Raw genomic sequence first — 72,089 nt, forward strand, 5'->3', positions numbered from 1 at the left:
GGAAGAACTTAAGTCTGCGTTCCATATAAAATTGTACTTTACATTTCGTTCAATTAGTTATACAAAGTCGTTTTAATTTTTTGCCTCATTTGGAGTTGGTTTACGAAAAAGTTACAGGTCCTTATTAAACACATTTTTTATCCCAGTTCGCCTTTCGTAGAATTTACGTACCATCTCTGAAGCTGTCGTGAAATATAATTATATATATATATATATATATATATATATATATATATATATATATATATATATATAATTATAATATAAAACTAGAGGAAAATATAATTTCCTTGGACCTTTTTTCTCTGTCATCAGTCATCTGGATGGTCTTAAGCAGTTGGTCACGAATTCCTCTCCTGCGTCAAACTCTTCAGCACAGTGTAACAAAGTTAGAATCTGCAAGTATTTCTTCTAAATACATTCTAACACAAAAAGAAAAAAATAAGCGACTCGCCACAGAGGAATCATCGGAGTGGGACAGGAATCGGTAGATGTGAATTGCATGTACAGGCAAGCAAAGAGGTGAACAAAAGAGTCTTGGTGAACCTATTTCTCTTGAATAAATAATCCAGCTTAGGAAAAACTGTAAGGATTTGTTTGCCTGTGTATGTGCATCACATCTCCGATTTCTTTGTTGTTGTTGTTGTTGTTGTGTTAATGAGTTTTACAGTCGATATAATCCCTTGCTATTAATATACTCCACATCTCCTTCAACTACTATGGATGTTATTCCATGATGTCCTACCTCCCTGTCCCTTCTTCTTCTCAATGATTTCCATATATTTCTCTCCTCATCTATTCTGCAGGAAAACTCCTCATTCCCTATCAGTCCACCTAATGCGCAACAAGCTACTATAGCACCACAACCCAGATGTTTCGATTCTGCTCTTTTATGGCTTTGAAACAATCTCTGATTTACTTCTATACAATGAAATGCTGGAAAACTATGTTCCTATATTTTCTTCCTTAAATTAAGTTCGACGTTTGATACTAATAGGCCTCTCTAAGCAGGGATGTCCTCGTAGCCTCTGCTATTCTGCTTTTTAAGTCCTTTCTTATCGTCTTGTATAATTTTCCTTCTAAGCCAGTAGAATCCGTTCGTTTTATCTACTTCCTGGTCCCCCAAGTCATGGTATCAGGTTTAACGCTAATGTCATTTGTACTACTCGTCTTTTTTCAGTTTCCTCTCAATAGCTGACGGTATGTCTCCAGACTCACAGATTTTAGATAGCAACTTGAACTGTCATTTGGACGTCACTTCACCGAAAATTTAGAAACCGTAGGAGTGTTATCTGTGCCTTCCACATTACCTGATCTCAGTTCATCCAAAGCTCTGTTTAACCCTGTCTTTCATGTTGTCTCCCATTTTTTATTGTGTCACGACATCATGTAGCCTCCCCTCGTAGAGCCCTTCAGTGCACTCATTCCAACTAATTTTAATGAAAGTTGTTTCCCTATTCTGTACTCTGAATCTGTCCTTGTGAGGACCATTTCTCTGTCGATTGATTCGCATTTTTGCTGAAGCCATTTTGTGTTAGCTTCTCTGCACTTTCTACATATCTTATGCCTTAGCTGCTGCCGTAAACTGAGATATCTACACCTCCTTCTTTTGTGCATCAACTGAAATACATCTGTTGTTACCCAAGGCGTCTTCACAATTACGTCTCCTTTACCTATACCTGACTGATCAGTTACAGTGAGTGTCTTTTTCAGATGTGTGACTTTCTCTTCAACTGAACAGCCTACTGTGGTATTCATCATCGCAACTTTACACACTTAGAGAAATTATTCAAGTTCCCTGCCTCTTTCCACATTGATTCTTTGGTATAATTACCTTTTCTTTCCGTTATTGGCGTTAGTTTCAAGTCGATTCTGATGAGTAAAATCCTGTCATTAACAATTCAGAGTAACTTACTCTCTGCTCTACTTTCCTATTCATAGGGAATCCTACTCCCGTACCGAGCGAGGAAGCGGAGTGGTTAGCTCACTGTACTCGTAAAGCCCGCGTCTGACCATTATGTGTTAGGTTTTCTGTGATTTTCCTAACTCACTCCGGGCAAATGCCTTTGAATGGGATCGGCCGATTTTCTCCTAGATCATTGAAATAACCCAACCTTGTTGGCGACACATTTTAAACACTAATCCTTCTTCTTAGATTCCTTCTAAGCAATCAGTGGTTGTGTGTCTCATACGCCTTTGGCCTTTACTGATAGTGAAATGGTGTTCTGTTTCAAGTGACTGTGTCCAGTTTCTGCTTCAGAGCAATGACTGACACCCGCAAATACTTGGTGATCACGGCTGAGGAGATGGCGTACGTCAGAAGGCAGGTGGGAACCAACGAGGAGGACATCAAGAGGGCTGTGACGTCTCTGCGAGGGTGGCTCAGGATGCAGCCACACTTACCTGACGCCGTAGGTCGGTACATTTGTCACACTAGGGGCCATATATTACCCCTAGGTAATGTGCATACGATCACCATAAGTGTTCTAGCCACTTAGATGTAATGTTTTGTATATATAAATATTATGTATCTTTTTCATTAGCAGTTCTGGAGCAGCACTCTCTTAACATCGTTGTATCTGAAATTCACTCCAATTTGTTACAAATTTTACAAGTGCAGAAATAATTCAACTATATCTCGTTACTGATGATCAGGTTAAAAATGATCTCTGTGAAACAAAAGATTATAGTTTTGTATACTAATTTGTGGTTCCGACTCAAGAAGGGGGTAATCACTGCCTATATTTTACATTTGCTTACGTATTACTACTTCACTGTCTCCATCTTGGCCTACGGAAAATACAGAATTACTATGATAAGCTGTACACCTTATACTCAAATTTTATGTATCTCTTTCAGCCGGTTATCTTGGTTATCCGATCAGTGATTAGGAATGCTTTGATATGCTCTTACTCTCTTTAATATGATGCTTACTACGTCCAGAAGCAATATGAAAGCATATGTGTATGTGCAGTATATTATAATTGTGGGAACATACGACCGTTTTAAAGACATATAAATAGTAAAATACTGAAAAAGTACATATATTAGCAGTTCTATCGTACAAAATTCTATATAGCAAAACAGCTGCCCATATAAGAATCCGTTCTGTTTTCTGTGTCCTTAGTAGTCATGTGAAAACCTTCCTTTCTATTCACTACATGAAATATGTGTTCCAGATGACTCCCTCATTGAGCGAATGTACATCAACTCCAAGTGCAGCATGGAGAAGGTGAAGCTGGGATTAGACGCATATTTCTCCCTCAAACACAGATTTCCCGAGTTACTAATGAACAGAGATATCGGAGGAAGCGACTTCCAGTTTTCAATGAAGCACTTGTGAGTTCTGACCTGTATTTAGCTTTTTAAATTCTAAGAGTTGTTATTTGTTCAGTAGCTTGTTATGCTCTATTTTTAATGGATATATAATTCTGTAGAATACATGTACCAATGATTGGACTCTAGTCTAGCCAAGTATAGGCATCCGTTATTTTGTCACTTATTTGTGAAATGAAAATATTACATTTTTTTGGAAAACAGTGGAATCTTTTGTGCTACTAAAACAGTATTTAAATATTTGCGTTTACGATCGAATGGAAAACCATTTTTGGGTCCTCTGGGACTGCTGCGTAGTGAATGTCTTTCAAGGACATAAAAATGCGAATAACCAGATACGCTGCTGTGAGTATTACTTTTTATTAGAGCTATGGGCCTATCTCAGCTATGGAGCCATCATCAGGTTAGCTGTAATTGAACGTTTTATAAATTTGGTTCATTACTTGTATTACATGTAAATTATGAATAACATGATTTTACATATGTTTCAAGTCCTGACTTCCCTGCAGTATCGTTGTTACTCTTGCTGTCTGTTTGTTACTGATTATATTTTGGGTTAATGTAACAACTATGATTAGGTTTGCAGTTTGTCCTGACTTTTCGTTCAATAGTGGTCAGAAATAAATTTCAGTCTGTTGTTGAAATCAGTCTCAATTGCCGTCACTAAATGTCAACTACAGACTGACATTTATTTCTGACCACTAATAACCGCAAAGTCAGAGCAGACTACGAAAATGACTATTACTGGTACAAAAACGTAAAACATAATCAGTAACAAACAGACAACAGAAACAAAGATGTTGTAAGGAAGTCAGGACTTGAAAACGCATGTAAAATCTCATTGTTCGTGACTCATATGTTAAACAACAGATTTACCAAAATTTAATACAGATAACATGATGATGGCTGTATAGCTGAAATAGGCCTGTAGTTAAAATATAAAATAATACTCATAGCAGCGTAACTAGTTATGCAAATTTATAATGTCTTTGAAAAGTCATTTTTAAGTTTTATCAGTCGTTCTGCCTTAAAATTCAACAGTTCTTTTAATGAGTGTTTCGATCTCACAGCGTTCGATAGCTTTGTTAGGCTGCTTGAAATGGTATGCCTATTTAAAAACTCAGTTAGTGAAACGCACCTTTAACATGTGCAGTCGTATCATCATTTCAACGCATGAGACTTTATTCCTGTGTTCCAGAATTTCAACAGGTTTGCTGCCACTAAATATGTTAACAACATGTCCAGCACTTCCGTTGTTTGTACATTTATTCTTAATCATTGGTGACAACCCACAAAATGACACAGCGCTCTCTTCATCCCTCGTTTCACTGCCTATCTCGACATTGTTGTGTAAAACGGTATGACAACTATGGATCCGCCAGCATCAGCTCACAGGCCCAAAAGACATATATGCCCACTGCATCCTCAGCTAAATTTTTTCTGTGTAAACCAAATGCGTGGTGTGTGGTGGAAAATAGATTGTGCATTCTTGTCATCAAACTGAAAAGCGAGGATCATTTAATAGTGTACGCTAATACATATTGAAATATCCCTTTCAGTTTCATTTTTCAGTTGTTTGTGTTGTATTCTACTCACGATTTAAAGTAATGTGTTACGCTAAATTAATGTCGTTATGTGTAGCTACTTCCTTATTGTATTTGTGTTCAGATTACATGGCTTTTTTAATTTTGGTTCCATCAAATAACAGTTAATTTTTCAAAAGCTGATTCACTAGTCGTCATTTTTTTACCATCAAGTACTTTCCTGTATGATCGTTAGCGTTACCCTCAAATTGTTATCGTCGCCTAGATTACTGAAGAAATACTTTGGCATTAGACCAGTATCAGAAAAATGCCGAATTGTACATTCCACTTTATGTGTATTCAGACGCTAAGAGCAGAATATGGATACTGCTCGCTCCAAATACAAGTTTTTCCAATGTCTTCGTACTCGAACACCACAAGCTAATATACACTCCTGGAAATGGAAAAAAGAACACATTGACACCGGTGTGTCAGACCCACCATACTTGCTCCGGACACTGCGAGAGGGCTGTACAAGCAATGATCACACGCACGGCACAGCGGACACACCATGAACAGCGGTGTTGGCCGTCGAATGGCGCTAGCTGCGCAGCATTTGTGCACCGCCGCCGTCAGTGTCAGCCAATTTGCCGTGGCATACGGAGCTCCATCGCAGTCTTTAACACTGGTAGCATGACGCGACAGCGTGGACGTGAACCGTATGTGCAGTTGACGGACTTTGAGCGAGGGCGTATAGTGGGCATGCGGGAGGCCGGGTGGACGTACCGCCGAATTGCTCAACACGTGGAGCGTGAGGTCTCCACAGTACATTGATGTTGTCGCCAGTGGTCGGCGGAAGGTGCACGTGCCCGTCGACCTGGGACCGGACCGCAGCGACGCACTGATGCACGCCAAGACCGTAGGATCCTACGCAGTGCCGTAGGGCACCGCACCGCCACTTCCCAGCAAATTAGGGACACTGTTGCTCCTGGGGTATCGGCGAGGACCATTCGCAACCGTCTCCATGAAACTGGGCTACGGTCCCGCAAACCGTTAGGCCGTCTTCCGCTCACGCCCCAACATCGTGCAGCCCGCCTCCAGTGGTGTCGCGACAGGCGTGAATGGAGGGACGAATGGAGACGTGTCGTCTTCAGCGATGAGAGTCGCTTCTGCCTTGGTGCCAATGATGGTCGTATGCGTGTTTGGCGCCGTGCAGGTGAGCGCCACAATCAGGACTGCATACGACCAAGGCACACAGGGCCAACACCCGGCATCATGGTGTGGGGAGCGATCTCCTACACTGGCCATACACCTCTGGTGATCGTCGAGGGGACACTGAATAGTGCATGGTACATCCAAACAGTCATCGAACCCATCGTTCTACCATTCCTAGACCGGCAAGGGAACTTGCTGTTCCAACAGGACAATGCACGTCCGCATGTATCCCGTGCCACCCAACGTGCTCTAGAAGGTGTAAGTCAACTACCCTGGCCAGCAAGATCTCCGGATCTGTCCCGCATTGAGCATGTTTGGGACTGGATGAATCGTCGTCTCACGCGGTCTGTACGTCCAGCACGAACGCTGGTCCAACTGAGGCGCCAGGTGGAAATGGCATGGCAAGCCGTTCCACAGGACTACATCCAGCATCTCTACGATCGTCTCCATGGGAGAATAGCAGCCTGCATTGCTGCGAAAGGTGGATATACACTATACTAGTGCCGACATTGTGCATGCTCTGTTGCATGTGTCTATGTGCCTGTGGTTCTGTCAGTGTGATCATGTGATGTATCTGACCGCAGGAATGTGTCAATAAAGTTTCCCCTTCCTGGGACAATGAATTCACGGTGTTCTTATTTCAATTTCTGGGAGTGTAAATGGGGTGTCAGTGGAGCCAAATGGTTGGCATTTGGGATTGGTATTCCGAGAATGGTGTCTTGTGGTAGCGTGGGTGGAATAGATGGAAGGATATGCTAAGAACCGACCACGGTGGATAAGAGAGTGGATTAGATGACGTAGTAATAAAAGTAAGTACCAAAGTGGATTTCACTATCTGAGACAGGAAATCTGACAGAACTGTGTAGGAAGATGATATGGAGAGTGTGTAAGATCGTAGTTCGTGAGGTGTGTTGGTTCAGGCGCGGTAGCGTACAGAGATTGGAGACTGAGACTGGACACAATGGAACTGTAGGAGTTGGGGTGTTGTAAGCGGTATGCGGATATGTTTGGTGCTTGTGAGAAGGGAGAGGAAAGTGGTAACGGATTCGTTTATGGAAGGAACGGTTGCAGAAAGCAACGCACACTGTGTTCCGTTCAAGAATTGGAGAAAGTGATAGATCTTGGGGGAGCAGACATCTAAGCTGCTAGTCTCTCTCTCTCTCTCCATGTGTGTGTGTGTGTGTGTGTGTGTGTGTGTGTGTGTGTGTGTGTGAATTAATTTAGGTATCTATTCCAGGAGTGTAGTTTTTGAAGAGAACTAGACACGCCTGTTTTCTTCCTCACGCCTCTGTTTTCTTCCCTACGCGAAATGAAGTACTGGCAAAGCACTTAATCAGATGAAAAAGCTTTCAATGTTGTTATAGGTAATCTCGCTTTAAGTTCTTCCATATATCATCTACTCACCTATGATTCGAAAAATCGAATCCAATGTCCCGTTCAAAATATCTTATAATCTAGTCAGACGAAACAGTGGGAGAAGATCTAATCCTGTGCACTGTAAGTCAGGTTCTCCGAACTCTAAAATCAAGATTCAAAGTGATGCAGGATGCATTTCTCATGTGTTTTATCGATCATCTCCAAAATGTCCACTACAAAACGAAATCGTGGCAATACTGTGCTGTTTGTCTCTGAATATCCGCATCTACTTCAAAGGTGTATCAGATAGAGATTTGGAGAATGTCTTGCATCATCATCTTCTTCATATCTTCCATGGTGGATCCTCACTTACTTGAAATGCTGCAGTAGTACATGTTACCCTCTATACAATTAACGTTAAGTTTTACTTGATGTTGAATGATAATAATAAAGTTGAGCTATATTTCAAACGATGTAACATAGCCAAAATTTACCATCGGTTTGAGATGTCCCACCACAAATTTTTCTCTGATGCTAAACTTATCTCAGAGTGGCACTTGCAACCAACTTCATCAATTACTTCCTGGATGTATCTCAATTTCTGTCTTTCTCCTCAGTTTTTACCCTTTGCAGCCCCCTCTAAATGATGGAAATTATTCCCTGACGCCTTAACAGATGTGCTCTCATATTGTCGCTTCTTCTTGTCAGTGATTTCCATACATCACTTTCCTCGCCGATTCAGCAGAGAAACTCCATAATCCATACTTTATGAGTCCACCTAGTTTTCAACATTCTTCTGTAGCAGCAGTCCTCAAACGCTTTGATTTTCTATTGTTCTAGTCTTCTCACAGTCCATGTTTCACTACCATACAATGCTTTGCTCCAAACGTACATGCTCAGAAATTCTTCCACTACTTAAGGCCTAAATTTAATACTAGTAGTCTTTCCATTGTCAGGAATGCCCTGTTTTTTATGCTATCATTGCTCCGTTCGTCTTGTGTTATTTTACAGCCTACGGAGGAGAATTCCTTAACTTCCTGTACTTCGTGATAACTAATTCTGATATTAAGTTTCTCGGTGTAACAATGTCCACCATTTCGCATTACTTTCCTCTTTCTTGGTTACATCCTGTATTTCTTCTTCTGTGTTATTGACGATGGCAGTGTCAACAGCAAATCTTATCATTCACATCCTTTCACCCAGAATTTTGACCTCATTCTTGAAAGTCTTATTTTTGCTTTGCTTCTTCTACGTATAGATTGGACAGTGTGGGCGAAAGAGCACGTCAAGTTTAACATCCTTTTTTATCTAAGGACATCGTTCTTGATTATAAAATCTAATTGTTCCCTCTTGGTTCTTGTACGTATGGTATATTTCCGGTCTCTCCATACACCTTACCACAATTTTTCTCAGTACTTCTAACGTCTTGCTCCATTTCACACTGTCGAACGCTTTTTCTGTGTCGACAGATCTTGTGAACGTGTCTTCCTTTATTCTACCTTTCATTATCATGTCAGAACCGCCTCTCTGGTGCCTTCAAGTTTCCAAAAGCCAAGCTGGCCGTCATCTAAAACACCCTGAATTTTCTTTTCCATTCTCCTGTACATTATTATTGTCACTACCTTGGATGCATGCCCTTTTAAGCTGATTGTGTGATAATTTTTGCATTTGTTAACTCTTGCAATCCTCAGAATTGTATGGACGATGGTTTTGCTAAAGTCAGGGGATATGTCATCGGACTCACACACATACTGCACCCCAACGTGAATATTCATTGTCGGCCGGAGTGGCCGTGCGGTTCTGGGCGCTACAGTCTGGAACCGAGCGACCGCTACGATCGCAGGAACGAATCCTGCCTCGGTCATGGATGTGTGTGATGTCCTTAGGTTAGTTAGGTTTAATTAGTTCTAAGTTCTAGGTGACTGATGACCTCAGAAGTTAAGTCGCATAGTGCTCAGAGCCATTTGAACCTTTTTTTTTTTTTTTTGGTCATTTTGTTGCTACTTCACTCCAATGATTTTAGAAATTCCGACGGAATGTTATCCATTCCGTCTGCCTTATGTGATCTAAAGCATTCCAAAGCACTTTTAAATTATGATTCTAATAGTGGATCATCTATCTCTTGAGAGTTGACTCCCGTTTCTTCTTCTATCACTTCATCAGCCTTTCTTCCTCCTTTTGGAGGCCTTCAGTGTACTCTTTCCATCTATCCCCTCTCTTCTCGTAATTTAGCAGTGGAATTCCCTTTGCACTCTTAATGTTAAAAATTTTGCCTTTAATTTCACCGCAGTTAGTTTTGACTTTGCTGTATACTGAATCTGTCTTTCCGACTGTGATTTATTTTTCTATTTCTTCACTTCTTTCCGGCAGCCGTTTCGCCTTAGCTTCTGTGCAATTCATACTGATTTCATTCCTGAGTGACTTGTATTTCTGTATATCCGAATGTCCCCGAATATTTGTTTACTTCCTTCTTTCGCCGATCAGTGGAAGTGTTTTATCTAGCATTTGTTGCTTGTTCATAGTTGCCTCCCTTGTTCCGATGGCTTTGTTTCCAACTTCTATGAATGCCCTTTTGTCTTCTACAACTGTACTGTGTACTGAGCTGCTCATTATCGCAGTATCTCTAGCATTAGAGAACTTGAAGTTTGTATCTTCATTCCTTAGTATTACCGTGTCACATTACTTGCGCATTCATTCTGTCTGAGTAGTTTCTTTAAACTTAAGCCTACTCTTCACCACTACTGTATTCTGATTTGAGTTTGTGTCTGTTCCAGGCTAAGCTTTACATTCCAATATCTGATTTCGGGATCTCTGCCTGAACACGATGTAATCTAACTGAAACCTCCATTTGAGCTCTGATACATCTGATTTTCTTGTCGTCTCACTTCGAGTGGCGTTTTTGGGAGGAATTAATTTGTTACTCGACTCCTGGTGGAATGTACGCCCTCGCAAGATCAATTTTATGTACAACGCATCCCTCGCAGCGTTTGCCAATGGAATTTGATGAGCATCTCCGTAACATTCTGTCGCTCTCTAATCGAAACTGTGGATTTGCACCGCTGTGTGTTTGGTCTTCTCTGTCTCTTCTGTCGTTTCAAACTTGTGATGGTCCCAAAATGACGAATAATACTGAGAAATTGGTCACAGGAGTGATTGAGAAGTTTCTTTTGTGGAGGAATTACATTTGCTTCCAGTTAGTTGTGCTAGGTGACTCCTTTTCCTGCGACAATATTTTTGAATTTTTTCCACGTTGCATTGCTGAGGGCGCATGGGGTGAAGTGTTGCATCAGGAGGATAGTGTATCTAGGAACACATGATCCTTGGTCCAACAAATGTTGGAATTGCTTGCAGGACCGTTCGATAAGGAGTTTCTGTCATTTTCTATTGTTTCTGTTGTTGTGAGACTTCAGGTTGAGTTTCGCCCAGCTTTTGTAAATGTTACTTGTTCTGTATATTTAAGTGTTGTATTGTATGCGAAAGCTACTTTGAAGGTAGTGTAAATTCTTCAGTTATTGAGTTTTATAAGGAGTAAGATTCTTCCCATTTTTTTAAAAATAATTACATAACGTGTGAACGCTTAAGCCATAGTTCCTCAGCAGTGCACCATTTTGAACGTTGAGAGTAAATGCTTTTTCTCCATGACATACGTGAATACGTGATGCTCGCATGTTAACTGAGTTTCTGTAATGATTCGAGAACTTTCCCTGCCTCGAAAATGGAAATTTGCATTAGTTCCCAACAGCCTCTGTTTGAAAATTTTTAAAACTTGTAACTGGTTTTTGATAATATTTCTTCTTAGTTTGATTTAACTTAATAATTATGGCCTTGTTGTAGACATTAAATACTGTACTGACAAGATTATCTAGAATTTGAATATTTTCAATTACAGCGGAATGTTAGTTCCTTGGAACATTTTTTCACATTTGGAATGAAGCCGGCTGTTACGGAGTAATTTTTACGGTTTAAAAAAACGAGTGCCGACTGCAGTTCACATAAAGTGCATGCCACCACTTCAAAATGAATCACAATCTTCTTTAAAGTTCTATTCCACGGCTGGTCAAAGTATCATGTGGTACAACAATGAATTCTACTCACGGATATTTTACACTTACTGATTCAAAGAAGGTCTCCTGCACACCTTGCGGGTCTGCTACTTCAGAAGGAATTCCTAGACTCGCAGTCTGAGGGAGGGTTGTCATTGGTACCTAGGTACCTCAGCCAAGTTCCGAATTTGTATCCCGATTCGAGTCATAGTTTTAACGAACCAGGGTATTACCAAAGAGTGCACACTCCACGGTAGCGGGAAGGATTCATTCTGGATGCATGAGTTATTGTTTGTTACTCTACTTCATAGATTGTAACTTTATGTCAACCGCATATACTATCCTATTCCTCATAAGCATGTATCAACAGGAGTATTATGTCTCCTACAGAAAAATGATGACGATGCCACGACTCACAAAGGACGCGTATCGCGTGCACGTCTGGACCGCAGTGGACGAAGACCCGACAAATATAATTTGGCCGCTGTATGGTAAGACACTGACTGGCGCATTGGAAATTATGATGGTCGAAGACTACTCTCTTGGAGATGTGGTCGTCTTCGACTTGGCAAACGTGAATGGTGGACACATCATGCGCGCGGATATCAATCTCATCCGCAATCTCGAAGTCTGCTACAAGGTAATTTAGAGAAAATATTCCATTCTTGTGTAACTGATTAAAAGCGTAGCACATACCGAACTTTCCGCTATTAAAATTATTTACCTGACTGGAAATATAAATTGCTTAGAAGGTGGACTGATGTGTTCTCCAAGTAAGTTTGCCACCCAACATGAAAGTGGCACGAAGCAACCTCTTGCACAAAAATCAGTTTCTGTATTGAGGTCGCGTGCCTGCAGCCTGTAACTGTCTGATCGGTATGTAATGTATTATTACAATAAAAAGTATGTAGGCAGCAGGATGAATAACAAATAAGAATAATTAACAATATTATGGAAAAGATAGTTACTACTCACCATACAGAGGAGGTACTGAGTCGTAGATCGGCATAACAAAATGATTGTCAGAAACTAAGATTGCGGAAAACAAGTCCTTCGTCGAAAACAGACAACATACACATACACTCAAACAAACTCAACTCATGCACACATGACCATAGTCTCTAGCAGCGAAACCAGACTGCGAGCAGCAGCGCATGGTGAGAGGGGAAGCTGGGCGATTGGGCTAAGGAGGAGGCTGGGATGGGGGACGGTAAAGTGTTACTTGTGGGAGCATTAAGGGACGGGATGGAGAGAGGGTAGGGCAGCTAGATGCAGTTTGCTGGTTAGACAGCGGGTAGAGGGGGGGGAGGGAAAGATCGTAACGCTAAAGGAGAGAAGTAAAAAGCATTGGTGGAATAGAGGCCTGCGCAGTGTTTGAAACGGAAAAGTTAAGAGACTAGATGGATAATAACAATGATTATCGAAGGTTTAGGTGAGGAGGGCGACGGAAACACAAGATCTATTGCAGGGAGAGTTCCCAACTGCACAGTTCAGAAACGCTGTTTTGGAGGAAAGATCCAGATGGCACAGGCTGTGAAGCAGTTATTGAAATGAAGAACGTCGCCTTGGACAACGTACTCAGCAATGAGGTGGTCCAGCTGCTTCTTGGCCACAGAGTGTCAAGAGACCATTCATGTGGACAGACAGGTTGTTGGTTGTGATGCCCACGTAGAATGTAGCACAGTAGCTGCAGCTTGGATTCTAGATCACATGATTGGTTTCAAAGGTACCCTTACATTTGATGGGACAGGTAAAACCTGTGACCAGACTGGAGCATATGCTGGTGGAAGAATGCAATGGACAGGTCTTACATGTAGTCTATTACAGGGATATGAACAATGAGGCCAGAGGTTGGCTGCAGGAGATATGCAGGGCTGGACGAGTGTGTGGTGTAAGATCGGTGGTTGACAGAATACCCCTCTGGAAGGCATTCATTAAAATAATCTGTGCACAAATATTCAGCTTCAGGTTGACGAGAAGAGCGTGGATGTGACTTATCTGAAAACTACCTTGAGCAGTTAAACAGAGAACCGACTTGTGGCGATAACATAGTAGACCTTCTGGTGACAAACACACCCGAACTATTTGAATCAGTTAATGCAGAACAGGGGATCAGCGCTCAAAAGCGGTTACTGGATCGATAATTTCATGCGAAAGTAGAAATATTAAAAAAGGTAGGAAGATTTTTCTGTTTAGCAAAAGTGACAAAAAGCAGATTACAGAGTATCTGACGTCTCAACACAAAAGTTTTGTCTCGAGTGCAGATAGTGTTGAGGATCAGTGGACAAAGTTCAAAACCATTGTACAATATGTGTTAGATGAGTATGTGACAAGCAAGATCGTAAGAGATGGAAAAGAGACACCGTGGTACAACAACCAAGTTAGAAAACTGCTGCGGAAGCAAAGGGAACTTCACAGCAAACATAAACATAGCCAAAGCCTTGCAGACAAACAAAAATTCCGCGAAGCGAAATGTAGTATGAGGAGTACTATGGGAGAGGCGTTCAATGAATTCGAAAGTAAAGTTCTATGTACTGACTTGGCAGAAAATCCTAAGAAATTGTGGTCTTATGTCAAAGCGGTAGGTGGATCACAACAAAATGTCCAGACATTCTGTGACCAAAATGGTACTGAAACAGAGGATGACAGACTAAAGGCCGAAATACTAAATGTCGTGTTACAAAGCTGTTTCACAGAGGAAGACTGCACTGTAATTCCTTCTCTAGATTGTCGCACAGATGACGAAATGGTAGATATCGAAGTAGACGACAGAGGGGTAGAGAACCAATTAAAATCGCTCAAAAGAGGAAAGGCCGCTGGTCCTGATGGGATACCAGTTCGATTTTATACAGAGTACGCGAAGGAACTTACCTCCCTTCTTACAGCGGAGTACTGTAGGTCTCTAGAAGAGCGTAGCGTTCCAAAGGATTGGAAAAGGGCACAGGGCACCCCCGTTTTCAAGAAGGGACGTCGAACAGATGTGCAGAACTATAGACCTATATCTCTAACGTCGATCAGTTGTAGAATTTTGGAACACGTATTATGTTCGAGTATAATGACTTTACTGGAGTCTAGAAACCTACTCTGTAGGAATCAGCATCGGTTTCGAAAAAGACGGTCGTGTGAAACCCAGCTCGCGCTATTCGTCCACGAGACTCAGAGGGCCATAGACACGTATTCACAGGTAGATGCCGTGTTTCTTGACTTCCGCAAGGCGTTTGACACAGTTCCCCACAGTCGTTTAATGAGCAAAGTAAGAGCATACGGACTATCAGATCAATTGTGTGATTGGATTGAGGAGTTCCTAGATAACAGAACGCAGCATGTCGTTCTCAATGGAGAGAAGTCCTCCGAAGTAAGAGTGATTTCATGTGTGCCGCAGGGGAGTGTCATAAGGCCTTTGCTATTCACAATATGCGTAAATGACCTTGTGGATGACATCGGAAGTTCACTGAGGCTTTTTACAGATGATACTGTGGTGTATCGAGAGGTTGCAACAATGAGAAATTGTACTGAAATGCAGGAGGATCTGCAGAGAATTGACGCATGGTGCAGGGAATGGCAATTGAATCTCAGTGTAGACAAGTGTAATGTTCTGCGAATACATAGAAAGATAGATCCCTTATCATTTAGCTACAAAATAGCAGGTCAGCAACTGGAAGCAGTTAATTCCATAAATTATCTGCGAGTACGCATTAGGAGTGTTTTAAAATGGAATGATCATATAAAGTTGATCGTCGGTAAAGCAGATGCCAGACTGAGATTCTTTGGAAGAATCCTAAGGAAATGCAATCCGAAAACAAAGGAAGTAGGTTACAGTACGCTTGTTCGTCCACTGCTTGAATACCACTCAACAGTGTGGGATCCATACCAGATAGGGTTGATAGAAGTGATAGAGAAGATGCAACGCAGAGCAGCGCGCTTCGCTACAGGATCATTTAGTAATCGCGAAAGCGTTACGGAGATGATAGATAGACTCCAGTGGAAAACTCTGCAGGAGAGACGCTCAGTAGCTATGTACGGGCTTTTGTTAAAGTTTCGAGAACATACCTTCACCGAAGAGTCAAGCAGTGTATTGCTCCCTCCTACGTATATCTCGCGAAGAGACCATGAGGATAAAATCAGAGAGATTAGAGCCCACAGAGAAGAATACCGACAATCCTTCTTTCCACGAACAATACGAGACTGGAATAGAAGGGAGACCGATAGAGGTACTCAGGGTACCCTCCGCCCCACACCGTCAGGTGGCTTTCGGAGTATGGATGTAGATGTAGATGTAGAAGGGGAGTAGGATGTCCAACGGGCCGACTTGGAGCAGGAGAGGTATATCACGACATTTTAATTTCCAGTGTCTATAATTTTACAAATAAATTGACAAAACTTTATCAGCATCACCAAGAGGGATTTAGGATTCACATTCATTGCAGTGGAAGTTCGAAAATAACACAAAATAAAATCTGACGTGCCAAATTACATCATTTTTTTCACTTACTAATGGCTGCATTTGTTGCTGTAGGTACACTTTTCTTCAATAGTTAGAGAGATTCTTCGATGAATTTTGCACAGCATCCATACCATACTTAAAGTTGTATGAAACTCTAGAATTTATTTAATTTATGAAAAAACGAACGAGCTGTTATATTTTAAACTTCATGATTAGATAAAACACAAATTTTACAGTTATTTACCTCAATTTTTACCACAGTTTTTAATATATTTGAGAAATTCTAGAGTTTCATACACCTTTAAGTATGGTTTGTATGCTGTGCAAAATTCATCATACGATCTCTCTTACTTATGGAGAAAAGTGTACCTATAGCAACAAATGCTGCCATTAATAGGTGAAAAAAATGATGAAATTTCACATATAAAATATATTATTTCGTTATTATTTTCGAAGTTCCACTGCTAAGAGTGTGAATTATGAATCCTTCCTAGTCATGATGACAAAGTTTTATGAATTTATTTGTAAAAGTACAGACAGTGGAAATTAAAGTGTCCTGTGGTGCCTCTACTGCTCCAAGTCAGCCCGTTTGACGTCCTACCCCCTCCCCCCCCCCCCCCCCCCCTTAAAAGTTCTGAACTCTGGTCTGTATCTAAGTCAGTGATCTATGGCTGCTTAATATAATTGTAGTTCAATCCCGGTAATTGTCGGGTGGCAGCACACCCAATTACTGGATAAATTTTGCCGCGGCTGGTGGTGGCTTGCTGATAACTGGAAATGGAACTGCTGGCAACCGGGATAATAACTGGCCGAATGAAGCCTTGCAGCCACTTATAATTGCGAATAAGACAACTATTTGCCTGACATCACTCGAAAGCATGACGAAGGTCCTGCTTTCAGCGTATTCTATAGTGGCCTATACAAGCCTTGGCAAATGGACCGGACTATTTTAATGCCTTGTGGTGGAAACATGATGCGGTTCCTGTTATGTGCACCATTTCCGTGATGACCGATCCCATGTGATCCAATGCTGGAGAGCCCCTGGCGTTTGGCGCCCTCTGTGTACACCGCTTTGTACGGTATTTAACTGTGGGCGCAGCGTGCACTGTTCGACTCCTCATTTGGAAGGTATCATAGCAGCTTAACTGCCCAACGTAAAAGTTAGTTCCAAATTGCTGCATTAATTACCTAGGTTCACTTTCGCAAACAATAAGGAGAGATATTACACGTTTTCGTCTTTGCACGTGCTACCTACCTATTTTCTAACGGAAACTAATTTCATTGGTTCATAATAAACCTCACGCTATACCAAAATACTCAAAGAGTCTCAAAAATTATCAAGTAAAATTTGTGCATGTGACAGTGGTAAAGATTCCTGAACTGGGTACTTTGAGGTAAGGAACTGATGGTCAGTACTGTATATGAAGATTTCTATTGATAAAAGATTTGTACCTTTCAGCAACAGTTAAGCTCACAGAAACTGTTTAAATTGACGTCCATTCTCCAACCCATTGGCGACTTACGAAAAACTATGCTGGACCGGGACTAGAACCCGGATTTCCTGCATATCGCGAGGGGTTGCTTAATCAGGCTTTTTAAAAATCGGGGTACGAAAGTAGCTTGTAACAGATAAATTCCGTAAGCTACCTATAAAAAAGTGACTAACATCTCAATAAAAATGTGACTCTTATATAAAGTTTCAAAAGAAATCTCGTAATGTAACGGTTCAATAATTAACTGACTGTGAATCTAAACTGGTAAATCTAGACGTCAGCAGTGCTGCGCCACGGTCCTGAAAAATCATTCTGAATAAAATGAAAATTCTTACGTCAACGATGTCGCTGGATAACGCGTATATATCTGTTCCTGTAAGAACATTTTCGAGCAGAGCCCAGTGCAAATGCTGGCCACTACATTTTAAGAACTTTCAGCATTGCAGCGCGTCAGCAATCGTAATTATCTAAATAAATTATGAATAATCCGCCTCGATTGCGAAAATTCCCGGTGTTTACCCAGGTTTCAACGTGGATAACCACGCCTACTTCAGAAAAAAATAAAAAACAGCTTGCCTAAATGGGCATAGTCAATTTCAGTGGAGAGCCTGTGACCCATCGCACGTTGGCTGGGGCGAGGCAGCACACACAGATAAGTAGTGTTATTGACTTGTTACGGATGTACCGTGTAATGTTAATAAATTTTATGGGGACCTGCTGTTGTGGGTGTTCATTTTAGAAATTGACTATGCCCATTTAGGCAAGCTGTTTTTTATTTTGTTCTGAAGAAGGCGCGGTTATCCACGCTGAAACCTGGGGAAACACCGGGAATTTTCGCAATCGAGGCGGATTATTCATAATTTATTTCCACTACATTTTTTTATGTATGAAAAAAAACTGATTTTCTTTACGAGAATCGGCGTGACTATGTATAGGAGAAATTAGTAAAAACTTTAAATTCAGATGAATGACTGCGAAAAGTTATCTGTATAAGAATAACTATTATTGAAAGAACAATAATATTTTCCTTTTACCTTATACTACATCGTTCAGGCACCGCCATCGTTTTCCTCTACCGGCGTTGGTAATTCCATAACTCTACTGCTCTTCTCAAGCTACAAAACAGCACTAATGGACTGCATTGTCCGAACTGAAGCACACAAGTGCTCTCTGTGAGCTATACAACTCGACAACTGCTCTCTACGAGCGAACTGACCCAACCGCACGTCCGCGAGCTACTAATACTACTGCTGCCAACACTGCTCTCTGGTCTGCGATTCTGTTGTAGCTTAAATATCGCAGGAAGCGCGTGAGCAATCCATCAAAGTTACATCTGCTCGTGTGCGCTAGCAATAAATTCCTTACTCATGGATCCCTTACAAGCTTCATTGAACATCTGGTGACATCATCAAAATAACATAAAACTAACATTAATATAGAACGCTCTCCTGGCGGAACAAAACAAAGCAGCGACCGCATACCAGCTGGAGATAGATAGATTCACATTGATCCTCAAGCCCCAACATGGATCACTTGGGCATTTCTTCTCAAAAAATATTATATAGCCCTAAGGCATGGGTCAGGTTGCAGAACAAACACCAAACAAGTATTCACCTTCTCATACCCGGCACACTGGAGCTATGGGGAGGATCCAGGAAAAGTCTACCCAAAAACATTGGCATAATATTGGTGATACCTTGAATTGTGAATTAATGAGGTATGACAACATTGGAGAAACGCCCCCAAAAAATCAAGGACGCTCTTGCTGACAACTTGAAAAGACCCAATTCAGTGCGTTTGTGCTAGTGATTCGTTAAAAGTATCATCCCCGAACAGAATCGAAAGTGGCAGCACAGCGTGTTGAGCAACACAAAGAAGAAAAACAAGTATTTTCCTTACTTCTGCACAGCCACAGTTGATGTTCATCCATGTTAAGAGTGTGACACTAGGGCAAGCAGAAAATCTGCCCTATTAATGGTCTGTAATTGGAGACACATCATGTGTCTCTCATTGACAGCCAGATATCAGGTTGGACGAGCCTCCGTGGCGAGGACAACATGGTGCACGGATCAGCACTCCAGGGGCTGTGCGATCTCAGAATGGCGGCTCTCCACCAAGTTCCGGGAGTGACCCCAATCATTAGGCGATATACGTCGCATGCCAAAGGAGTCCTGGTACAAGGAAAGTCTGTATGGACATTATTCCATGAAAAAGTTCTTGAGGTGCTAGAGTGAAGGAGAAATAGGCGCTGTTCCAATGGGCAACACTTGTGAAAGATGAGCACGTTTCTGACTCAGAGTTCCCTACAAACCACTGTGATGGAGTGTTCAAAGCTTAATCATCATGCAAGAGTAGGGCAGCCACTCTAACAACCCCAGGGCATCCTTCCAGAGGGGGAGAAGTAAGTCTGTCATAACGAACTGTAATGATAAGACCCACCCTCACGTAATAGCAAAACGTTGCATGCAACCAGTTCGCTGTTGCCTTCATCACTGGTAAGATGAGGGCCTAATGCTTTATCCTTGAAACCAGATGAGAAATGACTGAATCAACCCTTTGTACCACGTCCAAAGCTTTCAGCAGATTATTGTGCAAGCCTGTGCTGATCACTTGAAGGAAGCCATTATAGTTAGCTGCCGCCGTCCTCTGTATGTCATGCGTGAAGGCAATTACCAAACATTTCAGCTTGTTCGTCGACCGCACTGGAGCCGCCCTCTCTTCCGAAAGCCCTCTGCCTGTTTCCAAAGCGCCAGACTTCAGACTTCACTCTGTTAACTACTTGCCCTCTGGATCATGGAAATGATTGACATTAAATTTCTATGTGCGTCGACTGCGGCACACTCTCTGCCGTTGGAGAGACACTGATTATGACTCCGATGTGGTCAGAGGGAGACGTTTACCACAACTCAGTGCCAATTGCCGCACCTGTGTGACCGGGTGAAACGTACTCACTATCAAGCCGACACGACGAATGGGTCATAACGTAGACAAATCCACTTCGATCTCCATGCACACGTCGACAAGAGCCAGCAAGATTCTTCTGCTGCATCAGCAGTTGTAGTTCCTTGTATGTCGTATGATGGGAAATTGATTCTTCTGGGTTGTCATAAAGTATAAGTCTCCATTAACATTAAAATGGTCATAACGGACCGCAGTCAAGTGTGCGACTTCTTCTGAATAAGGCCCAGACGGCCTGCCGCTTTTCCAAGCCAGATGGAGCGTAAATACTGATGATCCGAAAACCATGAAAAATCACCACAAGACCTTTGTCCGACGGCAGGTAAGTAATACCTTCAACCGCGATCCCTTAAATTACGAATATCGCCTTCCCTCCGCCGCCTTCTGCGCATGGCGTAACATAGACATGATATCCATAAAAAGCTGGAACCTTATCAAAGCGCACTTTTTGGAGGAGGGCAATATCGAATCCGACTCCCGCAGTGGTAGCCCAGTATCTGGGACACTCTATGAAGCAAGAAGACCAGCAACTTCAATAAGTACCTCTCCAACAGTGCGACTCCATCCAAACTCCCATGCAATTAACAGACATTGCCTGTTGCTGTAGCAAGTACAGCTACGTCTATGACACTGGTCCTTCAGTCACATCATTAAACCACGCAGTGTTGCATGAGCCGGTCTCAGATCATCGAACAGAGCCTTTGTAGCTCCAGAGTTTGACGGCGTAGCTTTGGGGAAGAATGGTAAAGGCCAGATTCTTCTCCATGGATGGGAGGAACGATGTTACATGGATGCTACGATTGCTTTGTATCCAACAGGAGACGGGCATGATGTTCTGCCATGGAATCATCAAATAAGAGAAGGTCTTGGCAAAGAGGATCATTATTGTCCATGGGTTGTTGCAGGCAGGTGTCTGATGGAATAAGCCGACGTTCCTTACGTCACTTTGGCCACTCTGTTTTTTTATGTATGTGTGCTTCAGTATCTGAAAACTCCAGTGGGTCCTGATGGCCAGATCTGAAGGCCACAGTAGGTACTACGATGGCGTCGACGTCCTTTGCACCCACTGCAACCTCCTCAACACTATTCAGCACAAGCGGAGCAGGAGAAGTCGTAGATAATCCCTCCACCTCCCACACGTACAATAGTAGACAGCAATGCTTGGCACGAAAGACTAGCTAAAATTCAGAAGACACTCTGGTGACCAGGGCAGACGGAGCAACTGCATCGACGTTACAACAGACGCCGACACTAGCGTCTCCGACACTGCCAAGGGGCGTCCTCGTTCTCGGACCGCGGAGGGAACGGTTTGCTGTGGGAGGAGATATAAACCAGCCGCGAGCCCCCAGGATCTCAGTGATCAGTGATCAGTGGACCTGACAATGGCAACAATTCTGATCGCCGAAATATTGTGTCCTTTGAACACCGCGGATTGGCAGTAAAGTCAAGGACTGTTAGATCAACAAAAACCTCTCGACAAACTGAAGAATCATCTAATAAAATTTTCCGCATTCCTTTTCTATTTCTCGTTCTTCTTGGCTAGCACATTATGATTGACTAAATAGTATGTAAAATTTCCCATTTCTTGTGGTATGCAATCAGTTATGGTAATTGGAAACGCTCATCAAAATAAATTATCACAATAGTATCTTCCGTTTATTTCCGTCTGCTTTTGCTAATGGCGGATCAGTACTCTCTTTAGCCACTCGATCAGTGTTAATCGAGAAACATAACTCAAGACTCGTCAGGCATATCAGTCATAAGACGAGAATATAAGATTGTAGGCAACGACATGCACACACTCTTATCTCTAGCTAGCATTATCTCAAGCGGATGGTAATCGCCGAAATATTATTTGACATTTTATTAAATACTTGATGAATGTGATTCCTATGCGCAATGAAAGGTGGTAAAAATGTTAGATGTCACAAAGGCACCGGTGCAACGAGCACATTATAAGATTCCAACAGTGCCACCGTACTTACAGCAAACTTAATGTTAAACCACTTTAGAACACTGGTGAAACGCGAGCTTATGACGCCGAAACGGCTCGTAGATAAATAAAGGTACGTAACTAATTTTGTATTTGTTTACAGTTAGACGTCTGCAGTTCGAGTAAACAGTGGAATTCCCTCTTCATAGTACCGCAGCACGCCTCTAGAGGAGACAAAGAGAGTGGCCGAAATATGCTACTCAAGCGCTGTGCTGCGGTGTGGTGCGGAGTTTCACTGTGCAACACGTCATTTGCCCGCAATAAACAAAAAAATTATTACACAACTTTAGTTTTTGTATGTGACAATCAAAACAGCATGGCTAACCCTCGTTCGCCAAGAAAAAACTTTAACGTAAGCGATTCTTTCGTCTCTCTTTTATTGCGAGTTAATATTTAATATCACAACGTAAGAAGTTAGTGTCACCTTAAGTTGAAGGCAACTTGAAATACTGTGTTTTTCTGCTCCTGGTTTCCGAATTAATTTCTCATAAAAATATTCGTTTTAATTATACTCCCTCTGCAGCTTTCTTTCCTGTACCAATCCTCATTATATACGCTCCTAGCGCAAATGACAGTTAATGTTCTTCGGACTACTGACTCGCTATAGGTGGGTAAATCATTGCTTCGGCCATACCGACTTTGTATTGCTCCTATCGATGTTGAGTTACCAGCCCCCACTTTTCCCCAATCTTTCATTACTTAATCGATGGTCTTGTTTTGGGGAATCCCGTACTCTTGAGCATAGCGATTAATTCCCATTAGTGCTCCTTCCCTCTCTTCTATCTCATTCTTGCTACGTGCCACTAGCTATTTCATCTTCATTCATATTCTCCATCGTCCATCTGTCTCGCAGTTGTGTAATATTGTTGTAGGCTGTTAACTTTACCGCAGTGAAGCTGTTTCCTGATTTAAATGTAGCATCGCGATAAATCCTCGAAACATTCCTTCACGTAATAACATCTCTTTTTACTTATTAAACAAATTGTTAAGTAAATTAGTTTGTGGGCCGGCTGGAGTTGCCGAGCGGTTCTAGGCGCTACAGTCTGGAACGGCGAGGCCGCTACAGTCGCAAGTTCGAATCTTGACTCGGGCATGGATGTGTGTGATGTCCTTAGATTAGTTATGTTTAAGTAGTCCTAAGTACTAGGGGACTGATGACCTCAGCAGTTACGTCCCACCGAGCGAGGTGACGCAGTGGTTAGACACTGGACACACATTCGGGAGGACGACGGTTCAATCCCGCGTCCGGCCATCCTGATTTAGGTTCTCCGTGTTTTCCCTAAATCGCTCCAGGCAAATGCCGGGATAGTTCCTTTCAAAGGGCACGGCCGACGTCCTTGCCCGTCCTTCCCTAATCCGATGAGACCGATGACCTCGCTGTCTGCTCTCCTTCCCCGAAACAACCAACCAACAATTACGTTCCATAGTGCTCAGAGCCCTTAAATATGAGTTTGTGCGTCCTGTGAACTTTCATCAAGCCATTTCAGTTCTTCGTCAATTATCTTCTTTCTTCGAAATTTAATACTTATATTCAGATAAGTTAATACTGCTGTCCGCCTCAACTCCCTCACCATTTCTTTTACATCGTCTTTGTATTCAGCTGTTAGTGTTATCACCTGCGTAAACCATTCATTGCTTTCCTTTAGTAGCAATACATGAAATTATTTTTGCTTGTCAACATCTGTAATTTTTCCTCAAAACTAGTTTATAATTTATATAAGTATACATAAGTTGCCTGGCTCTAGTATTACCTTATTTAAGTTAGATGCCACTTCTCTTCGTACATATTTCTTCATCGAATTGGTGCTACCTTCGTTTCATGCGGTATAGTGCGCATAGTTTGATGTTGAATGCTGTCATGAATTCTGAAGAAGACTCCCTCATGGTAATCGAATTTTCGCTAGCAGTTTACTTACTAAAACATCAAACGAATGAGAGATTTAAATTTTTGTTCCACGTATGTTAGTGTTTAAATCCAGTTTAGTTATTGAAGAACATTCTTTCATATAATTTTGTATTGAAATTTTCAGCCTTCAAAAAGACTTAGCACTACTATAATAATTTAATTCGCTATTTATAGACTGCTTACCGCCGGAGGTTGAAAGGACTTCACTTGGTGAATGCATCGAAGATCATACATTCAGCCATGAAAATAGTGAAGATGGCGCTATCTGAAAAGTTGCAAAAGAGGGTAAGTCATGCGCATCATTCAGTGTTTTCTTCTCCTTCTTATCTATACAATGGAATTTACTTGGATATAAATCCACACGCACTGGTACGCTTTACATATCGGACAATGTGCAGCCTCTCGCTATGTTTAGCCTCATGACTCGTGTGCTGCACTGCACGATACAAAATATACGTGAACAGCACAAATGGCTACGCAGTACGACTGTGTAACAGCTGCTTCGTATAACTGCATGTCTCGAAGTACTTGTGTTTACATACACCACTGGCCGTTAAAATCGCTACACCAAGAAGAAATGTAGATCATAAACGGGTGAATTTGGACAAATATTTAGACAAATATATTATACTAGAACTGACATGTGATTACATTTTCACGCAATTAGGGGGCATAGATCCTGAGAAATAAGTACCCAGAACAGCCATCTCTAGCCGTAATAAAGGCATTGATACGCCTGGGCATTGAGTCAAACAGAGCTTGGATGGCTTGTACAGGTACAGTTGCCCAGGCAGCTTCAACACGATACCACAGTTCATCAAGAGTAGTGACTGGCGTATTGTGACGAGCCAGTTGCTCGGCCATCATTGACCAGACGTTTTCAATTGGTGAGAGATCTGCATTATCCAGCTGAAATGCAGGGCTTCGCAGGGATTGAATGAAGGGTAGAGCCACGGGTCGTACACCATCTGAAATGTAACGTCCACTGTTCAACGTGTTGTCAATGACAACAAGAGGTGACCGAAACGTGTAACCAATGGCACCCCATACCATCATGCCGGGTGATACGCCAGAACGGCGATAACGAATACACGAATCCAATGTGCGTTCACTGCGACGTCGCTAAACACCGATGCGACCATCACGATGCTGTAAACAGAACCTGGATTAATCCGAAAAAATGAATTTTGCCATTCGTGCACCCAGGTTTGTCGTTCAGTACACCATCGCAGGCGCTCATGTCTGTGATGCAGCGTCAAGGGTAACCGCAGCCGTGGTCTCCGAGCTGATAGTCCATGCTGCTGCAAACGTCGTCGTACTGTTCGTGCAGATGGTTGTTGTCTTGCAAACGTCCCCATCTGTTGACTCGGGGATCGAGACGTGGCTGCACGATCCGTTATAGCCATGCGGATAAGATGCCTGTCATCTCGACTGCTAGTGATACGAGGCCGTTGGGATCCAGCATGGAGTTCCGTATTATCCTCCTGAAGCCACGGACTCCATATTCTGCTAACAGTCATTGGATCTCGAGCAAGTCGAAAACGTGATGGTACGCATTTCTCCTCCTTACACGAGGCATTACAGCAACGTTTCACCAGGCAACGCTGGTCAACTGCTGTTTGTGTATGAAAAATGGAGTGGAAACTTTCCTCATGTCAGCACGTTGTAGGTGTCGCCACCGGCGGCAATCTTGTGTGAATGCTCAGAAAAGCTAATAATTTGCATATCACGGCATCTTCTTCCTGTCGTTTAAATTTCGCGTCTGTAGCAAGTCATCTTCCTGGTGTAGCAATTTTAATGGCCAGTAATGTATATTTTCCAAATAGCGTCAGATAAAAGTACCGTTGTGGTACACTGTTTATGCCTCTAAAATGTTTTTCTTATCCGGCAGCATTTCTGGCATAAAACATCTCACATCGTCCGTGAAAATTGGATAAGGGTGAAGAATAGAATTTTTCTAACATGCAGCGCCTATGATCTACGTGCCTTGTCACGCCCGAATCAAAAGGTCGCCATGGTACAACTGTAGCATCGTGTTGGAGCCGTTCGGCCCTCTGGACGTCTTCACCTGACCAGCCACAACACTGTCTTATTTGTAATAGTCGCGATGGTAACAGACATCCTGACGGCATCTGCCTTCATTATGACGCTATTATCCGTTGGTCTGAATCTACGTGACCACTCTGTATTCACAATAAAATGCCTGGCAGATGGTTCAATGAACCACCTTCAAGCTGCCTCCCTATCGTTTCACTCTCGAACGAGCACTTAAATTTCTCTGTGCGAGCCCTGATTTCTCTTGTTTTATCGTGATGATCATATCTCCCTATATAAGTGGGGGCCAACAGAATGTTTTCGCAATTGGAGGAGAAAACTGTCATCTGTTGTGTCTTCTCAATCAACCACCACTCTCAGACGTTATGTCCACGTTGTGTCACTGGGTGCAAGGATCTTAAATGTTCAAATTATATTGGTCTGTAGTGTCCAAAACGTCCAAAATCTCCGTCAAAGTCTGTCGTGTCAGATAATCCCTGCTCTATAAAAAACCGAGATGTCTTTTCCACCCACATTCAGTTGAATTAATTCTAAGCATTCATGGTGGTGGATGATTGTTCTATATCGTGTCTCCCTATCACTTTCGCGCAACTACGCTCTGAGCGTGTTTTTTAGGGAATTAACTAGTTGGAACCTGGGACCTGTTGCAGGTAAGGAGACGCCAGACCACACATGACACGTAGTATTCAGAAGAGTTCAGTGAGACTAGCGATGATATAAGCAAATACTTAATGATCTCAGCGTCAGCTGTACTACACTCCCTGTAAAAGAATCTTAATACTAACTAATTTTAGAGGAAAGGGTTCTAGGCTTTCCTATTTTTAGTTAGCTGGTAAAATAACGTCGATAAATCAGTTAAGTTTACCATTGGAAATTGTATTCTACTCACAAAACATTGTTTATAAATTGCACTGTTGATAAAAGGAGATGTTTTAATACAGGATGGTAAAAACCAACTGCGTTAAACTAAAATGTGAACGAATATTCCCTGAATGGGTTTCCGAGTTCTACAATCGATCGAAGGATGACCTATGCCATATCACACCTATAATCTAGGTTTAATTTAAGATTCACAAAAGAGATAACTATAAAAATGGTCTACAGTGACCCTCAATTATCATTAATTACTTATCTAACTTATCGTAAATTACAGTGGCTGATGTGGCTTCTCAATAACTATAGAAAAGGAAAGTCATCGCGTTTCAGACCTGATCTTCAAGTGGCAAATGTGAACACCATGAGTTTTAATTAACGATCGACAGTAGTATTACGCAAAAAGGGGGAGTAGCAGATGAGACTTCTGCAGTTCTGAGTGAATCCTTATGCGCTCAAAAATGCGGCATCGCGTGCGTTCATTACCTTGTCGGTGTTTAGGCACCGTCAGGGCAGCGGCGGGCATCACAGCTCCGCTCACCTTGCCATCTCGGGAGCAACTCTCACCTAACTTCTCCTTACTACAATTTACCGAAGCTGGTTTAAAAAAACTATCTGGCTGTGTTCTCATCTGACCAATCAGGGTCTCAATGTTAACTTTAAGCTCTGCCTACAAAAATTCTGTCTATCCACTGGGAAACGTTATACTTTTCGTGGTGGGGCAATGTTTTTTAAAGTTTGCAACGTAACAGAGACGCTAAAAAGTCTCACGCTAAAACCTGCAGCTGGTGTGGTCCTTTTAGCGTTATTGTAAGATCTATACTGTTCTTCTGGAGGGCTCTATCTTTTAACATGGGCTGGAGGATGGTCCTAATGTAACAGACACGCGAAAAGGCTCACGCTAAAGCTTGCGGGTGGTAGTGGCCCTTTTTTTTTGTTATCGTAAGATCTATACTGTTTTCGGGAGAGCTCTAGCTTTTAACATGGGCTGGGGGGTGGTTCTTGACGTAACAGAGACGCGAAAAAGTCTCACGCTAAAACGTGCGGGTGGTAGTCTTACAGGCAGGCTGGCGGCGTGGGTGTCCAGCCCGTCCCTTATCGTAGGGCCTTCTAGCTTAACACAGTGCTGCTCTCGGCTTCTCGTTTCTCCTCTCGGAACTGCGTCGGTCTCACGGTGGGAAGGTACGACATGCATTTAGGCATTCTTGTGTTAGTCTGTGGTATTCCATTTGCTCACTCTTTACTCGTATTACTTTAGTTAATTTAATGTCACGATTTATTCGGAGGTATGTGACATACTACTGGATTTGCTTATCATGTCAGGGTTTTCATGGAAGGTGTTGGATTTGCCTGACACCTTACAGAATTACAAACTTAACATCGTCAGATTTCAGCTTCTGTCTGAAATATGACCATAGTAACCTACCTAGTTATTAGTTCAAAGAGGATTATTGACCTGTATTCTTTGGTGTTCGTAGAATACGGTGAATTGATGATTTTGGACCTTCTACATCTGCATTACATAAGTGACGGTGTGTGGCGGAGAATAATCCTGATAACACGGTCTTATCCCACCTTACAAGTTCCATTCGCGAATGCCAAAGGGGAAGATTGTCGGTCGGTAAGCCTCTGCACCAGCTTAAATTTCTGGGGTTTCCCCGTTGCGGTCATTTTGAGAGACACATGTTGGAGGAAATAATATGTCTGGTTGGCCATGATCATTGGCTAGAAGCGAAACGGGCAGATCGAGAGAGGGAGAATGTTTATCCAAAATATCACTGTTCACTGAGGAGGCTGCAAGGTCGTACCTTGTTCGTATTGTTCGCAAGCCCCGGCCGCGTATTCAATTTCTTGATGGCAGGGAGCCACGATACCGGAAGCCTACTGCCGTCCTCTCTATCTAAGTTACATAAGTTGTTCAAGATTTCACTCGCCTCTCGGAATTGTCTTCTATAAATGATCGTTTCCCTAACCACCATACATACGTCACTGAATCAATGCCAAGCCCACAGTTCTCATTCCGCCACCACGCGTTTCACTTTGTTTTAGGCGCGTTGGCGTTCGTGTTCATTCATACGTTCTTTGACAGTGCTTCCTGTTTCGCCTATAAACACTTTTCCGCAGCTACACTTCACCTTGGAGGTGACCACTGCAATAATTTGACAAATATCTGACATCCTTTACTATAGACATAAATCTTTAAATCTAATTTCAATATAATTTTTGAGTAAAATAATTATTTTATTAAAAGTATGTTTCCATTATTTCATTTGTAATTATCGCCTACTTGTAGTTTGAAAAATATACCTGGTCAATAAATAACCTGGAAAACAGTGTTAGTGCAGGCTATACCGTTCATGTTTATTTCTGGGTGCTGTTAGGAAGGAAATATCACAGAGGGGATGAAGATAATATGTGTCGTGCACTTGAATCATTGCGAAACGGACACATCGGGGTGAATGACGCTGCCATGACATACGATGTTCCAAGGACTACGTTGCAGAGACCTTAAACTGAATTAACTGTTTTGCAGTGGTGCAGAATAAAATTACAGGTAGCACGGATGAGTTGCCCAAGAAGTGAAAAAAATGAGTTAGTACCACATCACCTTAACCTAGAGGAATATCTGTTTGGGGTTACAGCTCGGGAGTTGAGCATTCTAGCTTTAGACACGGCTTGAGTGAAGAGAAAAAAATTTCTGGTTATAAGTGGTGTTATTTATGAGATGCCCGAGATGAACTTTCCTCAACCACAGCCGACATCCTTTTCTCAGGCCAAAGGTTTCAAAAAAGATAGTGTTAACCATTTTTTGACGTATAGGAATGGGTCGTTGACGAGAATAAACTGGTTGCTATTCGAGTTTTCATCGCGGGATAGCAGGCTTGTGAACAGTCCAAAAAGAGCCTCGAAAAGTTCTTGCTTTGAAGTTTATAAAGGCTGTAAGACCTTTTTGGCAGTGAAGAAAGGGGCTCTACTACAATAGCAGATTGCGGTGCATCTTCCACTGAACTATATGTCCAGACATTTCTAATTTACAAAAGCCTGCATTCTGCAGACGGATTACAAGATGGCGATCCACCTGGAACAATTTCTGCGAACAGTTCCGAAAATGGATTTGCAAACAAAGACCTTTTTTGGAGGTGGCTAAAACATTTCATCGAATACTCCATCTGTCGAAGGAAACGCAAGTTTTACTCCTTCTAGATGTACATTGTACACACAACAGAATTCTCAAAGCATTAAAGGTTGCTCGAGAAAATGGTGTAACTATGCTCTCGCTACTAGTTCACACAACACATGGATTGCAGCCACTAACGTTTCGTTTTTCAAGCCACTGACTAGTTATTAGATCAAAGAAATGGAGAAGTTCCTACGACAAAGACGGAGCGAAGAGGGACTAGAAGCTGTCACCCAGTTCCATATAGTAACATTGTTTAGGAAAGCATATTGACACGCAGCAATAGTGGGTACGGCAATGTATGGCTTTCCTGAAACAGGAGTTTGGCCATTGAACAGAGATGTGGATCAAGACTGTAATTTTGTAGCAGCACATCAGTTTGAAACTAGTCGTGTCTTGTTTCAGAGGTGTGAGACACAAGCCTAACTGCTACTACTAGTGAACTGTCACACGACACGCATGTTTCAGCGTGAAAACATGCTATAACCACCAGAAGAACCAAATCATGAAATCCTGAGGCTGATATCTCAAGTAGAAAATTGAAACTTCCTTGATTGACAGCTCTCCGACACCGCCCACAATCTCAGTTGGAAAAGACGAATACAAAGTTCAGAAAGCGACTCTAATAACAAGAAGTCAACACAATCATATCCTGGAAGATACTGCGACAAAAACAGAAGGGAGAAGAAGAACAGCTATGACAAGATCACTCCACGGTTCTAGACCGAAGAGGACAGCAAAAGCTGAACATCCATTAGCTTCAGTAAATAGATCTATCAGTTGCAACGAGGATAGCCGGTTCTGTACTATATATTGTGATATCAAGAAAGTCATGATTCAGTGTCTAACATGTAAACAGTGAGTTCATGAGAAGTACGATGGTGCTAGAAAGGGGGTCAATGCGTCTTAGTGCTAAAAATGCAACTGAACTCAGCAAGAATGAAAAACTGTTGCAGTAGACTAATTTCGGTAAGACAATGGTAAGAGTAGGCATACTACTGTTTTGCCCGATATTAAGTGTCAGGATATGGCTGTTATACTTGTCATGCTAGCCTAGTTACACAATAACTTCGCGTTCTCTGTTCCATTAAACTGCCTGTAATAAACAAATGTAAAAGTTACAGATAGTTTTAAAACGGGGACAGTCACAGCTAAAATAAGTCATGCAGTAAGACAGGTGTTTAAATACTGGTGTTAAAATTATTAAATTCCAATAGTCCGCTGTAGTTGTGTTTATTTAGGCCTATTAGAGACCCAAACAACTCTTAAGTTGTCTCTTCTTATGCATGTAAATGGTATATCATATGGTATAGGTGGACCTGTGTCAAACATTTGGTGACTGTACAACAGTCAATAAAGTGAAGGAAGTTCGTGATTTTAGCACAGACTGGATATTCATCATTGATGATGGTGTTTATCAGTTGACGAGGGATAAGAACTTTGCCTAGCCAACTTTGCCTTACTATGCGGCATTCTGTAACAATTCCCTATACCATATGACACAGAGTTTATACACAGCAGAAGAAGCAAATTAAAAGTTGTGAACTTGTTATGTGGATCTCTAATCGACTTATATACGTACAGCTACAGGGGAATACTGGGCTTTTCATTCAGTTTCATATTTTAATTGTATTTAAGAACGTGTTGTACTGTATGAACCGTTAGTCAATTATTTATAAATTTCAATATTATTTCGTAGTTATTCAAATAATTTTATGGTTTCAAAAGGGTAAAAGGGTCCCATTTGGAGTACCATTTAACGATTCGTTGTGAAAGATGTGATGTTATCAATGTAATTTCTTTTCAATACTTTCAGCATTTCGCGGCCCTGTCAGCAACTGTATAAATATTAAATTCAAAATTAACAGCCTCAGTTGCGGAGTTACCTAGATTTACCTAGGTTTCAATTGGGATGACCCAACCTTCTTCAGAATTACACTTACTAATGTTTGTCCATAATGGACATTGTCAAACTAAAAATACAAATACACCAAGTGTCGTCATATTTTAAAAACTTAACTGAAGGTGCCTCAGCTCCACTTCCCGACCTCCAGTACAGCACTCGTGGCTGCCGTATCGCGGTCGGGAAGTGGAGCTGAGGCAGCTTCAGTTAAGTTTTTAAAATATGACGACACTTGGTGTATTTGTATTTTTAGTTTGACAATGTTCATTATGGACAAACATTAGTAAGTGTAATTCTGAAGAAGGTTGGGTTATCCCAATTGAAACCTAGGTAAATCTAGGTAACTCCGCAACTGAGGCTGTTAATTTTGAATTTAGTAATTTCTTTTGTCTGTGTTGGTTTCGATTTAGCATTTTATACATCATGCTGAAAATATTTTAAACGTTTTACGGACTTGTGTTAAGGAGGAGGACGAGGAGACTAATGCTTAACGTCCCGTCGACATCGAGGTCATTAGAGGAGCAGCACAAGCTCTGATTGTGTTAAGGATTAGGAAGGAATCGGTCGAGACCCTTCAAAGGAACAGGCCTGTCATTTGCCAGGAGCGTTTCAGTGAAATCACTGAAAACGTAAATCTGAATGCCCGCTCTAGTTTTGAACGGTCGTCTTCCCGACCGCTGCGCGACCTCGCTCGGTGTGAGTTAAGGTACTACTGTACAACACAGTATAATAGCTACCAGTACATACGCACAAACTTCCTGGCCACTAAAGGCGACCCGTTTCGTTTACTGTGCCAATGAGTTTATTTCTTTTTTTTATAGACGCAGGACGTTGTTATCAGGAGAAAGAAAACTGGCAACTGAACGGAATGGACAGTGTCTTGAAAGGAGGATGTAAGATGAACATCAACAAGAGCAAAACGAGTACAATGGGATGTAGTCGAATTCAATCGGGTGATGCTGCGGGAATTAGACTAGGAAATGAGACGCTTGAAGTAGGAAATGAGTTTTGCTATTTATGGAGCAAAATAACTGATGATGGTCGAAGCAGAGAGGGTATAAAATGTAGACTGGCAATGGCAAGGAAAGCGTTTCTCAAGAAGAGAAATTTGTTAACATCTAGTATAGATTTAAGTGTCACGAAGTCGTTTCTGAAAGTATTTATATGGAGTGTAGACGTGTATGGAAGTGAAACGAGGACGATAATAGTGCTACAGAAGAATGGGTAGCTCACGTAACTAATGAGGAGGTACTGAACAGAATTAGGGATAAGGGAAACTTGTGACACACCTTGACTAGAAGAAGGGATTGGTTGGTAGGGTATTTTCTGAGGCATCAAGGGATCACCAATTTAGTATTTGAGGGCAGCATGGAGATTAAAAATCGCAGAGGGAGACCAAGAAATGAATACTCTAAACAGATTCAGAAGGATATAGGTTGCAATAGGTAGTGGGAAATGAAAAGACTTGCACAAGATAGAGTAACATGGAGAGCTGTATCAAACCAGTCTCTGGACTGAAGACCACAGCAAAAACAAATTAACATTTTGTACTTGTAACGAGTATTTTTAGGAATGTCTATTCCGAAACACTACCGTTCCCGTAAGACCTATAGCATTTTAGAACTGCCAAATTTGACGATTTTACGTAGCATTTTGTGGTATCGATAGTTCCGATTCCACAGCGTAGGTGCACGTTCTTAGGTTGGCACTACGAGAGTGGACGACGCTGTGGAGCTCAACGAGCACCGCTCTGATTTCTGCGCAGTTGATCAAGAGTAGGGGACCAAGCAACTTAGCTTCTACTTCGTAGGGGGCTAGCCATTACAGACTTTACCTTGTTACTTCGATGATGGTTTGTCCAACTACTAGTAACTGTTAGCTTTGATACATGAACAGCTTCGCACCTACGTGCTCATCAAGCTTTAAAAATATTCTAGCCGATAAGCACCAGACACAAGTGTTACACCTTATGAATTATATTTGTAAGTTGAAGGGGATTACAGCTATCAGCTGCAGTGAGGTTCAGTTTACATATAATGTTTCACAGCTGTGGATTCGTACGCATTCATACAATTAAATTTGGTTTCAAACACGGACGGAAATTGAGCCGTGCTGCGGCCCGCGTTGGTGCTGTCTGTAGGTTTCCGCCCTTTGTTGGAGGCCAGATCGCCTCCTTTAGTTGGCATGATTCCGGTTTAGTCCTCCTCTCGTCTTGACTGGTGTCACTCGTTTCGCAAGCGTTGCCGGTCCGCTAGTGGCAGCAGCGGCGGTTATCGAAATGTGGTAACTGTTGCCCTATCTTTCGGGCGACTCTCGCTTCCCACGCCCGGGTTCCCGGGTTCGATTCGCGGCGGGGTCAGGGATTTTCTCTGCCTCGTGATGGCTGGGTGTTGTGTAATGTCCTTAGTTAGGTTTAAGTAGTTCTAAGTTCTAGGGGACTGATGACCTAAGATGTTGAGTCTCATAGTGCTCAGAGCCATTTGAGCCACTTTTTTTTCGGGCGACGTCGCTGTTTTTGCGTGTTGTGTGAGTGAAGCGGTTCGGTTGGGGACTCAGGAGTAGCCAGGTCCGCGCAGTACGAAAACATGCCGGGACCGCTGGCGGCATGCACGGACTTCCGGGTGGAAGGGCTGTGGTCACGAGGGTGCACGACCTCGTCGTAAACCGGATCCAGCTAGCATTAAGGTGAGTGCATTTCAATCCAAGTAGAGAAACCTCCTCCATTGCGACATCTCGCGATTATCCAGTGACTTGGGTTCGTGTTGCTGCTCGTAGTGTCGCCGAGGCGAAGAGCAGCGAGTGGAGTCCTCAGAGAAAGCGGATCTGATAGGGGTTTCCACGACTTATTATTACTGCGTTCAGCTTGTTACAATTTTTTAAGTTCAACCAGCGATATTTTTCCTGCCTGGTGGCCGCTAACGACCCAGTTACCTGCCCTGGAGGGTTAGTGCATGAACGGCAGTGTACGTTTCCTCGCCTCGCTGCAGTTGTCCGGTGAGACGTGTAGTTTCGACAGCTTTCTTGATTGTAGGTTGGTTGGCGATTCTTCTACTATGGTGGTAGTGATTCGTTTCTCATTCTGGGTGTTCTAAGCACAGTATTCTGGGGGGCGTAGTACAGTCCACCGGTTCTGGCTTTGACGTGTTGTTCCATTCTTATATTTGGTTTATCTGACGTCAGGTCGCCTGAGCAAGATTATCAGTAGTCATTCGTTAGACTGCCAAAGTCTGAGTTACCATTCTTTGAAGTGAATGCCTTGGGTGCCTATCTCATAGCTCGCGACGGTTTTTGTTGCCGGACCTTCCTGGAGCACCGTCTGTGACCAGTCCTTGTGTTTCATTATTGTATAATTTTTTATAATACCTTGTAATACCTACATTGAAGGTTAAGCATGTCTAGTTAACCGTTCCTTTGGCCTTCTGGAATAAAACTTGCAGTATAAAGATTGTGTTACAAGGTTACAATCTTCCTGTTTCACCTTTTCAGTGGTCAGTTGCTTGTTTCTTTTAATTAACCTTTATTGGTATTTGCTGTTTTACAGTAGGTTTCTAAAGTTCTTTATATAATCGACGTTCTTGGCGTGTAAGGCCTTCAGCCGTCATTGTGGTCACGAGGGTGCACGACCTCGTCGTAAACCGGATCCAGCTAGCATTAAGGTGAGTGCATTTCAATCCAAGTAGAGAAACCTCCTCCATTGCGACATCTCGCGATTATCCAGTGACTTGGGTTCGTGTTGCTGCTCGTAGTGTCGCCGAGGCGAAGAGCAGCGAGTGGAGTCCTCAGAGAAAGCGGATCTGATAGGGGTTTCCACGACTTATTATTACTGCGTTCAGCTTGTTACAATTTTTTAAGTTCAACCAGCGATATTTTTCCTGCCTGGTGGCCGCTAACGACCCAGTTACCTGCCCTGGAGGGTTAGTGCATGAACGGCAGTGTACGTTTCCTCGCCTCGCTGCAGTTGTCCGGTGAGACGTGTAGTTTCGACAGCTTTCTTGATTGTAGGTTGGTTGGCGATTCTTCTACTATGGTGGTAGTGATTCGTTTCTCATTCTGGGTGTTCTAAGCACAGTATTCTGGGGGGCGTAGTACAGTCCACCGGTTCTGGCTTTGACGTGTTGTTCCATTCTTATATTTGGTTTATCTGACGTCAGGTCGCCTGAGCAAGATTATCAGTAGTCATTCGTTAGACTGCCAAAGTCTGAGTTACCATTCTTTGAAGTGAATGCCTTGGGTGCCTATCTCATAGCTCGCGACGGTTTTTGTTGCCGGACCTTCCTGGAGCACCGTCTGTGACCAGTCCTTGTGTTTCATTATTGTATAATTTTTTATAATACCTTGTAATACCTACATTGAAGGTTAAGCATGTCTAGTTAACCGTTCCTTTGGCCTTCTGGAATAAAACTTGCAGTATAAAGATTGTGTTACAAGGTTACAATCTTCCTGTTTCACCTTTTCAGTGGTCAGTTGCTTGTTTCTTTTAATTAACCTTTATTGGTATTTGCTGTTTTACAGTAGGTTTCTAAAGTTCTTTATATAATCGACGTTCTTGGCGTGTAAGGCCTTCAGCCGTCATTGTGGTCATTTGCATAAAAAAATCGATATTTGTATTTTATCAGTGAGCCTTAAAACCTTATTTACTACCATCTCTCGCGTCTGATGCCTTCTGTTGTGTTTGTGCCACTTACTTTTAATATTTCAATACCTATATGTTGTAACTGCGCTAAGCTCTTTAACATTCTTAATTTATTGTCATTCTTGCCGTCTAAGGCATTCAGCTGTGATCACAGTAGTGTGTTCTTTTCAAACATTATCTATATCGGTATTTTATGGTGATTTGCTAAATTGTGACGCACAGAAAACACTATTATTTGCACAGTTTTTTATTCCTTCATTAATAACGTGTGGTATTTTTCATTTATTGTTGAGCCTGGAATTACAGTTTTAAAAATAAATGTGTGTAACTGTAAAAGACAACCAATAATTAATGATTGCGGCCCTGTCCACAATCGCAACCTAATCCTGCTTTCCCTCGACTATCAGGTTTCAGAAATTTTCCCAAGCGAACAGTTTGGTGAGAACTGCATTTAATGTTCAACTGGAATCGGTTACCCCGCTATTGGTCCCAGCGGCGGATACACCCGTACGTCTTTCTTGAGCCAAATAATACCAAACTGGACGGTAGTTGTAACTTTTCAGGCAGATTGAATCTGTCTGCTGGACCAAGAATCCAACTCGGTACTTCTACCTTTGTCGGGAAAGTTCTCTACCAATTGAGCTATCGAAGCCCAAATCACATCTCCTCGCAGCTTTAATTCCACCAGTACACCGTCTCCTACCTTCCAAACATGACAGAAAGTATCCTGCAAATCTTGCAAGACTAGCACTACTGGAGAAAGTATACTGTGGAGATACAGCCTGCGTGTTGTTTATAGAATGAAATTAGTACTTTGCAGCGGAATGGGTGCTGATATGAAATTTGGTTGACCACTTGCCTGCGAAAGGAAACGGTCCCGAGTTAGAGCATCGGTCCAGCACACATTTTTAATCTGCCAGGAAGTTTTATATCAGCGCACACACCGCTTCAGAGTGGGAATTTCATTCTGGACAGTAGTTATCTAGACACGTATGATGTGGTCCAATGAGTTGCTGTTTGCCTCTTCTCAATTGATGGACTGCGTAGAGCGCACCTGCAGCCCAGCGTGTGTGGCGGTTGTATTTCAGGGTTGAGGCAGGTTGTGTGATGTTTTCAGGGGGTTGTTGTTATGACTTGGGTCCGCTCATTCATTTTATGGTGAGTATGAACCAGTGAGTTCATTTGAACATTCTCGTTAACCAAGTCTTGCTCTTTCTTCTGTGACATTGTAATTCTGCTGTGAACATCCCCATCTTCCGTGTTCACAGAGTGCACGCGTACGTTTCGGGTTTGACTACCACCCAAGCGCCGTAACGCGCATCGACTGAGTAACTATACCATCAGACCTCATTCCCATAAAAATTTCAGGGCTATTTGGAATAGCGCATCAAACGTAGGAAATATCCTCACAGTTTGGTGTCTTAGCGGGATGTGATCATTTTTGAGCAGCTTCAGCTGCGTAAGGCTAACCTGAAGATGTTTGTGGACTCTGTTCCTCATCGAATTGCAATCATGACAGAGACTATAGGCTGTGGTAGACTGTCTTAGTGTGAAGTTTCCTGGGATGACTAATTCTCTGCCCGGAATCTTAGCTTACCGAGTTTTTGATAACAGATGCTTTAAATAAATTTGCGCATTCAGATTTTCTAGTGACATTCGAGGTACTGTCAGCAGTGGGGTAGTTTCAGGTCGTATTATATATGCATGTTTAAGAGTGCAGCGAAGTAGAAAAATACTGTTTTTGTAGCGAACAATTGGACTTGTTAACTAATCTTGATTTATAACATAAGTTTTTGCAGATGTTTCGAGGTTAATATTAGGCATTTTTCTACTGATATGATGTAAGTGGCAACATCTGCTTCACCCATCTTAAGCTTAGTCTTAGCAATACTATTTTCAAAGTGATATTAAATGAATTTTAAGTAGATAAGTTTCTGCTGCTACAAATGTGGCTATTAAGAACATTATTAAAATTTGTTTCTCCATTGCATACTGTAGTGCTCATTAATTTCAGTTTAACGAAAAGTTGGTTTATTGAGGTGACTGTGTGGTAATGACTCAGGAGTACATCGGAAAAACATACCAGTGTTGGGACTGTTTCGTGTCATACCGCCCGTCTGTTGCAGGTGTTCGCGCACCTTCCAGGATCGACGACGCTGTTCGAGTACGTGCAGCGTGACTGCATACCAGACGAGCTGGGAGGCACTGCTGGACCTGTTGATAACTTTTCCTGTAAGCAGATCCTCTAAAAGTTTACCGAACAAATTCATCAGTGACCATCTCGCTGATTACCCTAATTATTTCAGATAATCTAAAGTTGTTTCAGGGTGTGGAAGAGATTACGTCCAGGTTTCTGATTTCTTATTCAACGGTATCTTTGCCAACCCTGCTTTCATATATGCAACAAAAAGTATCGCTTTGCAATGCACGATGCGTTGTATTCAAATGTACAGAAGGCATAATTTTTAATTTCTAACATCGTAGAAAACATATTCTTACGTTTGTTCGTCTCATGGAACGTCTACATCAGGGGCAGCCTAGAATTCATCTAGAAATCAACGCCCTCGCTCACAAGTCATAGAGTATCAGGGTGGATCCTCACTTCCCACACATCTACGCCACAACGTCTGAGTGTGTGGAGGGGGAAGAGGGGAAACAACGAACGCTCTATATTTAGATAGCAATGAAGTCGCATTGCATGCGGCTTGGATCAATATTAGATATTACTCAACAACACAGATGACAAACGAAACAGATATCCAGTATTATTTATTTTCGGCACACTAAAGACGTAATACAATATTTATCTTATACAATCTTCCGGCATACCAAGAGATGCGGAAAATTTTACAGATATTCGCACTCGGGTTTCCACGTAATCGAAAAAACATCTTTCACATACATATGCTGGTAGAAATAGCAAAGCAGTTTTGTCACCCCATCATGGAACCTTGGAAACTCTACCTGAAGAAAACAAAACACAGTTTTAACGTGAAAGAATTTGTCTTTGAATCGGGAATCACCTTGAAGATCAATGAGTTAAATCTTCACATGCACAGGATCGATTTCGATTCAAATGGCAAACGGTCTCTGAAACAGGTGTGAGGTTGGCAGCGTCCTAAAAACATATAGTAATTCTTACATGGCCGCAATAAATTCTTCTGACCTCACGTTAGGAAGTTGAGGGAACTGAACTGTGTTATTCAGAACTTTTCCTTTGAACAACGCGACTTTCTTTTTAAATTCATCCCCGCCAATCTCAGTAAATTTTAAAAAATACCTCGCCACTACGGTTGTCTTTCATAAAACAACTGAACACGGAAATCCAATAGTGATAGTCTGATTCACACAGTGAATTAATAACCGCACACTACACAGAGATACCGAAATTAAATACTGACACTGTCATACGAATTGATTCTATGAACTAAACCATTCATTACTGAATTAAAAGCAAAAAATTATTTTAAAATAATATTATAGGCTCTGCATTTGTCAGAAATAGTTGTCTATCTGTCTTTAAGATATATTAATGGTATCTGCAACCACCTTGCCACAATTAGTTATCAGTCAATCCAGAATGAATACAATTCAAAGACTGAGCGTTGGGTTGTTCATTTTTCCTTCCTTTTTATTTCACAACGGCGGTCCTGTATGAAGTGATTCTCCACTGCCGTCATATGACTGTCGGTTGAGACACAAAACAATTTTTTTTAAATTTTTAATAAAATGAATGTTTTCCACTTGTCTCCATAACCCCATCACTCACAACAGTTTGATATTCATGATCCTAGTTTTAATTTGAAAGTAGTATTTTTTAAAAAATTGGAATTAATATTTTAGTGGGTAGTAGAAATGCAACTAGCTAGGCCGTTAGAATAGTGATGGAGCACTGGAACTACATTTAGTGCGAAGTGACCAATGTCCATTGGACTTGAGTTAGCCATCTACCCGAACACCGTAAAATGCAAAACGAATGTAACTATTCAAGAACAATTACTGTAACCCTATGTTAGAGAGCCTCTTTCACGTAAGTCTGTATTATTCAGTATTTTTAGTTTTTTAGTGCTACGTAACGACTTTGGTAAGAAATATGTCTCAAATTACGTTTTACTTACACACAGGAAAGCTACTGAAACCCAGAATGGTTGTATAAGTTAGAAAGCTAAACTGTTCCCTGTGTTTCAGACAAACTTAGAGAGATGATCAGCCGTGAGTGGCTGCTGGAGAAGGACAAGTACATGTCAGACGAGAGCAAACGCCCTACCGAGAACCGCTATGCTGACATCCACGGCATCGCAGGCTCGTTTAAAAAACTGTCCGTGGACTGAAACTCAACTCTTCGTTTTAAGACAGGGACACAACATTTTCATGCACGTATACATATTCTACAGGATCACCTGTAGCCAAGAAACTGAAATAAACTATTGTCTACTAAATCTCGTAAATCTAGTTTCTTTTTATTATTTACTTATTTGTCTTTCTTTATATATTGTGTGAATAATGATAATGGTTTATCACTAAGTTAACCATCTTCCTCGAGACTTCGACGAACTCTTCTAGATATATTCAGCACAACTGCCTTTCTAGAGTTGCCAACGGTTTGAAAGATGTAGTTTTTGTTTCTGTAGGCCTTCATATTACGTTTTGGCGTAATGGTGGGATTCGAAATTACCACAAGGACTGTGTATTCAAACTTGTGTCTACATACGCTTCTATCATTGTTAGTTTTTCAGCTACTAAGATACATTACAACAGTGCAAAATAGTGTCTGATTCACCAGATAGGAGGGAATAGATTTTTTCACTTTTATTCTCAGATTGTCATACATTTTGTGCTCCTCTCTTTGCAATATTCTATATGAGCTACTATAGGGAATGGACATCAATTTCGAAAGACCGAAAACACGACACATTACCACGCATAGTACGTCTAGGAAACCCATTGGCATTCAAAACAGCTTCCAGTTTTCTCGGGACGGATAAAAGCAGTTCCACTGTGGTTTTCATGGCAATCCTTTATCATTCTTCCTCGAAAGTAGTGACGAGTTTAGAAAACAATGATGGAGGTAGAGGGTGACCACAAACACTTCTCCTCACAGCAATCCACAAACGCCATAATAACGTTAACATCCGGAAGCTGTGGTGGACAGGTAAGTAGCAATAATTCATCCTCATACCCACCACGTCACTTCAGAGAACCGTACTGTGTCTAAAGAAGGTGAGTAATGGAGCGGCACAATTATGCAATATTTAATTAAGAGAAGTCCACACATCCAGAATAATTACTTTCTTCACATAAACTAACGATTTAACCACCGATCTTGCCGTGTTATACTGCAAATGAGAGAGCTTAGTATTGCAAAAGTGTTTCTTTTTATCTGTATCTTTATTGTGCATGTCTTACAGGATATTAACAAGCAGTTGCAAAGGTATTCCCCAAACTCAATTGCTGTCCACTTGAACATGTATCTCTGCTTTCAAAACATAACACATTTAGTAAACAGGTAATCTGAGTGAAAAGAGTCTGTGTGAAAATAGCCTGCGTGAGAACTCGACAGCAGATGTCCTGTTGAGAGAAATAAGTTTTCGCATTTGTAATAGGTGTATCTGTGACACTGAGTGACAACATTATTTCATTATTTCATGTAGGTAGTGCTTCATTTTAGCTATAGTTAGCAAAAATGTATATCACTGTCGGTTGGGAAGTAGATGGCGTTGCACATTTTAGTATAAGTTTATTTTCATTGAGTAATTCGATGGTTCTCACGTAATTTTCGTCATCAGTTTCGGCATCTCGTGCAAGCAACGTCATCTTAATTCTAGATGAATCCGCATTATTTATGGCCCTGGAATTTCATACAATTAAAAGGTTTGGATAATGGTGTTTTGTGTATTCACGAAACACACTTGGCGCCAAACTTATAAATATGGCAAAAAGATAACTTCCTAACACTGATACTATAATTATTGTTATGAGGTGATTCCTTGCACGCAGCTACAGTTGTTATGATGATCGTTAAAGCACCAAATACGATTAGACAGTCCCTAGGGCAAAAACAAATGGCACACAAGATTTGCAATAGCTTACAGAGACTTATTGATAGAAGTTTTGTATTACTTAACTGCACTCTTAGGACTGTGATGTTAATTCTTTGGTTTGCCTTTAACTACTGCTATAGTGAACGATAACTGACATCAGTTTTATTATCCCTCGTGTCACCCTCTTTGGTGGCAACTGTAGCTGAGTGCTGAGGTGCTCGCTGATACACTATCCTGACACTTTTTGACGATGGTCTAGATGCACTAACAGGTGGGTGGAACCTTTCATCTGATTACGCTGATGAGCCAAACAAATGATGATCACCTGAGTCACAGTTTGTCTGTCCGACTTTGAATAGAAATACGTCACTTACGGGTGTCAGAGATCCCAAAGTTTCTTGGTAGATTTGTGAAGGTATGTGGCATTAGATATCTAGGCACAAGTCACGTAATTCTTGTAAATAGCGGGCCGCACAGATGACGCCAATTACGGACCCAGATGGGTTCCGTGGGATTTACATAAGGCGAATTCGGTCAGCAAGACATCAGCGTTAGTTCACTATAATGCTGCTCATACCGTCGTAGCACGGTTCCGCCTCTGAGACACGGACAATTATATTTCTCAAATATGACATTGCCGTCGGCGAAGACATAAAGTATGAAGGGATGCAGATGGCTCGCAGCTGTCAGCGTGTCTTTGGCGACTACTACTACAGGACCCATGTCAGAGTATAATACTGCTCCCACCAGCCTGCGTCCGTGGCGCGCTACACGTTTCTAGCCGCTATTCACCTCGATGGCGGCATTTGAGGAGACGATCACAAACCTACTGCAGCGAAAATGTGATTCATCCGAAGAGCTGACATGTTCCAACTTGTCAACGGTCAAATCCAGATGGCCCCCTTGCGCACTGCAATCGTAACTGATGATGTCGTCGGGTCAACATGTCAACATGTGCGGGTGCTCTGCTGCGGATCTCCAGGTTCAACAATGCACGATGATCGCTGTGCTCCGAAACACTTGTGTGTAACCACCATTGTGCTCTATAGGCACAGATGCCACGGATCACCGTCTATCCTACTTTACAGAGCAGACAAGCATCCGAACCTCTTGTTCTCGAAGAGTCGTAGACGTCCAACCATTTACCGCCTAGTGGTAGTTTCATTGTTCTTCTACCTCTTTTCGCAAATGCTCATGACAATAGCACGTGGACATTCGACCTCTTTCAGCATTTTAAAGATACGCGTTCACAGGCTCTGAGTAAAATATAATCTGCGCATTACGAAAGTCGCTTATCTCAATTGTTTTCCCCATTTGCAGCCCATATCTTTCCTAGAGTGACCCCTCATCCCTGTCTGTTCTACTTACATTGTTTTGTTAGTGCCTCTCTTGACCGCAACGCCACTACGCGGTATCCACCCTTGCGTTGGGCAGCGGTCATAATATTTTGGCCTATCAGTGTATATTTACGTTTGACATACGGATTTCCACACAAGATCAACTTGAGTGGATTAAAACGGATATGTAACGTAATTAGTGTCTTGTGTGTCCTCCCTGGAGTCTAACTACACAGTGACTCGTCGGCAACTCGGCGCTCGTCGATGTAGGCTGCGTCCAGTATCCTCTGGGGAACGCAGTAGGTAATGCTGCCTTAAAGTGTCCAGATCACAGTAGAGTTCTGAAAAGAACAGTAGAAATTTTACTGGCTCTTGTACTGGCTTTGAAACAGTTTAGTTCCTCGCGTGATTGAATATTGTTAATCATTTTCCGATTGGTCCAATCCACTCTTACTGACTGTAACGCTTTAGTTAGGTGAGAAATGAAGTACAAGTATCTTGACTCGGCACGCACAGGCAGCAGCTGTTCGACATTCTGTGTGTATTAAGCGAACTCGCTGCTCCGAGTTCACATTCACACCAGACTGTTCTCGAATATGATTTGCACCAGCTCTACCCAGTACCCGGAGGACCTCTTCATATCATATAAACATTTGCATCCAATATCCGCAGTTATTGATTGTATAATCTCAATCTGTGTCTTTTCCTGTAACAGTGCTGCTCTCTTTCCTCCCTGTACTATCTTGTAAAATACTGCCTGGTGGCTTAGAATATGACCTATCAACGCCCGTCTTCTGCAGGTAAGTCTCTTTCACATATTCTTTTCGTCTCCTGTTCTTTCAAGAATCTCTCCATTTATTTTACCAGTGCATTTCTTCTATAGCACACCTCAAAGGCTAAATTTTTTTCTGTTTGGGATTTCCAGTTACATTTCATTCATATCTAAAGACACACCTTTTCAGTCCGGAGCCGCGCGACTGCTACGGTCGCAGGTTCGAATCCTGCCTCGGGCATGGATGTGTGTGATGTCCTTAGGTTAGTTAGGTTTAAGTAGTTGTAAGTTCTAGGGGACTGATGACCATAGATGTTAAGTCCCATAGTGCTCAGAGCCATTTGAACACCTTCTCAGAAACCACTTTTTCAAATTATGGGCTATGTTTGATAAGATGTATTGGTTAACAATATTGATTTGACCTCTTGTAGTCTGTTTCTCATATACTCCTTGCTTTATCCGTCAAGTGCTTCAAGTATGGTTGAAGTCCTTCACATCCTCTAGTATCGTGTCCACAGTCTTTACGTTTATTACGTTGCTAACTTTCTGGTAGTGTCCTCATTGGATATATATATATATATATATATAAAGTCCTTACATCATATTCGTTAGAGATTTCATAATACTCATCCGGCCTTGTGATGTTTCTTCTCCGTATTATATGGAACACGAGAATAGATCGAAAAACGATAAAGCAAATTTTCACGGCGACATTCGGGAGTGTTTGTTTCTCAGTTTTCTTACATCTTGTCAAATTTGTTTGTTAACTCAAGCCTTTTATGCGCTCCTCTTTCTTCCTTGTCACTTGTTAACTGTCGTATTAATAGATTGTGTGGTACTCCTATGCATCAGACTGGCCGAATTATATCACGGGGCATGACTTACGCCTAGACATTATGATGTCTATAGTGGAGGCCTATCGGAAGCGATGTTGCTTACAACAGAGGCCATGTACTGGTTCAGCATCAAATTCTCGTTTCCATGCACAATTATCTGTACAGCCGCTGCCTCCGTTAAAGCTACTGTTGCGAGCCGTCATCACATCGGATTTTTGGTAAGAAAATTTCATTATGCGCCCTCATAGGATAAGATTTTAAACGTGAATCTTAAGAACGAAGGCACTTAGAGCTCATAGGAGCAATAAAAATTGGGGCAAATATGGACTACCATTTTTCCCTCGCACAAAGCACGGATGGAACAGGACACAAAATCCCGAACAAGGTCAGTACGAGTCGCTAAAGCAGCGTATATGTATATGTAGATGTAGGAGTGAGATGACTTAAAACAAAAAGCACATTAGTAGAAAGAGTATTAGAATACACTGTACAAAACCTTTCATCTACATCTACATCAACCTCCATACTCCGCAAGCCACCAGACGGTGTGTGGCGGAGCGTACCATGAGTACCTCTATCTGTTCTCCCTTCTATTCCAGTCTCGTAGAAAGAGTATTAGAATACACTGTACAAAACCTTTCATCTACATCTACATCAACCTCCATACTCCGCAAGCCACCAGACGGTGTGTGGCGGAGCGTACCATGAGTACCTCTATCTGTTCTCCCTTCTATTCCAGTCTCGTATTGTTCGTGGAAAGAAGGATTGTCGGTATGCTTCTGTGTGAGCTCTAATCTCTCGGATTTTATCCTCATGCTCTCTTCGATAGATATACGTAGCAACATACTGCTTGACTCTTCGGTGAAGGTATGTTCTCGAAACTTTAACAAAAGCCCGTAACGAGCTACTGAGCGTCTCTCCTGCAGAGTCTTCCACTAGAGTTTATCTATCATCTCCGTAACGCGTTCGCGATTACTATATGAACCTGTAACGAAGCGCGCTGCTCTCTGTAGGATATTCTCTATCTCTTCTATCAAACCTATCTGGTACGGATCCCATACTGCTGAGCAGTATTCAAGCACTGGCCGAACAAGCGTACTGTAACCTCCTTCCTTTGTTTTCGGATTGCATTTCCTTGGGATTCTTCCAATGAATCTCAGTCTGGCATCTGCTTTACCGATGATCAACTTTATATGATCATTCCATATTAAATCACTCCCAATGCGTACTCCCAGATAATTTATGGAATTATCTGCTTCCAGTTGCTGACCTGCTATTTTGTAGCTAAATGATATGTATTCGCAGCACATTACACTTTTCTACATTGAGATTCAATTGCCATTCCCTGCACCATGCGTCAATTCGCTGCAGATCCTCCAGCATTTCAGTACAATTTTCCATTGTTACAACCTCTCGACACACCACAGCATCATCTGCAAAAAGCCTCAGTGAAATTCTGATGTCATCCACAAGGTCATTTATGTATATTGTGAATAGCAGCGGTCCTATGACACTCCCCAGTTCCACACCTGAAATCACTCTTACTTCGGAAGACTTCTCTCCATTGAGAGTGACATGCTGCGTTCTGTTATCTAGGAACTCTTCAATCCAATCACACAATTGGTCTGATAGTCCATATGCTCTTACTTTGTTCATTAAACGACTGTGGAGAACTGTATCGAACGCTATCCGGAAGTCAAGAATCACGGCATCTACCTGTGAACCAGTGTCTATGGCCCTCCGAGTCTCGTGGACGAATAGCGCGAGCTGGGTTTCACACTACCGTCTTTTTAGAAACCCATGCTGATTCCTACAGAGTAGATGTCTAGTCTCCAGAAAAGTCATTATACTCGAACCTAATACGTGTTCCTAAATTCTACAACTGATCGACGTTAGAGATATAGGTCTATAGTTCTGCACATCTGTTCGACGTCCCTTCTTGAAAACGGGGATGACCTGTGCCCTTTTCCAATCCTTTGGAACGCTACGCTCTTCTAGAGACGTACGGTACACCGCTGCAAGAAGGGGGGTAAGTTCCTTCGCGTACTCTGTATAAAATCGAACTGGTATCCCATCAGGTCCAGCGGCCTTTCCTCTTTTGAGCGATTTTAATTGTTTCTCTATCCTCCGTCGTCTATTTCGATATATACCATTTTGTCATCTGTGCGACAATCTAGAGAAGGAACTACAGTGCAATCTTCCTCTGTGAAACAGCTTTGGAAAAAGACATTTAGTATTTCGCCTTTAGTCTGTCATCCTCTGTTTTAGTACCATTTTGGTCACAGAATGTCTAGACATTTTGTTTTGATCCACCTACCGCTTTGACATAGGACCAAAATTTCTTAGGATTTTCTGCCAAGTTAGTACGTAGAACTTAACTTTCGAATTCATTGAACACCTCTCCCATAGCCCTCCTCACACTACATTTCGCTTCGCGTAATTTTTGTCTGTCTGCAAGGCTTTGGCTATGTTTATGTTTGCTGTGAAGTTCCCTTTTCTTCCGCAGCAGTTTTCTAACTCGGTTGTTGTACCACGGTGGCTCTTTTCCATCTATTACGATATTGCTTGGCACATACTAATCTAACGCATATTGTCAATGGTTTTGAACGTTGTCCACTGGTCCTCAACACTATCTGTACTTGAGACCAAACTTTTGTGTTGAGCCGTCAGGTACTCTGTAATCTGCATTTTGTCACTTTTGCTAAACAGGAAAATCTTCCTACCTTTTTTAATATTTCTATTTACGGCTGAAATCATCGATGCAGTAACCGCTTTATGATCGCTCATTCCCTGTTCTGCGTTAACTGTTTCAAATAGTTCGGGACTGTTTGTCACCAGAAGCTCCAATACGTTATCGCCAAGAGTCGGTTCTCTGTTTAACTGCTCAAGGTAGTTTTCAGATAAAGTACTTAAAAATTTCACTTGATTCTTTGTCCCTGCCACCCGTTATGAACGTTTGAGTCTCCCAGTCTATATTCGGCAAATTAAAATCTACACCCAGAACTATAACATGTTGGGGACATTTACTCGAAATATTTTTTAAATTATCCTTCAGGTGTTCAGCCACAACAGCTGCTGATCCAGGGGGCCTATAGAGACCTCCAATTACCTTGTCTGAGCCTGCTTTAACCGTGAACTTCACCCAAATTATTTCACATTACGGATCTCCGTCAATTTCCTTCGATGCTATTGCACTTCTTATCGCTATAAACACGCCCCCCCTTCACTGTCCAGCCTGTTTCTGCGGTGTAATTCCTATCTGAGTTTACTGTTTACTGTTTACTGTTTACGCCTGGTTTCAGCTAACTTTCTGTCCCTAGTACTATATGGGAGTTGTGACCGTTTATTAATGACAGCAGTTCTGGAACCTTTTTATAGACGCTCCTGCAGTTTACTATTAGCACATTAATATTGTTATTCCCTGTTGCATTTTGCCTACTCCTACATTGCCGCGTCTCAGGAGGCGATTTGTCGGTCCTAGGGAGGGAATTCTCTAACCTAAAGAACCCACATGTGTACTCCACACGTACTCCGCTACCCTTGTAGCTGCTTCTGGCGTGTAGTGCACGCCTGACCTATTCAGGTGGACCCTACATTTCTCCACCAGATAGCGGAGGTCGAGGTTTTTGCACCCCAGAACTCCGCGGAATCGTTTGAGCCTCTGGTTTAAGCCTTCCACTCGGCTCCAAACCAGAGGACCGCGATCGGTTCTGGGAATGATACTACAAATAGTTAGCTCTGATTTCACCCCGCGAGCGAGGCTTTCCGCCTTCACCAAATCCGCCAACCGCCTGTACGAACTGAGGATGACGACTGAACCCAAACGGCAGGAGTCACTGGTGGCGACATGAGCAACAATTTGCAGTCTGGTGCACCCAGTGCTCTCTATCGCCGCCGGTAGGGCCACCTCCACATCTCGGATGAGACCCCCCGGCAAACAGACAGAGTGAACACTGGCATTCTTCCCCGACCTTTCCGCTATTTCCCTAAGGGGCTCCATCACCCGCCTAATGTTGGAGCTCCTAATAACTAATAAACCCCTCCCCCCCGTGTGCCTGCTCGGACCTTGCTGAAGGAGCGGCCACATATCCACCCACAGGCAGAGCGGGCGATGCCACACGGCCAGCCTCCACATTGACCTTCCGCCGCGTGCGCCTCGAACGCCGCTGAAACCGCCACTGCCATTGGGGAGAGGGTGGCGCAACCGCGCCCGGTCCCCGCGAAGACGTCTCGACTGCAGGGACCGTGGGCGAAGCATGTAACACGCGACGCACCAGACTCCCCACTGCCGCTACACTCCGAGGCAGCAGCCTGAAGACGACTGACCGCGGCCATCAACACGCTCAGCTGTTCGTGAAGAGTGGCCAGCTCCTCCTGCGTCCGTACACAGCAGTCACACATCCTATCCATCCTAAGAAATCAATTTACTGTAGAGAGTTAATAAACTTTTAACTAGACTGCTAATTCACTAAAGGCGGCTGATTGTTAACTAAACTGTGGTTGCTAGCCACTTCTTGTAGAAAACAATGAAAATAGCACTACCTGGCCCTGGACTGTATTGAAAACAAACACTACCACTACTGGCACTAGCACTATGGCTGACTTAAGGGACTCTCTCTGACTGTATTCATAACAGACAAGAAATCTATGGAACACTGTTAATATCACTCGACAAACCTTCCTAAAAGCAAAAACACACGGAAGAAGAAGTGACAAGTACGAAAAATACAATTGATACTTAGATTAAGGTAGCTCGCTGCACAGCAGACGTGAAGCGGACGGCAGTTACGACGACACTCATTCGCTAATACAGAAGTAGGAACATAAATTATCAGGATTTCAGCACCATAAATTACAGAACGTTGAGTCTCGTCGCCGCATAAATACTTCGGAACGCATCCTAGAACTTGACAACGATAGCGATGAAAGTCTTCGACGTTGGTTACGAAACTCTTCTGAGCGATCGCTTCAAATTTCTCACTTTGTAAACTTTAACACAGGTTCCCTACAAGATTTAAACCACGCTCTACTGGATGCGAGCCCGATTTTCTACTACTTTGTCGCTTTTCTTAATGGCCTCGTTCTTCGTCTTCAATCCTTCTGCCACTCTCCAGAGTCACCTTTCACCGCGTTGGATTCAACTGCCCTTCTTCCATGTTCCTTGCCATGTAAAGGTTACTGTGCGCCATTCTTTATGATCTGTAATTCATGTCTACGTTCTTGTAATCAGTAAAAGGACTATAAGAAAGAAAGAAATAAAAAATTAAAAGTATTTCCATAAAACCAATAACTGACATTCTTTTGGTAGAAAAATGGTAAAATGAACTGATGTTTTAAAGTAAATCGGTCCACATGTCTACATTGTTCTTTTTTTTACTTTGCGTTGTATGTTGTAACACCCAATTGAAGTACTTCTGCTTTGTCATCATTGACTTCTCTGCCTTTTTTCCAGACATTATAATGAATCCAAAATTAACAAAAAAAGTCTATAAAATACGCTGTCCACTAAATTCCCCACAATGTCACTTCAGGATTTGTCGCTAGTGCTTTACTCAACAATATAGTTTTTTAAAAAGTGACAAAAAGCTGTATATCTTGAGTGATCATGTTTACATTGTAACGCTGTGTGGTAAGATGTAGCTTCAAATCTTCACAAGCTGCGACGTGGTCGCGAATTGAACAGTGACTCGAATATAGAATAAATTTCCGTTACTTCACGTCTATGGTCACAAATTTTTTGTAGACAGATTACCGGTGTCGGTCTATAGTGACCATCTTCAGATCTGTTCTATAAATCCATGTTCTGGTATACTGGAGCCATAGTCGCTTGCTACTATGACTCTAGTATATAACGACATGTTTTTATAAAATAGATTTGAGGATAGTCATTATAAACTGAAAACAGCAGCATGGTGACAAACAATTTGTAACCATAGACGTGAAGTAAAGGAAATGTATTCTAAAAATCTCTCTTGCATCTGATATCAACTGTCAGGATGTAAAGCATCCTATGTCTATTATAGTAATTCACTGAATTTCTTTCATACTGGAAAGCGGAATGACATTTAGATGTAGAATGTCTGTGAGTGTGATACAGTTTGGCGCTATCCTGCATAACGTCCTAAATTTTGCCTAATGCCAGGACAGATGTTCTTCCCTTTTCCGCACACAAATCTGTGTTCCTCATTATTCACTGAACCACGCCACTTCAAGCGGCAATGTACTCGTTCGGTCCACTATTAAAGTTCCTAATTACCCACCACGTCAGTTCAGTTAATTTGGGAAACATTGCTCCAATGTGAAACCGAACAAGACTGTTGTATAACGTACGAGATCAACAGCTTTTTTCCAAGATCTTCCACCAAACTCTTCTATCATTTCAAAGAATATTTTTTTCTTTGGAAAGAGACATTAATGATAATGATAATCATAGTAGTACACTACTGCCCATTAAAATTGCTACACCAGTAAGAAATGCAGATGATAAAACGGGTATTCATTGGGCAAATATGTTAAACTAGAACTGAAATGCGATTACGTTTTCACGAAATTTGCGTGCATAGATCCTGAGAAATCAGTATTCAGAATAACCACCTCTGGACGTAATAACGGCCTTCACACGTCTGGGAATTGAATCAAACAGAGCTTGGATAGTGTGTACAGGTACAGCTGCCCATGCAGCTTCCAAGCAATACCACAGTTCATCATGAATAGTGACAGGCGTATTGTGACGAGCCAGTTGCTCGGCCACCATTGACTAGGCGTTTTGCAATTGGTAAGAGATCTGTAGAATGTGCTGGCCAGGGCAGCAGTCGAACATTTGGTGTATCCAGATATGCCTGTACAGGACCTGCCACATGCGGTCGTGGGTTATCCTGGTGAAATGTAGGGTTTCGCAGGGATCGAATGAAGGTTACAGACACTGGTAGTAACACATCTGAAATGTAACGTCCATTGTTCAATGTGAGGTCAATGCGAGGAAGAGGTGACCGAGACAAGTAACCAATGGCACCCCATAGCATCAAGCCGGGTGATACGCCAGTATGGCGATGACGAATACACGCTTCCAATGTGCGTTCACCGCGATGTCGCCAAACACGAATGCAACCATCATGATGCTGTACACTGAACCTGGATTCATCCGAAAAAATTACGTTTTGCCATTCGTGCACCCAGGTTCGTCGTTGAGTACAGAATCGCAGGCGTCAAGGGTAACCGCAGCCATGGTCTCCGAGCTGATAGTCCATGCTGCTGCAAACATTGTCGAACTGTTCGTGCAGATGATTGTTGTCTTGCAAACGTCCTCATTTGTTGACTCAGGAATCGAGACGTGGCTGCACGATCTGTTACAGCCATGCGGATAAGATGCCTGTCATCTCGACTGCTAGTGCACATGGCCGTTGGGATTCAGCACGGCGTTTTGTATTACCCTCCTGAACCCACCGATTCCATATTCTGCTAACAGTCATTGGATCTCGACCAACGCGAGCAGCAATGCCGCGATACGATAAACCGCAATCTCGATAGGCTACAATCCATCTATATCACAGTCGGAAACGTGAAGGTACGCATTTCTCCTCGTTACACGAGGCATCACAACAACGTTTCATCAGGCAACGCCAATCAACTGCTGTTTGTGTATGAGAAATCTGTTGGAAACTTTCCTTATGCCAGCACATTGTAGGTGTCGCCACCGGCGCCAACCTTGTGTGAATGCTCTGAAAAGCTAATCATTTACATATCACCGCATCGTCTTCCTGTCGGTTAAATTTCGCTTCTGTAGCACGTCATCTTCGTGGTGTAGCAATTTTAATGCCCAGTGGTGTATATTCGCGGTGAGGCATAGTAAATAATCGATACATTCATGGCGTATCGCAGTGATCAGCACTGCGATGCAAAAATGATCGCATCGCTAAATCAATATCCAGTCATCTGTATCTCGACTATACCAAGCCATGAATATGCTGCTAAGATTATAATTATTATGGTTGTTCTTTTCCGAGGAAACCTAATTCATTGAAGAGACATAGGAGTTTTCTGAATATTAGAATAAAGGATGCAGAAAATGAAAAGATTCGAATGCAGTACGGGTAGACTACGAATCCCTTGCCACAGCGGATACCGTCACTGCCGATGGTTGACAGCTGGCGCTCTTTTATCGAGATGAGCAACACCTTAAATTATTCCACCCTAGATTTACTGAATACACCTCATCAGCGTTTGCTACATGTAAGTACGTACTAAAATCTTGCACAAGACGAAAAATTCGAATAGAAATTATCCAAACCATCTCCGACTGTTTCATCTTCCCATTGTAGGCATTATGAAAGAAAATCAAAGTTATAATTTCTTTGACTGAGTTTCAAAGGCGATTTAGTCAACTCGGAGAAATCGTTTTCATGTTCCGAATCACATGCTCCACCGTGGGCTCGGGCTTGTTGGTGCGGTGTGAAGTGCAAGCCTGTAGATTTTAAAGTCGTGGGTTCAAATCCCGATTACACACTGAAAATTTTCAGTCTGCCTTTACGATATTCACCTCTCAGTGATGTGAAGATAGTCTAGGAACGACGTGTGGTTTCGATTCCACGAAAATTGTGTGCTCTTTGCCTCCCTTGGGTTGCTAACGTGTGCGCAAAGTGTCCGAGGTGGTGCTCAAACAACTTGTAAACAGGGAGCTAAACACTACTCTTAAGGGACTCCTAGCCAGTCATGATATTAAAACTTACATTTCATGGTTGGTCTCCTAAGCTCTTATTCTGTGCAGGTTGACTGATACCTCACTGCCCATGTATAACACGTTTATCAACTCCTGCCTCTTGTATTTCCGTGTTACACAATTGTTGAATTGTCTCGGGAAGCGTTTGACAGCCACCTTAGATGGCGATAAGAGATTATTTGTGGTGAACGACCACTCTCTCCCTAGAAAATTTCAGTGTCATGATGTGATCTATCCATTCCCATGGAAAGGGAAGATGTGAAGATCAGCAATATCTCCTTCGTCAAGTACATAAGAAGTGACTTCGTTTCTCGTAAGCAGACTACTTTGGCTTTGTCTGATATCAACCTGAACTAGATATTTTCGTGATTTCATGTGGGTATTTTCATGATTTTCTGTTTGGTGTTATACCATACCTTCGATTAACAGCCAAAACACAATCTCCACAAATACGACTGGCTCGGTGAATATATGAACAGCACATCTCGGTACATTATACTGGACATCGAATGCTCTACAGAAAAAAAAGAAATAGAGTTGACAACTTAAGTACCATACTCTTATAAGAAGCAGCTTGCGTGTGACTCTGGTTTTCCCATTGACTTTCTTCTCAGAGTTAATGAAGTGTCTTCAGAATTATAATGCACATCCCTTTCAATTTTGAATCAGAATTTGTAGGGCGATTGCAGCTACAAATTCCATTATGCTACTTCCAAACAAGCATTGTTTTTGTCAATTATTTTATAGTGAAATTATTGTGTCACCCGCTATGCTACTTTACTGCTCGATGCTCAAGCAAGATTTAAACTTGGCAAGGCGTTTGTCTACTGTCTTCCTCCATAGAGAAGACAAACGATGACAGAATCTGTTGCTGCCACCTCAGGACTTTCAGGGTAGTGAAAAGACCTCCCATGTATTTCTCACGATACTTGTGTTGAACCGAACAGCGAATAAAAAATCATTTACAGCAGTAAGTAAGCTTTAACATGGAATTCGAATGATGGTGCAGTTGTGTATTTTTCATGTGTACTAATTATTAACAGAGGTCAAAGTAGCAGTTATATAGATTATATGTCATCTTTCATAATAATGTTAAGTATACCACATTATGACACTGACAATTACGCCATAGCGAACCACCAGGAGCCCAGATCGAAAGCCTCTGGAATTTTCCAATACAGAGCTCGCGTTTTCTGTTTCTGAATAAAATCTAGTTGTGTCCTAGCCTCATATACATATATACATGCCTGGACAGTGTAAGATCACGTGAGGAGCAGTCACTAAATAGAGTCTCTTTGTTGCTCACGTTAGAGGCCACCAGAGGTTATTGTTGTACCGGAGCTCCGTAATTACTCTCCTACGGTCTCAGCCATCAAGGCTTTTCAGTATCCCGATTCTACAGTTATGGAATGGGACTCCATTAGAAAGTTTGTGGACCACGACCACACAGCGAGTATTGTGAACAATGAAAACTGTAGTATTGGTCGTATAAAATTGAATTTTTTTTATTTTATTTTTTATTGCTTATCTATTTCCCACAGAAAGTGATCATATTCAGTGTTAAAATAAAATAAAAACAGACAGAGTGAAATCTAAACTATTAATGCACACTCATTTTACAATAGAAGACATTGAGTTTTACAAGGTAATTTTACAAGGTAACATACCTACTAAGACTAACTCCTGTGGATTCATATAATCATACAGAAATGTAATTTCAAGCATGTGTTTATCGTGAAGAACATGCGAACTATCGGGTAAGATTCAAACTGAGCCAACTGCCTACAAAAACGTACGTAGCTGGTGGACACGCCATCTCTGTACATAAGAAAACAGAGACTTATATGAAACATAGTACAGAATAGTAGAGTTAAAATATATTGTCATAAAATGTAATGCAACAAAATATGCACTTACTAGCGCTAAGGAGGACGTTGAATGGAATTACATGCAGTATCGAATTGCTTATGGACCAATAGAATAGCCTTTTCCAGAAAAATGTGTTACTGAAACCATGATATCACCAAGAAAACTGTACCACACATTTAAAATACATATATTTGTTAACCTTATGTACATTACGAAAAATACAGTAACATAGTTCATGTTATGAATCCTTGGAAGTACGATGAGGACCACGTTAGCAAAAGAAGAGAGTACAGATAAACTGCATGGAAAACGTTCTCGTATTGTGAGCAACTACCATGACACTATGTAAGCGCTCACACGAAAGTGTGTTAACTTGTAATACTGCCGCTGACCTTAACATCTATCGCTGGTCCCATGCTGATCTCCGGATGTGCCATCGGTTTACTGATTTCCTCCTTGGTGCTATAGTCCCTCCCCCACTGCGCTACGATGTAAATCTCAGTTGTATCTATTGTAAAATGACACATATGTTTGTGCATTGATCGTTTGGGTTTGACTTTGTGTGTTTTTATTTTAGCGCAGAAGATGATCACTTTGTGACAAAAACTGATATGAAGTAATAAAAATAGTTTTCTAATTTATACTACCAATCCTTCAGTTTCCCTTGTCTACTACATTTATGACGCCCTACCTTACAGTCTTATCACATCCTAACGGGACATTACTGAGGAACCTAATGGGTGGGTGAATGCATTTTTCACTCCCCACTGGAGCATGTGTTCTTTTGAAACTTACTCTCAAATTAAAACAGTGTGTCGGGCGGGAACTAGATCAAAGAACAAAGAAGGAAGTCTGTTATCGCGGAAAGTAAGCCGTGTTTAGGTAGCTCAGTTACTAAGAGAACTGCCTGCAAAATCCAACGTTACAGTTCCGAGACTCGTACAGGATACAGATTTAATCTACTTTTGAGTTTCGTAATGGGCGGCAGTCTAGTGGTAGTACAGCATCCCTGAGCAAATGGCAGGATCCAAACTATGCTCATTTTCGTAAAGAAATTGCTTTCGCTTTCTCCTTTATTCCAGCCCGGAGGCTTTAATATTAGTTTTTCTACTGCTACTGAGACTGGCGGGTGTGGTCTGTTTGAACATAAATATAAAATGGTTAGATTGGTTAAAGAATAATGTAGTCCCAGCCAACATACTTTGCGACTCACAATTAGTTCTCTCAGCAGTTGCTCAGTTTCACAATTCCCAGGAGAGGACAAATAGCATCTGCCACACCTCTTTTCACTTACTAAAAGACAACTGGAAACAAGACGCCAGCAGATATGAAATTGCTAAAGTGAGCACATGTTGATAAAACAAGACACTTTCACGGAAGAATAAAGACGGGAACGCTACACATAACCACGAAACTAAAAGCGAAGAGTGATGTCGCCACAAGGAGAGGTGCGATGTACAACAAAGTCCACATCGTTCTTCCATTCGTAGCACTGCACACCGCCTCTGACCACGTACATAATATCCGACTCATAAATATGTGAATTTGGAGTAACTGAAAACTTCCTAAATGTTATCAACATGAGATAAAAGTAACATTAGTAATACAGCCATTATTCATTAATTGTGAGAGTATATCTATAATTAATAACTATTATTATGATCATTATTGATTTCAACATGTATTTCGCAGTTTAATTTACCGGAATATGAATGTTACTGTATAACAATTATAAAAGAAATATTTTTACTAATGTTGCATCTTTCGTCACTATGACAGCACTTTTTGAAACCTGGAGTTACAGACGAGGCTAATAAGTCTAGAGCACACAGGTGTTAGTACTTGCTGTAACGTTTCCAATCCGCTTTTTCTCTACACTAACATCATAACTTCATAATTAGACCTTAAGCCGCCATGACTGTTACCTTTCAATTCTTCATCATTATGGTTGAGTTTTCAAATAAGATTTTTACACAAAAATAAGTTACTTCGTTAAGAGGTAGACAGAAGTGTAAAAAGCATACCGACCAAAGTCTATTTTCATCGCCGTGCTGCTGTTGGCAATTATCATAAGCCAGAAGAAACCTCTCGGTAAGCAAGGAACGCTGTTTACTGCGGTTTTCCCGAGCCAGTTCTTGCATCGTGTTACTGCGCGACATAGTAGTGCTCTCACATCCGCTTAACGTTTCGATCATTTTTCATCTGTGTGTCTCCTGCCACGACTCGTATACCCCTGTCGCGTAAGTGGGCGTATTTTAAAACAAATCAAAAAACGTGTGACGCACGCGAGGGATGACAGGACTCAACAGCGGAAGTTACTTTTCGGACGCCCTACACTGTTTAGCAAATTGCAGTTACCTCTACATTAACGGTTACCAAAATTCCTGATACCATATGACGTGAATGAATTCACATGTCAGCTAGTATCTTCCTCAAAGTATAGCGGCTAACTAGCTTTAAACTGAACAAAAAGTAATAGTTGTAAGTGGAGAATAGCCGAAGATAAATCATGTTTAGGTAACACTCAAACAAAAACTCATTTCCTTCAATCAAATCAATAAACAGAAAAAATAACATTAATTGTCTACAGTATAATTTATTTTATGGCTCATAGTGAACTGGCTTTTGGCTTGTTATATCGTCTTCATACAGTACTAAACAGGTAGTCCACGTAACACCAGAAATAGTTTATAGCGGCACGAAGATAATAGTTTCCAACGTTATGTCACTTTCTACAACTATACGGCATAGCTACTTGAGAACAACAATGTAGTACGCAAAGAAGTTATGGACTTTTTATTACATTATAATCAAAGAAAAAAAGTACGTGAATGTCAAGGCCAAGAAAGTACGCTAGCGAGTACTGCCACAGACTAAAACGTTATCAGGAAATAAAATGGTTGACTACAGAAAGCAAGCAAAAAGGGGAGGGGTGAGAGGGGAGGAAGGTGGTGAGAGACAATTATACCATTTACAACAAGTATATTGCTTTGTGATGAGATAAATATTAGTGGATGCTGCCAATTTAGCAAGGGTGAGCAATGGAACGATATTTATTCATTAAGGGTTAAGGGGGCCACACTCTGCCTATCTAACCCATGTTAATTTAGGCAAGTATTTAACACATTTCTGAAAAAACTATTTCATGCAGGACCTTAATATTTTTACTCTATGTTGCTTGATACTAATAGAGTGAACTGTACTAAAATTTCCTTTACCCATTTTATAGTTTTTAAGAAATACTTTTTTTAAATTTATTAAAAAATATATTAAATTTTTTGTGCAGAAAATATTTTTTGTGAACTTCCTGATGGGTGGAATACTAATGAATGTAGTACCAGAGGTGGGTTTTTATGTTCTGCGGAGTCTCTGAAGATTTCATTTACTTATATATGGTAGTTTCTGATATAACAGGGCATATGTACTGAAAATTTTAGTTTGCAGGAAACTGACTTTAAAGGTAAAACTTTTGAAATTAGTTACTTACAGTTAATTAAAACTGTCCTGCTTCATATGATGGCCCTTCTTTGGCCACTAGCAGGTCTTCCAGCTTCTTTTCCACCTTCCTGGATGCTTGTCTTGCTTTCTTGGCCATATTAGATGCAGAACTGTCTGCAGCGGCTATCGTCATTTTATCGCAATGCTGTAGCCCAGTGATCATATTTTCACCAGGATTAATTCCAGCTTTTTTATTACCTAACGCTTTCCAACAATACCACAATTGAATGTAGTAACAGCATCATGAACTAATTTCATTGCATGCGTGGCTACAAATAGGGTTTTAGGAAGGCGGTACCAAATTATGGTGCTGAAACATTCATTTGGGGTCTGTGTCTGCCCATGCAGACATTTCCTTAGAAGGTCAGGATGAGCCAAGTCTCTGAAAATGGATTTAATTGCTGTAATAACACCAGCAGGAAGAGAATGCTGGTGAGAATAAGATTCTCCATTTGCCTGAGTCCTATTGTATTTCCATCACGAAATTTCTCCTGGTGTACACAATCCATGACATGGCTTATCATTAGTAGAGGACTTACGGACGAATATGGCCCAAACATCTCTCTTCATTGCCTCCAGATTTTCTTTATTTCTCCTAACGGCCTGCCCATAGTAAAGCTCCAAGTTTTCTATAACAGCTACTCGAAATCACACTTGAACAAAACTAACCACGTGTATGAAAGCGTGTTTTATACAAATAGCAGAAACAAAAGAATACCGACCGTTGCATTCTAAGGCTAGCCAACACGCTCGGGAGTAAAAAAAAATCCCTAACGTGCAATGTAGGGGATATAAAGAAGTAAAATATATGGAGTAAAGTGGGTGACAGAAAAGTGGGCATGGCATAATAACACACGTGGTAAAAACTTCTCTTTAAATGCTCGAAAAAAAAAGTTTCAGGTAAATCCATTTCAGAGTACTTCAATAAAACCTTAGTCTGTCGAAATATGATGAAAATCGAAAATTGATTTGTTTCGAACTGAACAACAGTGTGATCTCCGTAAGTCAGGATTCTGTGATCAGTGTTAATTGTCATCTAGTATTTGCAATAACTACAGCTTTCCACATTAATTTGGTCAGTAGAGAACATCACATGTAATGTCATAACAATGAGATTCTTTCAGAGAATGTTCCGCGGAGTTAGACTCTTTCTTTTTCGGTCTCGAACTCCTTTCATAATTGACAGTGACCAGGTAGTTACTTCTTATTTCCAACAACAATTCCTATTTTCTGACTGGTGTCAAACAATGCACATTATAACACCACAATATCTAAATTCACGCAGTTCCCTGTCTATGTTTTCATTCATACTCTAATCGAAAGTTTCATTTCACACCTGCAAGTTGCAGAAAGTGAGACCGGTACACTTAAGATTTTTCTGATACTACAGTTTTTGTGAAAATGTCAGCAGTTTCTTTTTAGTTCTAGGGAACTCAATGAACTACACTTCGGTTGCAGTGTCACAAGGCGATAATATTCCACCATTCACTAAAAGTGACGGCAGGATCCACGAGTTTACTTTTCAGTATATCCAATAAGGAAAAAAATTAAGAACACTGCAACTGGATGAGCATCGACAGAAATGAACATAAGGGAACATGTAACCTGGGTGTCTTTAGTAAGCAAAATCCTTTTTAAAGCGTGTGTAAAAGTACTTGTTTACAGAAGTTATTAGTAGAAGTTTTTTGCGACAGTGAGACACTGAATTTAACTGCATAAAAATTCAAATACAGAGGTAAGTTAACTATCAGCTGGCAGTGGGGACGTTGTTGTTGTTGTGGCCGAAGTACCGAGGGATGTGACGCAGTAGTTAGCACAATTCGACTCACATTCCGAAAGACGACGGTTCCAACGCACGTCTGGTCATCCTGATTTAGGTTTTCAGGGATTTCTCTAAATTGCTGTATGCAAATGCCGGGATGGTTCCTTTCAAAGGGCACAGCCGATTTCCTTCCCCATCCTTCCCTTGTCCTAGCTTGTGCTTCACCTCCAAGGACATCGTTGTCGATAGACCGTTAAACACCAATCTCACCCTCGTCCTCATGTAATCTGAAGAATGGTTAAACGCCGTTCTCCACACCAGTCACTCCTAGTACTGGGAGTTTTACTGCGGCAGTCTATATCTATATAAGAGTCATCAGTCTTCTGAAGAGTTTGATGTGGATCGCCACGAATTCCTCTCCTGGTTAACCTCTTCATCTCAAAGTAGCACTTGCAACCTACGTCCTCAAATATTTGCTGGATGAATTCCAGTCTCTGTCTCCCTCTACAGTTCTTTCCTCTACAGGTCCTTTTAGTAAAATGGTTCAAATGGCTCTGAGCACCATGCGACTTAACTTCTGAGGTCATCAGTCACCTAGAACTTAGAACTAATTAAACCGAACTAATCTATGGATATCACACACATCCATGCCCGAGGCAGGATTCGAACCTGCGACCGTAGCGGTCGCTCGGCTCCAGACTGTAGCGCCTAGAACCGCACGGCCACTGCGGGCGGCTCTTTTTAATACCACGGAAGTCATTCCTCGATACCTTAACAGATGTTCTGTCATCGCTTAGTGTTTTCCACATATTCCTTTCCTCTCCGATTCTGCGCAGAACCTCCTCATTCCTTACCTTATCAGTCAACCTGATTCATAACGTTCGTCTGTAGCACCGCATCTTAAGTACTTCGATTCTCTTCCGTTCCGGTTTTCCCACAGTCCGTGTTTTACTACATCAATGCTATGCTCCAAACGTACATTCTTAGAAACTTCTTCCTCCAATTAAGGTTAATATTTGATATTAGAAGACTTCTCTTGGCCAGGAATCCCCTTTTGACCATTGCTAGTCTGCTTTTGATGTCGTCAATGCTCCATCCGTCACTCGTTATTTTACTGCTTAGATTGCAGAATTCCTTAACTTCATCTACTTCGTGACTATCGGTACTGAGAATGTTTCTCGCTGTTCTCATTACCTTCATATTTCTTCGATTTATTCTCAATCCATACTCTGTTCTCAGTACACTGTTCATTCTATTCAGTAGATCATGTATTTCTTCTTCACTTTCACTCAGCATTATGTCATCAGCGAATCACAATGATATCCTTTCACCTTGAATTTTAATTCCACTCCTACACCTTTCTTTTATTTACATCATTACTTCTTTAATGTATAGATTGAACATTACGGGCGAACGACCACATCCCTGTCTTATACGCTTTTTAATCCGAGCACTTCCTTCTTAATCACCCACTGTTACTGTACCCTGTTGGCTCTTGTGCGTACTGTATATTGTCCATACCTCCCTAGAGCTTAACTCTAGTTTCCTCAGAATTTCGAACATCTTGCACTACCACGACGTCCAACGCTTTTTCTCGGTCGATAATTCCTAAGAACGTGACTTGATTTTTCTTCAGTCTTGCTTCCTCTATCAACTGCAACGTAAGAATTCCATCTATTGTGCCTTACCTTCCTAAAACCAAACTGATCGTGATCTAAAACGTCCGCACTTTTCTTTTACACTCGTCTGTATATAATTTTTATTTAACTTTGTTGGATGAGCTATTAACCTGATTGTGGGATAACTGTCACACTTGTCAGATTCTTAAGTCTTCGGAGTTGTGTGCCTTACATTTCTTCCGAAAGTCAGAAGGAATGCCGCCAGACTCATACATTCTACACACCAACGTGAATAGTCGTTCTGTTGCCACTTCCACCAACGATTGTAGATATTCTGTTACAATGTTATCTGTCCTTTCTGCCTTATTTGATCTTAAGTCCTCCAAAATTATCTTAAATTCTGATTGTAATTCTGGATCCCCTATGTCTTCTAAATCGACCCCTGCTTCTTATTCTATCAAATCAGACCATTCCACTCATAAAGGCCTTCAATGTACTCTTTCCACCTATCCACTCCCTCTTCTGCATTTAACAGTGGAATATCTGTTGTTCTCTTAATGTTACCACCGAAGGATTTTTTTTTACTTTTATGTATGCTGAGACAGTCCTATCGACATTCATTTTTGCTTGCGATTTCTTCACATTTTTCATGAATCCATTTCGTCTCAGCTTCCCAGTGCTTCCTACTTATTTCCTTCCTCACCGACTTGTACTTTTGTATTCCCGAAACTACCTGAAAATGTTTATACTTGTTTCTTTCATCGATCAACTGAAATATCTCCTTTGTTATCCATGGTTTCCTTGCAGGTACCTTCTTTGTACCTATGTTAGCCCTTCCCACTTCTGTTAGTGCCTTTTTCAGAGGTGTCCATTCCTCTTTAACTGTACTGCCTGCTGAGCTGTTCATTATTGCTGTATCTATAGTCTTAGAGAACTTCAAGCGTATCTCGTCATTCCTTAGTACTTCCGTACCGAACGTCTTTGCGTATTGGTTCTTCCTGACTAATCTTTTAAACTTCAGCCTATTCTTTATCACTACTATACTGTGATCTCAGTCTGTATGTACTCCTGGATACGCCATACAATCTAGTATCTGATATCGGAATCTCTGTCAGACCATGATGTCATCTAACTGTAATCTTCCCGTATCTATGGCCTCTTCCAAGTATACCTCCTCTTCTTGTGATTCTCGAACAGACTATTTGGTGTTACATGTCGAAACTTATTACAGAACACAATCAGGCTTTCTCCTCTCTCATTCCTAGTACCAAGCCCATGTTGTTGTTGTTGTGGTGTTCAGTCCTGAGACTGGATTGATGCAGCCCTCCATGCTACTCTATCCTGTGCAAGCTGCTTCATCTCCCAGTACGTACTGCAGCATACATCCTTCTGAATCTACTTAGTGTTGGTCTCCTTCCACGATTTTTAACCTCCACGGTGCCCTCCAATAATAATACTCCTGTGGATACACGTCTTGAGTCTTCAGTGCTGTGTTTTACATTGCCTTCTGCACCGTTATGCTGTGGGTTACTGCGAATTCTACCGCCTTCAGGTGCAGTTCACCACCACAGGGACAAGGGAGTGTCCAGAACCTCTCTGCTCCATTGGCAGAATGAGGGAGACTCCTTATGCCGGAAGCCTTCAGCCGCCAATGCCGATTATTAATCGAAATTTAAGCGCTGGCAGTTTTCGAGTCTTGGACCGAGGACGTTTCAATTGCTAATCAAAGGCGCTACACATAGACCACGGGTATAAAATGCTGTAATTATAAACCAACAACCAACCTTTCAACAGCAAGCCCATGGCCTTCTTCAGGGTATGAATTGTCTCGATGGAGGAAAGATGGCACTGTTTCTTTGCAGACATTTGGTGTCAGTATGTCAGATTTCCGAAACTTAATTGGGCCTATAATATACACTACTGGCCATTAAAATTGCTACACCACGAAGATCACTTGCTACAGGAGCGAAATTTAACCGACAGGAAAAAGATGCTGTGATATGCAAATGATCAGCTTTTTAGAGCATTCACACAAGGCTGGCGCAGTTGGCGACACCTACAACGTGCTGACAGGAGGAAGTTTTCCGACTGATTTCTCATACACAAACAGCAGTTGACCGGCGTTGCCTGGTGAAACGTTTTTGCGATGCCTCGTGTAAGGAGGAGAAATGCGTACCATCACGTTTCCGACTTTCATAAAGGTCGGATTGCAACCTATCGCGATTGCGGTTTATCGTATCCGAGAATGCTGCTCGCGTTGGTCGAGATCCAATGACTGTTAGCAGAATATGGAACCTGTGGGTTGAGGAGAGTAATACGGAACGCCGTGAGTCAACAGATGGGGACGTTTGCAAGACAACAAGCATCTGCAGGAACAGTTCGACGACGTTTGCAGTAGCATGGACTATCAGCTCGGAGTCCGTGGCTGCGGTTACCCTTGACACTGCATCACAGACAGGAGAGCCTAAAGTGGTGTACTCAACGACGAACCTAGGTGCACGAATGGCATTTTTTCGGATGAATCCAAGTTCTGTTTACAACATCTTGATGGTAACATCCGTGTTTGGCGATATCGCTGTGAACACAGATGGAAGCATGTATTCGTCATCGCCATAGTGGCGTATCATCCGGCGTGATGGTATGGGGTGCCACTGGTTACACGTCTCGGCCACGTCTTGTTCGCATTGACGGCACTTCGAACAGTGGACGTTACATTTCAGATGTGTTAGGACCCGTAGCTGTACCCTTTATTCGATCCCTGCGAAACCCTACATTTCAGCAGGATAATGTACGACCGCATGTTGCAGGTCCTGTACGAGCCTTTCTGGATACCGAAAATGTTCGACTGCTGCCCTGGCAAGCACATTCTCCCGTCTCTCACCAACTGAAATCGTCTGGTCAATGGTGGCCGAACAATTGGCCTGAGAAATCAGTACCCAGAACAACCACCTCTGGCCGTAATAACGGCCTTCATACGCCTGGGCATTGAGTCAAACGGAGCTTACATGGTGTGTACAGGTAAAGCTGCCCATGAAGCTTCAAGACGATACCACATTTCATTGAGAGTAGTGACTGGCGTATTGTGACAAGCCAGTTGCTCGCCCACCATTGACCAAACGTTTTCAATTGGTGAGAGATCTGGAGAATCTGCTGGCCAGGGCAGCAGTAGAACATTTTCTGTATCCAGAAAGGCCCGTACAGGACCTGCAACATGCGGTCATGCATTATCCTGCTGAAATGTAGGGTTTCGCAGGGATCGAATGAAGGGTACAGACACGGGTCGTAACACATCTGTAATGGACCGTCCACTGTTCAAAGTGCCGTAAATGCGAACAAGAGGTGACCGAGACGTGTAACTAATGGCACCCTATACCGTCACACTGGGTGATAGGCCAGTATGGCGATGACGAATACACATTTCCAATGTGCTTTCACCGCTATGTCGCCAAACACGGATGCGACCATCATGATGCTGTAAAAAGAACCTGGATTCATACGACGTTTTGCCATTCGTGCACCCAGGTTCGTCGTTAGTACGCCTTCGCAGGCGCTCCTGTCTGTGATGCAGCGTCAAGGGTAACCGCAGTCATGGTCTCCGAGCTGATAGTCCATGCTGCTGCAAACGTCGCCGAACTGTTCGTGCAGATGTTTGTTGCCTTACAAACGTCCCATCTGTTGAATCTGGGATCGGGACGTGGCTGCACGATCCGTTACAGCCATGCGGATAAGATGCCTGACATCTCGACTGCTAGTGATTCGAGGCCGTTGGAATCCAGCACGGCGTTCCGTATTACCCTCCTGTACCCACCGATTCCATATTCTGCTAACACTCATTACATCTCGACAACGCGCTCGGCAATGCCACGATACGATAAACCGCAGTCGCGACAGGCTACAATCCGACCTTTAACAAAGTTGGAAACGTGATGGTGCGCATTTCTCCTCCTTACACGAGGCATCACATCAACGTTTCATCAGTCAACGCCGGTCAACTGCTGTTTGTATGTGATAAAGTGGTTGGAAACTTTCCTCGTGTCAGCAGGTTGTAGGGGTCACCATCGGCGCCAACCTTGTGTGAATGATCTGAAAAGTTAATCATTTGCATATCACAGCACCTTCTTCCTGTGGCTGAAATTTCGCGTCTGTAGCAAGTGATCTTTGTGGTGTAGGAATTTTAATGACCAGTAGTGTAATTGAAGTATTTTATATAATGACGTGGTAGAATATCCAGAAGAATTTTAATCACGATGATACAGACTGCAGAGGCCTATGTAACATCTTCATCTCTCCGTAAGCAACACCACCTATATCTGTATCAATCTGCCTATTGTACTCAAGCAGAGGTCTTATCTTGCAGTCGCACTTCCTTCAATTACCAAGTTGACAATTCCTTGATGGCTCAGAACGTGACGTGTCAACCGAGCCTTCCTTTTGTTCAACTTGTGCCATGAATTACTTTTTTCCGCGATTCGATTTATTATCTCCTTATTTGTTACTCCATGTACCCAATTAATCTTCGGCATTCTTCTACAGCTACAAATTCCAGGATTATTCTATTTTCTTTCTTATCTGAAACGTTTATCTTCCACGTTTCACTCTCTTAGAAGTCTACGCTTCAAATAAATAGCTTCAGAAAGGAAATTTTCTGAAAGCACTTTGCATACTTCCAGAAAACACTTTCTAGCACTTAAATTATTAACAATTATCTTTTACCAAAACGCTTTTCCTGGTATCTTCAGTTTGCATTTTATATCTTCTCTACTTTGGCCGCCGTCATTTATTGTACTGCCTAAATAGAAAAATTCATTTGCTTCATCTACTTTGTAATTTTATAATCTAATGCAGTTATAAACCTCAAAGTTTTCTCTTCTCCATGATCTTGTATCAACTTTCCATTTTTTTCCTTGAATTTCTTACTGCTTGCTCATTGTGCAGACTGAATACCTTTCATACAGTTTGACGCTTATAAACGCAATTTCGTTTCTGAACAACTAGCTTTAGATCGCAAATATGTACATGGAACATTTCGAGGAGGAACCTCTTGAATCAGCACATCTAAAACCGACCTGTTTCTTTAGATATGTGGATGATTCCTTCGTTATCTGGCCACATGGAAGAGATAAACTGGCAGACTTTCTCAAACATCTCAACCCCAGAGACGAAAATATTAAGTTCACCATAAGGATCGAAACGGATGGGATGCTTTCTTTCCTAGATGTTTTGATTAGAAGACGAGCTGACGGCACTTTGGGCCACAGTAGGTATAGGAAGAAGACGCACACCGATTTGTACCTATATGCGGATAGTTGCCACCACCCGGCACAAAAGATTGGCGTGAACAAAACTCCTTTAAACAGAAATAACACCAGGGACAGACTTCAACAAGAATTGAACCATCTGAAGACCTCGTTTCGGAGGAACGGTTACAAGGAAGGACAAATTCGGAAGGATCTACATCCCACATCTGCAGCATCGGAGGAAACTGAGGATGAACCTCAGGAAGAGGCGGCCTTGGCTATTATTCCGTTTTGTGGGGCCTTATCCGAAAAATTGGACGCATTTTACGTAAACATCAAGTGAACCATCTTCCCTCCTCCAAGCAAAACCAGGAGCCTTCTAGGTAGTGTGAAGGACAATCACGCTCTACGTAAGTCAGGGGTTTATCAGATACCTTCCCAATGTGGTAGTGTGTACATAGGGCAGACCATTCGTACCACTGTGGACCGATGCCGAAAACATCAACGGCACACCAGGTTGCAACAGCCCAGTAAGTCGGCAATCGCTGAGCATTGCCTTTCGGAACTCCACGGCATGGATTATGACCAAACCAAAGTCCTGACACAGACTTCCAAATACTGGGACTGTGTCATCAAAGAAGCCATAGTGATCAAAATAAGGGAGCCACAACTAAATCGTGACAGCGGTTACATTCATAGCAAGGCGTGGGAAGCCGCGATCACCCGGATTAATGAGAAAAAGGATATTTCACAGAGTGTACCGACTTCGGGGGAGGAGGGAAGACTAACGAGAGCGGTGCTGGCAGACCATCCCGAACGAGAAGACCTAGGACGCAGGGCCCAGACGGCGGGAGACCGGACGCTGCACCTGGACCGCGAGCGGGGCGCGGACCGCACCGACCCATAGGAAGCGCCTGAGGGAGGTGCGGGAGGGGGATGGTCCTATATATACATGGCGCCGGCACACCGCCCGTCAGTACATCAACGCAGCTGATGATGGCACAGTGGTCGATTGCCGAAATATTGTGTCATATGGACAGTCATACCGAGCTGTTCACCCGAGATTTATTTCGTCAAGTAGCTTCAGAATTTAAAAGAATGTAGTCCAGTCCTAACTGTCAAAAGCCTCCTAAATCTTAAAATCTTGGTTGCCTTTTTTCAGCCTGTCGTCTAAGTCGTAATGTCAATTTCACCTCGCGTGTTCCTATGTTTCTTCAGAATCCTAGTTGATCTTCCCCGATGTCGGGCTGTATTAGTTCTTCCGATGTTCTGTAAGTAATTCGTGTCAATATAGTGGAAACACGACAAATTAAACTGATGCAGCCCTCGTAGTCACACCTGTCAGTGGCTAAATTCTTTGGAATACGTGTTGAAAATTACTTGAGAGGCAGGGCAACAAACAAATGCATCAATTAACCGGCTGGAGCAGAAAATGAAATTATGATATGGTGGGAATTTGTACTCAGGCGAATAAACGGTAACTGGACAAGAATGTTTGTTGGGTTTGAAGAGGGAACGTAAAAAGGAGACAGTTGTGCAGCAGGAGGAGGATACACAACACTGTGAGTATGCGCAAGCAGCGTGGAACAGTTTTACTGAAGACCGAAATGATTACAAAAATATAGATGAGACTTTTATCTAGTTTGAACGCCGAAAGGTTGCTGCTAATAGTGTCTCATAAATAATGGACTACAAAACAATAACGACAAATAAATTAATTTTATCAAAGCAGTTTGTAACCGGAGCTAAAGCATAATCAAACATCGTCTTTTAATCTCACAAAATTTCGTTTTACTCCCTGGGGAATAATTACGCCCTGGTTGGAAAACACTGCCCAGCGTGCTTATTTAACAGTAGGAATTTGAAAACATTTGAGACATGTCTTCGGAAGAAACTAAACAGTTGTTGTTGTTGTTATGGTGGTGGTGGTGGTCTTCAGTCCTGAGACTGGTTTGATGCAGCTCTCCATGATCATCTATCCTGTGCAAGCTCCTTCATTGCCCAGTACCTACTGCAACCTACATCCTTCTGAATCTTTTTAGTGTATTCATCTCTTGGTCTCGCTCTACGACTTTTACCCTCCACACTGCCCTCCAATGCCCAATTTGTGATCCCTTGATACCTCGGGACATGTCCTACCAACCGATCCCTTCTTCTAATCAAGTTGTGCCACAAACTTCTCTTCTCCCCAATCCTATTCAATACTTCCTCATTAGTTACGTGATCTACCCATCTAACCTTCAGCATTCTTCTGTAGCACCACATTTAGAAAGCTTCTATTCTCTTCTTGTCCAAACTATCTATTGTGCATGTTTGACTTCCATACATGGCTACACTCCATACAAATACTTTCAGAAACGACTTCCCGACACTTAAATCTATACTCGATGTTAACAAATTTCTCTTCTTCAGAAACGCTTTCCTTGCCATTGCCAGTCTACATTTTATATCCTCTCTACTTCGACAATCGTCAGTTATTTTGCTCCCCAAATAGCAAAACTCATTTACTACTTCAAGTGTCTTATTTCCTAATCTAATACCCTCAGCATCACCAGACTTAATTCGACTGCATTCCATTATCCTCGTTTTGCTTTTGTTGATGTTCATCTTATATCCTCCTTTCAAGACACTATCCATAACGGTCAACTGCTCTTCAGAGTCCTTTGCTGTCGCTGACAGAATTACAATGTCATCGGCGAACCTCAAAGTTTTTATTCCTTCTCCATGGATTTTAATACCTACTCCTAATTTTTCTTTTGGTTCCTTTACTGCTTGCTCAATATAAAGATTGAACAACATCGGGGACAGGCTACAACTCTGTCTCACTACCTTCTCAATCACTGCTTCCCTTTCATGCCCCTCGACTCTTATAACTGCCATCTGGTTTCTGTACAAATTGTAAATAACCTTTCGCTCCCTGTATTTTACCCCTGCCACCTTTACAATTTGAAAGTGAGTATTCCAGTTAAATTTGTCAAAAGCTTTCTCTGAGTCTACAAATGCTATAAACGTAGGTTTGCCTTTCCTTAATCTTTCTTCTAAGATAAGTCGTAAGGTCAGTATTGCCTCACGTGTTCCATCATTTCCAAACTGATGTTCCCCGAGATTGGCTTCTACCAGTATTTCCAGTCGTCTGTAAAGAATTCGCGTTAGTATTTTGCAGCTGTGACTTATTAGACTGATAGTTCGGCAATTTTCACATCTGTCAACACCTGTTTTCTTTGATATTACAGTTATTATATTCTTCTTGAAGTCTGAGGGTATTTCACCTGTCTCATACATCTTGCTCACCAGATGGTAGAGTTTTGTTAGGACTGGCTCTCCCAAGGCCGACAGTAGTTCTAATGGAATCTTGTCTACTCCCGGGGCCTTGTTTCGACTCAGCTCTTTTAGTGTTCTGTCAAACTCTTCACGCAGTATTTCCATAATATTGTCCTCAAGTACGTCGCCCTTGTATAGACCCTCTATATACACCTTCCACCTTTCTGGTTTC

The 72,089-nt window shown here is 42.0% G+C and overlaps 1 protein-coding gene across 1 annotated transcript; it reads left to right on the forward strand.

Annotated features, from left to right (window-relative positions):
* The first annotated feature begins 11,960 nt into the window (after positions 1-11,960).
* Positions 11,961-41,281, forward strand: LOC126266763 (clavesin-1-like). Its single transcript, XM_049971283.1, has 4 exons — positions 11,961-12,113; positions 24,442-24,552; positions 39,036-39,141; positions 41,098-41,281. Exons 1-4 carry the CDS (start codon positions 11,994-11,996, stop codon positions 41,238-41,240), a joined length of 480 nt encoding a protein of 159 aa, XP_049827240.1. The 5' UTR covers positions 11,961-11,993; the 3' UTR covers positions 41,241-41,281.
* Positions 41,282-72,089: the final 30,808 nt, after the last annotated feature.

Source organism: Schistocerca gregaria, chromosome 4 (assembly GCF_023897955.1).
Source record: "Schistocerca gregaria isolate iqSchGreg1 chromosome 4, iqSchGreg1.2, whole genome shotgun sequence".
NCBI classification, from domain to species: Eukaryota; Metazoa; Arthropoda; class Insecta; order Orthoptera; family Acrididae; genus Schistocerca; species Schistocerca gregaria.

Excerpts from the sequence above, each read along its gene's own strand:
- LOC126266763 (XM_049971283.1), top strand. The coding sequence starts at position 11,994 with ATGATGGTCGAAGACTACTCTCTTGGAGATGTGGTCGTCTTCGACTTG. Across the intron at positions 12,114-24,441 it reads ATCTCGAAGTCTGCTACAAG|ACTGCTTACCGCCGGAGGTT; the intron begins GTAATTTAGAGA and ends CGCTATTTATAG. Across the intron at positions 39,142-41,097 it reads ACCTGTTGATAACTTTTCCT|ACAAACTTAGAGAGATGATC; the intron begins GTAAGCAGATCC and ends CCTGTGTTTCAG.